Source organism: Phoca vitulina, unplaced genomic scaffold, assembly GCF_004348235.1.
Source record: "Phoca vitulina isolate PV1807 unplaced genomic scaffold, GSC_HSeal_1.0 scaffold19, whole genome shotgun sequence".
In the NCBI taxonomy this organism is placed as follows: Eukaryota; Metazoa; Chordata; class Mammalia; order Carnivora; family Phocidae; genus Phoca; species Phoca vitulina.
In genome coordinates this window covers 28358111-28427321 of record NW_022589722.1, presented here as the reverse complement: position 1 = coordinate 28427321, position 69211 = coordinate 28358111, and the positions used below count along the sequence as shown (strand labels likewise).

Sequence of the window (69211 nt, the reverse complement as noted above, 5' to 3'; positions counted from 1 at the left end):
CCATAAAGGCCACCACGTTTGACAGTGGTTTTGAGTGTGAAACACGAGTGCTGTGTGATAGCTCTGAGAAGTAAGCAGGCTCCCCAGCGCATGGCGCACACGATGGGCGTTGCAGCCTATTTTGTCTGATACTTGACAAGTTAATAGAGAATTAAAACAGATTTCTTTTCCTGATTATAAAAGTAGTAGTAGCTACAGTTTATTGGGCACTTAGTATGTGGCAGGTACTTTGTAGGCAGGATCTTTGAAAATACAGAGTAGTGGGAACGGCCCCCCTGTGGTGATCACCATGAGCTTGAACGCCGGCAGTAGCCACCCTCCCTTTCCCCACGTGGGTGATGTTGAGAGAACAGCAGTACAGTTGGGATCACGCTTGGTATTCAGTTCCGTATCTTGGTTTTGGTATTTAACAGTTTCCACTTTATCATGAAAAACATTTCAGTGACCTCTGCAGAAACCTCTTCTGTCCTCATGAGAGCCTTGTGAAGGGAGTCGCAGGTGAGGACATGGCGTGGGTGCTGGCCGGCCTCCGTGGTCCGTCTCCACATTGTCTTCCTTCTCTGGCCTCCCCTCCTGCCCTGTGAAAGGAGGTGGGGGCGCCGGGGGACATGATGATGGTGGTAACACACGCCTACAGAGCATTGCCCTAAAAAATGCCCCCAGTCGAGCTTTCAGCGACCCTAGGAGGAAGGCGAGACCATTCCTTTTCTTTTTTTCCAGAAGAGAAGACTCATTGTCAGAGAAGTTAAAGAACTTGCCAGATTCCCTGGTGACATATTTACCACTGCCTTTGATGAGCCTACACGTTCCTTTTCATGACCGGGCCCTCAGAGAAATTCTGTAACTGTTATCCTTGTTGAGAAAGTGGGTGCAGAAGCAGGAAGTCTTTGGGGGTGCCTTGCTGAAGGACACACGGACTCCAGGGCTTATAAGCACAGACCCATTTCTTGCTGCCAGCTTGGCTCGTCCCCTCATCTGGTCCCACATCGAGAGGCCTGTGGATGTCCCAGGGACACCACCTAAAACGGCACCTCCCAAAATCCTGGGCGCTGGGCATATTCAGCTGGAGTGCAGCCGCCAGTCTACCCAGAGCCCTCTGGAGTGTGTGAATGGCAGGCAGGCAGGATAACAGCCCCAAATTCTTCTACAACCCCAACCCCTCCTGTTGTTTGCAGGAGCTTTTCTGTGTGTGTGGAGCCCTCAAAAGGGCTCGGCTGGTCCATCCTGGGGTAGCAGAGGTGGTCTTTGTGAAGAAGGACGATGCCATTACTGCATATAAGAAGTATAACAACAGGTGTTTGGACGGTAAGTCAGGGAGAAAGCCACCTCCCCTTCCTGCTGCTCACTCTCGGGCGGCAGGCCTTCAGAGCGAGCCTTCCTCTGAGACGGGTGGGAGGACTCCTGGCACATTCAGCCCTCTGGATGGAAGGTTTCCCGTGCGCCAAGGACAGACGGGCATGTGCGGTCCCCTGAGCTGCCTGTTGTGCAGGGCCCTGGGTTTTCACCCAGCTGTGGGACTTCAGTCTAGTGAGCAGAGAAACATCGTTTCTCCATGGATGGTTCTCTTAAGAGGTCTTGCCGGGGAAACCAAAAGTACTAGCTGCCTCCTTCCAGATGGTGGTCTGATTACTGCTAGGACACAGATTCCTCAAAGGCCTGAAGCCTTGTCTAACGGTTCGCACCTGGGTGAGCGCTGCTCCTAGGGAGCAGGCCGCTGCTTTTACTGAGCTCACAGTCACATTCTTCATCTCAGGATGGCCTGTGGAGAGAAACTCTGTCTGCCAGGCCCCTTTGTCCACTGATTAGTTCTTTCCGTGTTTACTGAGCGCCCTTGTGGACCAGGGACCTGTGCTAGAGATGCCGACGCTGGTGTAACAGTCCGTGGAGTTTCGATTTGCATTTCCCTGTTGAATGATGTTGAGTGTCTTTTCTTGTGTGTATTCATGAACCATTTGTATATCTTGGAGAAATGTCTGTTCGGACTATTTGCCTACTTCTTAATTGAGTTTAAAAGAATTCTTTAAAAAGAATTCTTTATATATTAATTCGTCTCTTACCAGATAACTGATTTGCCAACTTTTTCTCCCATTTTGTAGGTTGTCTTTCCCTCTTCTTTTTGATCTATGCATTTATAGCTATGTATTTTTCTCTAAGCAGTGCTTTAGCTGCATCCCATAAATTTTGGTATGTTGTGTCTTTATTTTCATTCATCTCAAAGTATTTTCTGAATTCCCTTGTGATTTCTTCTTTGACCCATTGGTTATTTAAGATTGTTTTTAATTTCCATGTATTTTTGAATTTGCCAAGTTTCCTTCTGTTCCATGAGTGTTTAAGGAGAATATGTATTTTGCTGCTGGTAGATGTCTGTTAGGTCTAGTTAGTTCATAATGTTATTTGAATCTTCTGTTCCCTTGTCAATCTTCTGCCTCGTTCTATCCATTACTGAAAGCAAAGTATTGAAATCATCAACTATGATTGTTTACTTCTTTCAGTTCTATTAGTCTTGCTTTGTGTATTTGAGGGGGTGATGTTAGTTGTATATATGTTTGTAGATGTTAGTTGTATATATGTTTATAATTGCTCTCTCCTGGTGGAGTGACCCTTTGATCATTGCAAAATGACCTCCTTTGTCTTGGGGCGCCTGGGTAGCTCAGTTTAGCATCCGACTCTTGGTTTCGGCTCAGCTCATGATCTCGGGTCATGGGATCAAGCTCGTTGAGTTCCAGGCTCTGTATGGAGTCTGCTTATGATTCTTTCTCCCTCTCCCTCCCGCCCCTCTCTACTCACTTGCGTGAATATTTTCTAATGTGACATTTTAGGTCCTTTAAAGATTTTTTTTCACTATATATATAATTTTTTTTTTTTAAGATTTTATTTATTTGAGAGAATGTAAGAGATAGAGCACAAGAGGGGGGAGGGTCAGAGGGAGAAGCAGACTCCCTGCTGAGCAGGGAGCCCGACGCAGGACTCGATCCCAGGACCCTGGGATCATGACCTGAACCGAAGGCAGTCACTTAACTGACTGAGCCACCCAGGCGCCCCATTTTTCACTCTATTTTTTGAGTTGCTACCTTAATGGCTGCTCAAGGGTTTACAGTACCAGAATCTATTTCAGATAAATATTAAATTAATTCCAGTGAGGTATTAGAAATGTGACCCCTATATGGCTCTGTTCCCTCTTCCCCCCTCTCGTGTGCTGGGATTGCTCTACTCCTCTCAGTGTGGAGAGCCGCGTCGCGGTCAGTACCTGGAGCAGCTACTCCTTCATAGACCAAGTGGAAGCCTGTGTGTGCACTTGTGAATTCTTCTTTCACTTAATTGTGTTGCATAAACATTTTCCTTTACCTCACAAACGAGTTTAGACGGAGTCGCACTGAGTTCAGGTTCTCCCTTCCTTCTGCTCTCCTCTCCTGCTTAAAGTGAGAAGTGAGGTCTGTTTCCACTTTGGCGCCGTCCTTGCTGAGGTTTCGTGCACCTCATGCCCTGGGATTCCCAGAGCCTGGCAGCCCCGTCGCCCGTCGTGAGCCAGAGCTGCCAGCGGTGGGGGCTTCGACCCCTTGGTGATAGAGGTGGAGCCCCTGTCCTTTTGTCCTGAGCCGAAGTCTCATCGCAGAACCTTTTTTTCCTTGGTTTTTCAGGGCAACCCATGAAGTGCAACCTTCACATGAACGGGAACGTCATCACCTCAGACCAGCCCATCCTGCTGTAAGTTCCAGAGGCAGCGGTGCTGGGGGCCGGGTGGAGCTTCTCTCCTTGTTTACTCTGTGGGGTTCTCGTCATTCTGCGGAGTAACGTGCCTGCGTCAGCACTTCCTCTGGCATTTCCTCCGTGCTGACGCCGGGTGGGCCGTCCCGGGTGGGCCGCCGCGGTGCTGAGTGGTGTACAGTGACCTGTCATTTCCGCAGGGCATTGACCCCACGGGGGCTCGTGTTTAGACCTCGTTCTCAGCTTTATAATTCAGAAATGCCTGAGAAGAGAGTGGAGAGCAGACCAGTTGTGTCTTTGTTCCACTGTGGGCTCCATCCAAGTGAATGGAAAATGCTACCTCCTTGTCCCAGACTCTGGTGGAGACAGGCCCCGCTGCCGGCCCTTGTTTTATGACATGCAGCACATACATGCCTGGCCCAGACTGAGGCTTTTTTTGGAGCCTGAGATGCATGAAATGTAGATTGGCAGGACGTCCTTTTATAGAAGAGGAGGCAAAACCTCAGGAAGATATTAGACTTGCCAAGGTGGGTGGGGCAGGCAGACTTTGAAATTTAGAAAGACCAGAATTTGAACCTCAGATAATGAATTGTGTGATTTGGACGAGTGTTTTAAGCTGCACTCCAGGAATAAGTTGTATTCTGGGAAATGTGGGTTTTACGACCTAGTAAGTTTGGGCTAAACAGAGTGAAGCCGATTTCTTGAGTTCAAGCCTTCTCTAACTACGTAATAAGCTGATGTGTATGTGATCGTCTCTGAAGGGCATGCAGCATTTCCTAAAGTTAAAACCCCAGATCACAACAGGCTGCATTTAGATTTTGTCAACTGCAAATTAAAAAATGATGGATTTGCTATAAAATGTCATGAGATCAGGAGGTACAAAAAGCATTATGTTCAGCACCTAGCTCTCATAACAGACTTAGTAAATGATGGGTTCCCTTCCCATCTGAGGGAAAACTGACAAGGATTTTGACTCTTCTCTGCTCCCCACAGACGGCTGAGTGACAGCCCCTCAGTGAAGAAGGAGACTGAGCTGCCTCGCAGGGTGAATTCTACCGCCTCATCTAACCCTCCTGCCGAAGTGGACCCTGACACCATCCTGAAAGCGCTCTTCAAGTCTTCAGGGGCGTCTGTGACTACACAGCCCACAGAATTCAAAATCAAACTTTGAGCTGGAGGGGTGGGGGGTGAGGCAGCCAGAAGCAGGGGCAGAGGAGGGTGGCTCTGTTTCCTAAAGCAAAGCTTGTGACCAATGGGCCGTCGGACTGGAGGCCCCTGAGCGTGGGAAGGGTCGCCGGGGGTAGAGCGCTTCCTCACTGGACGGGACCCACCTTTCTGTGTTGTGTTCTACCCTGTGCTCTTCTGTACGTTAACATTTCCTGTAGTCTGTTTCTTCTCCCTCCACCTCATCACCACGGTAGGCTTGTGTTGCTCAGTGTCTCTCCCCCTCATCTCAGCCCCAAACTGATTTCTTGTCTGAAAATGGTACCCTAAGTTCTCTGGATGGCTTTCTTGTGGCCCCGTGGAATGCAGGGCAGGGGCCTCTGTGAAGGACACCTTTTTCTCCAGGAGGCGAGGAGTTGCCTCCCCTTTCTCTTTTTTAAACTTTCAAATGAAGTGGGGAGTGGGAGCCCCTGCCCTCCTAGTTCCGGGAAGCCAGGTCAGCTCGAGAGCTGCGCCACTCACCTGCCTGGTCATTGCAGGTGGCCCGGGCGGGGATCAGGCCACAGCCCTCTTGTCCTTGCGTCACGATTGGCTCTAGACAGTGTGGTCTGGAGAGGGCCATGTGGCAAGGGCAGGTGAAGCTGCCACTCTGCTGGGAAGAGCATCCCCAGTCCTTGCTGCGCTGTCTTCTGGCAGCTCACGGTCCGTTCTTGAGTTCACGTCTCCCTGTCCTTGCATCCTGCCGTGTGCCCCACCCCAGCTCTCAGCCTTCTGGGTCTCATTGCCGGGAGAAGTGTGCATCATCAGCCCTCCCAGTTCTCACCTGGCACAGCGCTTGTCACACCTGGTTTGGGTGCAAATGCCAGCTCTCTGCTAGTTGGATTTTTTTTTTTTTAAAGGTCTGCCTCTTGTTCTGTGACACTGAGGGTCTGGGGATTATTTGAATGGGAGATACTGGCTTGCTCCTGGCTCTTCCTTTCTGGCCTCAGATGCCTACAGGACAGTAGGGATGCTGAGAGAGGCACAGATCCACCTGCCACCAAGGGGCACTGTTCCCAGCGTTGTGACTGACCCATCCTTCCATGACCAGAGGGGTCCTTTCCTGCCTTGGCAGTAAAGGGCGCAGGGAGTGCTGGGTGGTAGGCAGGGTGTGGAGAGAGCAGAGCAGCCCTTCCAGGTGAGTTGGTGCAGAACTGTAGCCCCCAGGGGCAGCCCGTGACTGAATACCAGGACAGCATGGCGTCACTGGCCTCCTCAGTCTGCTGCTGCTTTGTTGGGACTGCAGAGGGAATCCAGGTGGCAGACCCGGAGCGAGTTGGGCAGCAGGGCTCGGGGAGCTCTTCAGAATCAGTAGCAAGTGAGCACTGTGAAAGGCACGAGTCTAGGAAGTAGAGGGGACCTGAGACACTAAGAGCCTTTTGTGGCCTGCTTGCGACCAGCCCAGTGAAGAAAAATCTGGAAACTCATGTTTCCAGAGTTCGGTCTGTAAGCAGGAAGGACCCAGGCTTTGAGCACAGTTCAGTCCTCCAGCTCTAAGACTGCTCAGGCCTTGGAAGTCAGTGGGGGGTACCTGATGGCGCTCCGCCTTCTCGTTCTTCAAAGAATGCTGCTTTTGTTCCCTTGTTCCCTTTTCCCCCTTGGAACGGGTGCAAACGCAGCTGGAAGACATTCCTCCTACACTTGCCCCTTCCTGATCCATGAGAACACCTACAAGGCAGTAGGACCTGGTTTCTCAGGTACTGGGGACAGTTGGATCACTGCTTGGACTCTGCTTCAAGTAGGGATGGTAAATATCCTGCCTGCATGGCTTTACCCTCCTCTCTCCCCTCCTCCCCCCTCCCCCTCCTCCCCCCCAAGTCCTGTGCCAGGCTGCTCTGGCTATCACAGAGTTCATGAGCCTAGCTGCAGCCTCCTGGACCCTGTCCTCTGGATAGCCATATGGTACATTACAGGGTGGAGCCTATTTGCCTCCCCTGCTCTACAGGGTGTCATCATGGGAAATGGAAGAGAAGGTGGTGGGCCAGTCCTTGCGTCCCTCTCCAACTCCCACCCCTCCGCATTCCTCATGTGTATCTCTTGTTCAAAAGGAGAGGAAGAGACATTAAGGGATGGAGGAGACTATATGTTACTTACCCATTTCTGAATAAATATTTGTTATTCCTACCTTTGAGCTGTTCTTTCTTAAAGGATTCTAAATGACCTTGTGGGACTTGGCACTAGAAAACAGGAATTTGCTTTCCTACTCACCAGCTATGATCTTGGGGCAGTTCCTCACAGGACTTGCTGAACCCCCATCTCCATAGCAGAGGATGTGAGCATCAATGTCTGTGAAGTACCTGGCACAGTAACTCCGTATGTCCTGGGCCTAAAGTGCCTCACTAGGTATTAGCACGATCAGCTCCAGCATAGAATTAGGTCTGTTCATAGGGAATAGGAGAGCCTGAATTTTGCCTTGAAGACGTCAAATTTCAAGGTGAAATTTCTCTCTCAGATCAGTTATGCATTAGAAAAAAATTAATTTGCTGATGGTTTTTGTGTGGTTTACCATCTTTGCACATGGTCATATTGTGCAACTCACCACCATCCATCCCCATAACCCTTCATCTTGTAGAACTGAAATGCTATTTCCATTCAACAGTGACGCTCCATCTTCCCCTCCTCCAGACCCTGGCAACCATTTTTACACTTTCTAAGATTTTGATTACTCATACAAGTAGATTGGTACAGTATTTATCTGTCTTTGACTGGCTTATTTCATTCAGCATCATGTCCTCAAGCTTCTTCCATGTAGCCTATATCAGAATTTTCTTCTTTAAAGTTGAATACTACTTTGTATGTGTGTGTATACCACATTTTGCTTATTCATCTGTGGACAATTGGATTGTTTCCATGTTTTAGCTATTGTGAATAATGCTGATGTGAACACAGGTGTACAGATCTCTCTCTAAGACCCTGCTTTCAGGGGCACCTGGGTGGCTCAGTCGGTTAAGCGTCCGACTCTTGATTTCAGCTGAGGTCGTGCTCTCAGGGTTTTGAGATCAAGCCCCAAGTCAAGCTCCACGCAGAGCATGGAGCCTGTTTAAGATTCTCTCTGCGCCCCCCCCCCACCTCTACCTCTACCTCTCTCTCTCTCTCAAAAAGAAAAAAGACCATGCTTTCAATTTTTGGGGGTCCATACCCAGAAGTGGAATTGCTAAATCCTATGGTAATTCTGTTAGTAATTTGAGGAATTGCTATTCCAGTTTCCACAGCGGCTGTACCATTTTTATATTTTCATATTGGTTTATTAAGGTATAAGTGGAACAGCTCCTCTTCTGGGAAGGTAGAATGGAAGTACTTAATCCCTATCTTTCCACTAAATGGAACTCTGGAGATTTTATATAAAACAAACATAAGCCTGGAAGGTGGAGAGAAGGCAGACTGGCTGGGGACCTTGGGACCCTGGGACCCAAGGAATTACTGGCACTGAGCTCCCTGAGTTTTCTTTTTGCTTCACATCTCAAACTGGATGCTGAAAAGGCAGACAAAACCCCAAATAAGGGCCGGAGAAAGAAGAGCTTAGCAAGACTACAGCCAAACCACAGAGGAAACTACCCTGACTTCAACATAAGCCAAGTTGGGAGATTAGGCTGTATTGGGGGCACCCCAAAATTCCTGTTGGGGTGGTATCCGAGAAGGCCAAGCAGGGAGCTGGAACTTTAAATTGGTGTCAGTGGAGACTATAGGAGGAGAAATGAGGCCCCTTGGCCCCTTCCAAGCAGGGTGTTCTAAGAAGTGTAATGGGATGATGGAACTCACCCCCACAAGGCAGTAACTAGGAGGCACTCCCACCCTGGGTGTCAGCAGACATCAAGCAAGGACCCTGAACTCCAACCACACCTGGCAGTAATTAAGTGGTGCCTTTCCAGCCCCATCAGAGGAGGTGTGCTGTAACAGAAAATCTAAATAAGACGCAGTCTTTTTTTTTTTTTTAAGATTTTATTTATTCACCTGACAGGGAACACAAGCAGGGGGAGTGGGAGAGGGAGAGGCAGGCTTCCTGCAGAGCAGGGAGTGCAACGCGGGGCCGGATCCCAGGACCCTGGGGTCATGACCCAAGCCGAAGGCAGACGCCTAACGACTGAGCCGCCCAGGCGCCCCAAGATGCAGTCTTTATAACAACCCAAAATGTCCATGTTTTGGTCAAAAATAAGACTGAAAAGACCAGGAAAATAGAAAAGGGGGTGGGGAGACAACACTGAGATGAGAGATGTTAGAATTATCTGGCAAGGATTTAAAAGCAGTCATCATAAAAGTGTCAACAAACAATGAACACACTTGAAACAAGTGAAAAAAAATACAAAGTCTCAGCAAATAAAGAAAATAGAAGCTCATTTAGAGCTGAAAAATAAAATTACCAAAGAAGCAGTAGAGAAAGAATCCTTGAACTTGAAGGTAAAACAATAGAAATTAACAGATCTGAACAGAAAGGAAATACTTAGAAAAAAAAAAAAGACTTCAGGGACCTACGACAAAAAATCTAACATCTAAAAAATCAAGAGTACTAGAAGGAGGGAAGAAAAATTGGGGCTGAAGTAGTTGAAGTAATAGCCATATACTCACCAGAAATGGTGAAAGATCTAAACCTGTAGATTCAAGAAGCTCTAAGAATCCCAAACAAATCCAAAAAAAATTAACACCAAGACACTTCACAGCCAAACTTCTGAAAACTAGACAAAAATTTTATTTATTTTTATTTTTATTTTTTTAAAGATTTTATTTATTTGAGAGAGAATGAGAGAGAGGAGGGTCAGAGGGAGAAGCAGACTCCCTGCCGAGCAGGGGGCCCGATGCGGGACTCGATCCAGGGACTCCAGGATAATGACCTGAGCCGAAGGCAGTCGCTTAACCAACTGAGCCACCCAGGCGCCCTAGACAAAAATTTTAAAAGCAAAAGATAAATGACACCTATAAGGGAAAAACAATGACAGGTCCCTCAACAGAAACCATGAGGCCAGAAGAAAGTGGCACACTTAACAAAGTTGGGTCAACCGAGAATTCTACATCCAGCAAAAAAATACCTTTCAGGGTTCAGGGGTAATTCAAACATTCTAAGATAAAGGAAAACTAGGGAAAGGAAAATTTGTTGCCTGCAGACCTACCCTAAAATAATGGCTAAAAAAGCTCTCTCAGCTTGAAAAAATAAAAGAAGGAAACTTTGTGTATCAGAAAGGAAGGTAGAACAAAAGAAATAGTAAAACTATAGGTAAATAAAATACTTTCCTTCTCTTGAGTTTTCTAAATTGTTAAGTTGAAACCAAAATCGTAACATTGATGTGGTTCTCGATGTACATAGAGGAAATATTTAAAGTGATTACTTTATAAATAGGGGAGGGCAAAGGGAAATAGAGGGAAGTTTTCTACATTTCGCCCAAACTGGTAAAATGTCAACAATAATATGTGGTAGTAACTTAAGTATATACGATGAGATTCCTAGGGTAATCACTAAAAAAGATAATACAACCAGAAACACTACAGATAGATAAAAATGAATTTCTAAAAAAAAAAACTTCAAGTTAACCACAGGAAGGCAAGAAAAAAAGGACAAAATGTGAGATCACTAAGATCACTATATCCAATGTAATGGTATATATCTCCATTGAAAGACAGAGATTGGCAAAGTGAGTGAAAGAACATGCCCTAATTTATATGCTATCTGCAAGAGACACATCGAATATGACAATATAAGGTTGAAAGCAAAAGGATTGAAAAATATATATCATGCCAACAATCCCCAAAAAGTAGCTGTGTTAGTATCAGATCTATTAGACTTCAGAGCAAAGAAAGTTACAAGAGATAGAGGAACATTATATAATGAAAAAAAGGGTTGATCTACCAAGAAGTATAATCCTAAATACATATTTACCAAGTAACAGAGCTGCAAATCATGTGATGCAAAACCTGATGGAATAGCAAATCCACACTTACACTTAAAGACTTCAACACCCCTTGCAACAATAGGTAGAACTAGACAAAGTCAGGGATGTAGAAGAACTTAACACCACCAACCAACAGGATCCAATCAACAAAGAATATTCCACCCAACAACAGAAGACATTCTTTTCAAATACCATGGGACATAGACCAAGATAGACCATGTCCTGGCCCATAAAACAAATCTCAACAAGTGTAAAAGAATTAAGTTCATACAGTGTGTTCTTTGGTCACAGTGAAATCAGTAATCCCTGGGTTAAATATTGAAAGCTTTCCCTCTAAGATTGGAGACAAGACAAGGATGTCTGCTTTTACCACTTCCGTTTAATATTGGAGGCTCTAGCCAGGGGGATTGGGGTAGGGGAGGAGTCAGGGAGTTGCAGAGAAAAGCATGCAGATTGGAAAGAAAAAAGTAAAATTATCTCTATTTGTAGATGACAGGGTCTTTATACAGAAAATGCTAAGGAAGCCACTGAAAGACTACTAGAATTAATAAACAGCAAGGTTGCAGAATGCAAGGTCAATTGATATACTTAAAATGAGTAATCTAAAACTCATATTAGAAAACAATTCCACTCAGCATAGAATCAAACAATAAAATAGGATAAATTTAATACTTAAATAAGTGTACTTAAAATAAGTATAAAACTTACATCCTGAAAACTACAAAACATTGTTGAAAGAATTTAAAGGGATCCTGAGTAGCCAAAACCGTCTTGAAAAAGAAGAGAGTTGAAGAACTCACACTTCCAGATTTCAAAACTTAAGTAAAATGCTACAGTAATCAAGACAGTGTGGTACTAGCATAAGGATAGACATACAGACCAATGGAATAGAATGGAGAGTCCAAAATTAAAGCCTCATGTATCTGGTCCATTAATTTTCAGCAAAGGTGCCAAGACAATTAATTCAGCGGGGGAAAGAATAGTCTTTAACAAATGGTGCAGACAACTGGATACCCTCAAAAAATAAATTTAACTTCATCAAAAATTTAAAAACTTTTGTACCTTTAAGAAAGTGAAAGGACAACCCACAGGAGAGAATATTTGCAAGTCACGTATTTGATGAGGGAATTGCACCCAGGAAAGATGAAGAACTCTTACAACGCAACAATAAAAGTACAAATAACCCAGTAAAAAATGAGCAGACTCCGAGTAGACATTTCTCAACAAAAAACCCACACAAATGGCCAATGAACACATGAAAAGATGCTCAACATCACTCATGATCAGGGAAATGCAAATCAAAACCTAATGAGATACCACTATACAATCATTAGGATGGCTATACCCAAAATAAAGACATAAATAATGGTGAGGATGTGGAGAATTTGAAAACTTCATACTTTGCTGGTGGGACTTTAAAATGATGCAGCCACTTTGGAAAACAGTCTGGCAGATCCTCAAAAAGGGAAACATAGAGTTACTGTAATGATCAAGAAATTCTCCTAGATACGTATCCAAGAGAGATTAAAACATGTCTGCACAAAAGTTGCATAGAATATTCATAGCAACATTATTCACAATAGCCAAAAGTAGAAACAACACAAATGTCCACAGGCATATATGGATAAGTAAAATGTGATCTATACCTACAATGAAATATTATTCAGTCTTGAAAAGGAAGGAAATTCTGAGACCTGCTATTACGTGGATTAACCATGAAAACATGCTAAATGGAATAAGCCAGACACAAAAGGACACATATTGTATGATTCCATTTATATGAAGTATCTAGAGTAGTCAAATTCATAGAAACAAAGTAAAATGGTGGTTACCAGGGGCTGGGGGAAGGGGGGGGACAGGTACAGAGTTTCAATTTGGGAGGATGAAACATTCCGGAGGGCGGTTGCACAATAATGAGAATATACTTAATGCCCCTGAATTGTACACTTTAAAGTGGTTAAGGGGCGCCTGGGTGGCTCAGTTGGTTAAGCGACTGCCTTCGGCTCAGGTCATGATCCCGGGGTCCTGGGATCGAGCCCCGCATCGGGCTCCCTGCTCATTGGGAAGCCTGCTTCTCCCTCTCCCGCTCCCCCTCCTTGTGTTCCCTCTCTCACTGTGTCTCTCTCTGTCAAATAAATAAAATCTTAAAAAAAAAAAAAAAAGTGGTTAAAACGGCCAACTTCAATGAGGTCTTCACTGCTATTTGTGGAATGGAAGAATGGAAGGTTGAGTTCCCGCCACGCCAACATTTACTCACACATTTACGCGCTCGCTTCATTCCGAGCAGACAAAGGTGGCGCCTGGAAGGTACCAGGGCCAGAAGGCGGGCCCCACGCGCCGCCGTGGTCATGGAAACGCGCACGCTCCCAGCGCCGAACTACAACTCCCAGCGGCCTCCGCAGCTTCCGGTTGGCAAGATGGTGGCGCGCAGGAGGAAGCGTGGCGAGCGGGCCTCAGAGCAGGGGATTCCGAGCCCTCCCGGTTACTCCGGTGAGTCGCGGCGGCCAGGCTTCCCCGGGAGGTGGCTCGGGCGTCGGCGGTGGCTCCGGGACCCCCGCGCGGTTGGGTGGGAGGCCCGGTAGCCCCGAGTCCCGGACGCTGCGCTCTGCTCGCGTCTGGCGGCACTCTCCCGGGACGAGCCCGTTTTGGCCACCGCTTCCCTTGGGTAAACCCCTGTCTGTCCACACTCTTCCCCCGGACGAGTGAGCCCACCGCTTCTTATCACCTCTGCCACTCCTAGCCTGGCCCCTATCAGCCCTCGCCCGGCTGTGCCCCCCTAACTGGTTCTCCTGATTTTATTCTTGCGCTTGCCTTCTGTTCGCCCAGGTGCCGGAATGTGCGTTCTAGAGTCAGATTTAGATCAGATTTTGCCTCACACGCCTGCCCATATACCCCCATACCCACCGAACTCCCTCCAGTGGTTTTACAAGTTAGCACCTAAAACAAAACCCGAACTTACTGACTTGTGTGGCCCTGCGTGTGCTGGCTCGGCCGACCTAGAGCTCTTTCTGTTCCTCTGGAGCAACAATCTCTTTACACCCTCAGGGTTTTTGCACTTGAGGTGCCCTTTTCGCACAGCTGTGCCCTGTGACTTTAATGTTAGTTCCTCAGAGAGGCCGTTCCGATGCCTAGCTAAAGGCCTCTGCCACGCAACCACTCTGCACTGTTTTCCCCTTTCTTTCATATTTGATAGGATCTTGTTAGGTGCTTCTTTGTTCATTGCCTTCTCTACTCTCATGGGAGCTTCCCGAGCACAGATGCTGCAGCTGTATCCCCCGTGTGCTCTGAAGAAGGCCGTGAGGAAAACAGAAAGCAGCCCCTAGCATTATGGGAATGTGAGCCATTATCCAGTGATCACACAGATAGAGACTTAGAGACCGGGAGAGGTTGTCAAGGCACAGAGCAGGTGGATCTAACTCAGCACGTAGGCTCTCTGAGGAAGTGAAGTTAAACGTGAAGAATGGGCGGAGGGTAGAAGGTTGATGTTTCAGGTAAAGAAACGTGTGAGCTTGGGTGAGGCCTGGGCTTACTGGAGGCATAGAGAGAAGGCAGAGTGGCCGGCCCCGCACAGTGGTGGGGGGAGGGCTTGGCAAAAAGATGTGAAAGGTGGTCGGGGTCTGGCAAGGCCTCCAGCTGATGTCAGGATTTTGGTGTTGACCCCAGGAGCATCAGGGTTTGGACTCCCCTCTCATTTTGCTCCCCACCTGTAATAATTGCCCGTTCTCTCCCCCACCTGCTTGGGTGCCCCTCCTGGGCAGGTTCTCTGTTCATTCACTCTCACAGCCTGCACAGTACCCTGCACAGGCCTTGCCTAGGGGAAGGGCTCAGTGATGGAATGGACAGACAGATGGGACTAGAAAGGGACAGCCTGAGCTTGATTTTCATGCCATCCTTCCCTGCCCCCATTTCCTGTCCAGCCATCCCGATCAAGTTCTCAGAAAAGCAGCAGGCTTTTCACTACCTCTATGTGAGAGAGCACAGAGTTCGAGAAGGCACCAAGTCTTCCTGGCCTCAGAAGCGGACCCTCTTTGTTCTCAATGTGCCCCCATACTGCACAGAGGTGAGCTGGTGTCTGGGAGGGAACCTCTAAGGCTGGCCAGGAGCTCCAGGCAGGGTTGGGTTCCCACTGGCCTCCACCAGGTCCTTATTGGGAGATGGAAGCATCTAACTGAAGCCCCAAGGGAGGGCAGCTAGAGGGCTGCTGCTTCTGTCTCTTGTGACAGGAAATGGCTTTTTATTTTTATTTTTTAAAGATTTTATTTATTTGACAGAGAGAGACACAGTGAGAGAGGGAACACAAGCAGGGGGAGTGGGAGAGGGAGAAGCAGGCTTCCCGCTGAGCAGGGAGCCCAATGTGGGGCTCGATCCAGGACCCTGGGATCATGACCTGAGCCGAAGGCAGTCGCTTAACGACTGAGCCACCCAGGCACCCCAGGAAATGGCTTTTTAAATTTTCTTTTTTTTTTTTTAAGTAATCTCTACACCCAACATGGGGCTCCACCTCAGGACCCCAAGATCAAGAGTCACATGCTTTATCGACTGAACCAGCCAGGGTGCCCAGAAATGTCTTTTTAAAGATTTATTTTAGAGAGAAGAGCATGAGCACGTGCAAGGTGGGGGGCAGAGGGGGAGGGAGAATCTCAAGCAGCCTCCATGCCCAGTGTAGAGCCTGGTGCAGGGTTTGATCCCAGACTCTGAGATCACGACCTGAGCTGAAACCAAGCATCAGACACTTAACCGATTAAGCCACCCAGGCACCTGGAAATGTCTTTTTAAAGCTGTGTTTTAAAAAGTAAAGTCTGGGGCCCTTGGGTGCCCCAGAAGCGTCTGCCTTTGGCTTCAGGTCATGATCTCAGGATCCTGGGATCGGGCCCCGCGTCGCGTTCCCTGCTCAGTGGGGGAGCCTGCTTCTCCCTCTGCCTACCGCTCCCCCTGCTTGTGCGCACACAGTCTCTCTCTGTCAAATAAATAAATAAAATCTTTAAAAAATAAAAAAATAAAAGGTATAGTTCTAAGAAGCTCAAAGCTTTTTATTATTTCCCAGGATTCTTTGAATTACATGTTGTTTTTCGCTGATTATAACAGTGATACATCTCCATAGGAAAAAATAGAAGATAAGATTATCCTCTAAATCTATCCAGACATTAACTTATTTTCACGAAAACGGTTAAGTTTTGCATTATGTAAGTTCACAGAAGAGAAACTAAGGGTGTTGCTGGGTTTTAGATTGTTTTTCAAGAAAGAAATATTAACTTCTAAAGATTTGTTTATTGTAGGGAGAGTGAGGGGCAAGGCAGAGGGAGAGAGAGAATCCTCGAGAGAAATACTAATTTCTAAAAGATTCTTGTACGGGGCGCCTGGGTGGCTCAGTCGTTAAGCGTCTGCCTTTGGCTCAGGTCATGATCCCAGGGTCCTGGGATCAAGCCCCGCATCGGGCTCCCTGCTCGGGAAGCATGCTTCTCCCTCTCCCACTCCCCCCTGCTTGCGTTTCCTCTCTTGCTATGTCTTTCTCTGTCAAATAAATAAATAAATAATGTTTAAAAAAAAAAAAAAGAAAGAAAAAAAAAGATTCTTGTACAGTCAGAGAAAGAAGCAGAGGAGAGGCTGTGTCATGTCTTAGTTTCCTGAAGCGTAGCGTGTGTACAGAGAAGGGCCAGGCCCTAGGCTACAACTTGCCGCATTTCACAAACTGAACACACCCACGTACTCAGCGCCCAGAAACAGAACATGACCTGCGCCCAAGAAATCCCCTCAAGGGGCTCACCGCCAGCCTGAGTCCCAACAACACAGAGTTAACTCCAGTTTTCAGTGGCTGCTCAGGGAGGGAAACTTAGTTGGTTGTCTCATAAAATCAGAATACTCCAAATAACCCCAGAAACGTTCCCGCCTATTCTCGTAATAGAACCTAATCCTCCTTTGGGGATCGTTCACCCCGAGAAAGGGGCAGGGAAAGACGGCTGGCCTTTCAAAGTGAGAAATCCCTTTCAGGGACAAACCAAACATCCCGGGCACATGCTCCCTGCAGGTCCTCTCATAAAGCCAAAAAGTTTATACCTGAATTCTGTCTCACGCTGCGTCTGCTCCCTCCCACGTCCCGTGGCCAGTGGCGGTGTGGTTTTTTTTACTCACGGTTTTGAACGTGAAAACGCACAGGGCTGTCGGCTCGGGCTGTGGGAGGGCAGGACGATGACCGTGCGGAGGACGGCGTGGCTGGTCAGGGCCTGCGTACGTGCCCCCCGGTTGGGCGGACGTGGGCTCCGAGACCTTCGGGGGCCCTGGTCCCCTGGCTGTGCCACCCTGGGCAGAGGGGGGCTCCCTGAGGCCCCCGCAGCCCCTCATGCTGTGCCTCCCCCGCCGGGTCCGCGGCAGGAGTGCCTGGCCCGCCTCTTCTCCCCCTGTGGCCCCGTCCAGTCTGTGGAGTCCCGGGAGAAGCCAGAACTCGCTGACAGCCCAAAGGAGCCCAAGTCAAAGTTTTTTCACCCCACGCCCACTCCGGTAAGTGCAGGTGCTGTGGGCTGCTCCCCCGGGGGCGCCGCGGGCTGTGGCCAGGGCAGTCTCCCCACACCTCTGCGCCTTCCCTGCATTCGCCGCGTCCTTCAGCTTCTTGTCCCGCTCTCCCATCGTCCTGCTGAGAGCCCAGAGACCATCTTGCTCGCCGCCCTGAAGGGCCTCCCTGAGCTCCCCCCTGCTCCCCCCGACGTCCCTTCTTCCTGAGGCCCCGGGGCCTGGTCTCGTCTCCCCGTCCCGAGCCCACACGCCCTCCCGGCGTAGCGCGGTCTGAGCTAGTGTGCGCGCTGTCCGCTCCGGTATGTGGGAGCTCGCTTGTCACTGCGTCCCGCCTGCGCCTGGAAGGGAGGTCCCGAGTGTCTCACCTCCCCTGGGTCGCCTCTGGCAGAAGTTGGAAGACTAGCAGCATGGCTGTGTGTCCCCCCCACCCCGACCCCAGGATTATAGAGAACTTCTTGGTTATCTTCACGGTCAGAACAGCCCAGCACATGTCCCCTGGCCCAGCGACGAGTCGGGCTGAGGGCAGCTGGGAGCCCTGGTGCCAGGAGCCGGGTGGCCGGGAGGACGGGAGGGGTGCTGGCATTCTGACATCTCCCCCCCCCCCCCCCCCCCCCCAGGGCTTCCAGGTAGCCTACGTGGTGTTCCAGAAGCCAGGTGGGGTGTCTGCTGCCTTAGTCCTGAAGGGCCCTTTGCTGGTCTCAACAGAGAGTCACCCTGTGAAGAGCGGCATTCACAGTCAGTACTGCGGCAGCGTCACGCCCTCCTTCCCGGGCCCAGGGTGGGCGGAGGGGAGGGCCCAGCTTGCTGCCACTAGAACCTTCCTTGGGCCACAGGTCTCCGTCCTCGTGGCCTGTATGAGAAGATCCTGACTGGGGGCGCCTGGGTGGCTCAGTCGTTAAGCGTCTGCCTTCGGCTCAGGTCATGATCCCAGGGTCCTGGGATCGAGCCCCGCATCGGGCTCCCTGCTCAGTGGGAAGCCTGCTTCTCCCTCTCCCACTCCCCTGCTTGTGTTCCCTCTCTCAAATAATCTTAAAAGTAAAAAAGAAGAAGAAGATCCTGACTGGCTGGGCAGGTGGGGCCCCGAGTATCGGGCCTGAGGAAGCCCCGTTTTCCTCCCTCCTTTCTCCCTCAGAGTGGATCAGTGACTACGCAGACTCAGTGCCAGACCCTGAGGCCTTGAGGGTCGAAGTGGACACGTTCATGGAGGCATATGACGAGAGGGTAGCCGAGGTGGGGCTTCCACAGGGAACGTGAGGTCGTGGGTGTGGTGTCGCTGCGGAGGGGGATGGGTGGTGGCACCTGTGCTGCTCACTGTGTGGAGTTCAGGCTCCCTCTTTCCCCACTGAGTGCTGTGTCACCTAGCTGGGTGACGTCTAGTCTCTGGTCTGTAGGAAACAGGCTGAGGGACGAGGAGGGTGTTGGCACCTCTGTGCCCCCCACCCCCCAGACTGAGCCACTGGGAGGGAGAGGGCGCAGCAGGTGGCGGTGGGTGCCCGGGGAGGTTCTGGGTGCTGCGGGGAGAGCCTCCAAGGGAGGGTGGGGGAGGGGCACCCGAGGCTGCAGGGGTCCCGGGGTCTGCCCATCACAGCGTCTGTTCTTGCAGGAGGAGGCTAAGGCCAAGGAGGAGGAAGGGGTTCCGGACGAGGAGGGCTGGGTGAAGGTGACCCGTCGGGGCCGGCGGCCCGTGCTGCCACGGACAGAGGCTGCTAGCCTGCGGGCGCTGGAGAGGGAGAGACGGAAGCGCGCCCGCAAGGAGCTGCTCAACTTCTACGCCTGGCAGCACCGAGAGACCAAGATGGAGCGTAAGGGAGCGCCCCAAACCCCTGTGCTTCAGCCCCATTTCCCTTGGGGCCCAGACCCTGTGGACGAGGCCCGTGGCCACTGCTGCCAGCCCCGGCCAGAGCAGAGGGCTCCCGCGGGCGGCACTGGGACCTGGGTGTGGAGGGGGCTGTCCCTGGGCCCAGACTTCCCAACAGGCTCTGGACTTAGGGTCCCAGCCTGCAGCATCCCATGGTGGTCCCCCCGTTGCTCCCCAGTGGCAGCATTGGGGGCCCCTGGGTTGTTTAGAGGCTTCAGACACACCTGGGATGTAGGACCACCTCCAGACCCCTGAGCAGTTGGTGCTGGAACCTGTCATCCTCCCACGGGGGCCAGATTGCAGAGGGTGGATCTCAGGTGCTCACTGTGGGGACAGCGAGAGGGCCGCTGCTGGGTGTGTGTGTGTGTCGGGGGGAGTGAGTGTGGGGGGAGTGGGGCAGGCCTCTCGCATGGACAGTGTCGGGGCGAGCACCGTGTGTGTGTGTGTGTGTGTGTGTGTGTGTGTGTGTGTGTGTGTGAGAGAGAGAGAGTTGGGGGGGGAAGTGGGGCGGCGCCCTCACATGGACAGTGTTCAGGCGAGCACCCCATCGCCCGTGACCCACTCAAGGTCGTGATGATGCTGACAGCCCATATTCCCTGTTCGTCGGGTGGCTTCCCCGTGGGCCTGGGAGTAGAGGGTGCTGGCCTTGTCCTCGGCAGGGGGACCGCGTCTGCAGCAGCTGGTGACCTAACACCCAGGCACGTCACCCTCCTGCCTGTCTCGCTGCTGCTCCCCACTCGGGCACCTTCGCTCCTGCTCTTCTCTCTAGAATCACCGACAGCGGGCTGCATGAGCTCTCCCCCCGGGCTCCCACCCCTCCGTATTCCTCTGACCTGGTCACCTGGTGACCAGAGCCGCCATCCAAATTCTGTGGCACTGAGGGCGGAGTCCCTCTCCTTCCTGATGTTCTCCCCAGTCTGGCTGCTGCAGTGGGGAGGGGCCGGGAGAGGTGCCCCTGGGGGGGCTCCCCACACCCCCCGAGCCGCCTGCCTTCACCTGGGGTATGTGGGGTGGGGGAGGTAAGGGGGTGGTAAGGGAACAGTGTCTTGCTTTCTCTGTGCTCGCTCTTCTGTGGGGTTTCCTCTCCGAGCTCAGGCGTGCTGCCCTGGCCTGAGCACCCACCCTCCGGGCCTGCAGGCACATCTGTCTCCACGCAGCGTCCGGACCGTATCAGCGGAGGCCAGCGGGGCGGGGTGGGGGCCACAGTCCCCACACAGTACACGGACTAACATGGCCATTTCCCCTTTCCCGTTGCCCCCCAGATCTAGCCCAGCTGCGCAAGAAGTTTGAGGAAGACAAGCAGCGGATTGAACTGATGCGGGCGCAGCGCAAGTTCCGACCCTACTGAGCCGAGCTGGTCCTGGGGACCCATGGAAGGGGGCGGTGAACGGTGGCGGTGCGCTGCCGGGGAGGACCTGAAGACCTGGAACACTCGCTCTGGACTGCCCAGGCCCGGGGGCTGCCAGATCTGAGGCCGTGCGGGTGCAGGTGGAAGGACAGGGCCCTCCCGTGGGTCTGGGGCGCAGCAGTGTTGGGCACCGTGCTGGCGAGGCCTGCCCAGCGTGAGGGCGTCGGCCGCCGGGAGCCACCAGCCCAGGCCGCGCTTGTTTCCTTCTCCTGGTCTCTCTGGTCCCAGCCTGCCCCTGGCCTTCCCTTTCCAGCTGAGTGTCTCTCCCCTCCCGTCAGTGGAAGAGCCCCTCAGAAGCAGTGAGAATACAAGAACCGTTTTATTTTTCATCCAGCTGGGCAGTCACCTGGCCTCTCCTCCCTCCATCTGCTACCCGCTCTCTGCAGATTATCAGCCACGAAACAGACAATGCCCCCAAATCCAAACACGGTCTCCCCCTTGAAGTCACAAATGTTAAAAAGAATCTTGCCCCGCGTCCCCCCCCAAATTCTGCCCACGATTCTCTGCCTCAGCACCTGCTGGGCTTCAGACCAGTGAGGCCTGTCCCCCACCACACCCGGCCTGGCTGGGGGGCCTGGCACTAGGGATCCGGGCGCCGGGTGGTGGGTACCAGGTCTCCGAAGGCCCAGGCCCAGGCCCAGGCTACGGCTCATGCGGTGCTGTCTCCTTGCTCAGCAGAAAGGCGCTGATGAAACCGGCCACGTTCTGGGGTTGGTTCAGGTGGACGTAATGGTTGTCCGGGACTTCTACGTACTGGAACCGCTGGAGAGGGGAGGGGATGCTTGGTGAGGCATGGCCCTTCTGGTGTGCTGGGGCCTTCCCAGGGCTTGCTGCCTCCCAGTGGTTCCAAAGGGTGCCCCACAGTGAACCACCGGGCAGACTCTGACCCCCAGCTCCCCGGTCACACACTGGCTAAGTCAGAGCCTGGCTCAGAGTCCGCGAGAAGGGACTGATTCAGGGGGAGAAATGTGCAAACCCTGGCCTTCTGGGCCCTTCCGAGTTGTGAGGTTATAGAGCTGGGCATGGGAGGTGCCGGCAGTCCAGGGTGTAAGGTCAGCTTGAAAGAACGAGCAGCCTTTCAAACCTGAGCCTCCCTGGGAGACAGGAAGGCACCGCGGACTGGTCACCTACAGGCTCGCCTTTGGTGGTGACGCCGAGGTCTGCAGAGGCCCAGGGTCAGGTGTTTACAGCAGATGGCGGTCAAAGTGCCACGTGCTCCCAGGGACAAAGCCCAGGCCCCAGGCCCCGCTGGTGAGACTGGTCATCTGCTCACCCTAGAAATGATGGGATGGCCTCTGGCCAAGCTGGACCTGGGCTGCGGGATGTATGTGGACAATAACACTGGGGCACTCTGCCAAGAAAACGTGTTTCCTGTGCTGAGTTAAATGTGAGTGCCAGGGGCTGACCGCCATAGGGAGTGAGGCCGGGTCACTCCTGCCAGTCACCCATCAGGCCTGGGGCTGGACCAGAGGCCCTAGTGCAAGGAGTGGGTGAGGACCCTCCTGGACCTCACCCTGGCTGAGCCTCGTGCACCTACCTCCTTTAGGACTGATTGCAGCGTGTCCATCACAAAAAGCAGGACGTTCCTGTCACTGTCGTTCTCTCTCCTCACATTATAATATCCTTGGATTGCTCTGGAAAATAAAAGAAAAATCAGGGTTCACCTTGCGGTGCCTCCCCCCACCCCGGTTTCCAGGCTGAGAGGAGACAGGCCTGGGCTTGCCCCGATTTTCCCACAGCGCGGGGCTCACTGTGGCCACGGTGCTGCACGTTCACCTCGGCGGGGTCGTGGGACCTGCCCGCTGCCACCGCCTCGGACGGCACAGCCGGGAAGGGACGGGGTCGAGTCCCTGCCTTCTCTCCCCGCATCTCTCCTGAGATGATTGCACCCGTTTCACACGTATACTTAGAGTTCTGCAACGTGACTACAGTCAATTTGAGGACGTCATCGTCTCAAAAGTCCCCCGAACCCGAACCTCTAGTTGTGCAGCGCTCGGGCTTACGCAAACACTGCTTAACTCCAGAGATTTTGCTCTCTGCACCTGCATGAGTCGAGCCACAGAACACGTGGACTCCCGTGACTGGTTTCTTTCACTCTGTCCCGTTCTCAGGGTTCATCCACGCGGCAGGTACCACCAGGTCGTTCCTCTCCCGGCTGAAACGGCCCGCCTGTGTGTCTGCTGACCGACGTCCCGGTGGTCTCCGCCCCTGGGCTGTTGGGACTGATGCCGCTCTGGACCGTCCCGTCCAGGCTGCTGTGGGGACCTAGGTCGGGCCGCTAGAGACCTGGGAGGGCGGCTGCTGGGTCCTGGGGTAGGTTAAGGGCTTCAGAAACTGCCGGGCTGTTCCAAGTGGCTGCGCCATTTTACAGTCACACAGTGGGAGCATTCTGGTGCTCCTGGTTTCTCCTCATGCTCACCAACGCCTGTTATCTGCCATTTCGGGTCTAGCCATCCGGGGGCATGGGGGGGGGGTGGGTGTGCAGCGTCTCTGTGGTTTGGATTTGCACCTCGAGTCCGTGCTTCCTAAGCCTCTGTGCTCAGCATCAGAGAGACACGTGTCCCCAGAAGTCACGGTTCTGGCCTGGGGCAGGCCACGGCGGCGCGGAGAGTGGCAGCTGAGCCCCACGACGGGAGGTGGCACTGGGACGGCTGCTGGCTGGGCGCTGGCAGGCGGGGGAGGGAGCGGCGAAGCTCTGGGGGGGGCAGGGGTCTGGAGCGGCTGGAGGACTTGGCAGGGCAAGCGCCCGACTGCAAGGTCGGCCAGTCCCTGCCTCCCCCGGGGGTGCCCTCCACAGACCCCTGCTGAGAGGGGCGGCCCCGTCTGCTCCGGGCCCTGCCTTCCACACCCCAGGGGCCGGGGCAGCTCAGCCTCACACGAGGGACACCTGGGGGTCCCCGGCAGTCGAGTGTCTTCTGGGGCGCGAGGCTCACACTTACTTGAGGAGCAGGACGTGGGCCTGCAGCTTCTTGGCGGAGTGCACGAACAGCTCCCTGCTGATGAAATCCATGCTGTACTCCGGCTGCAGAGACAAGACCACAGTGCATTCTGTCCACAGGGCAGCGGGCCTCTCTCTCGGGGCCACCGTGGCCATCTACCCCGGGACCAAGTCCAGGACCCAACCACATCACCTCCACAGAGGCCTCTAACCCCCGCGGGCCAGAGGCTTTTTCCTCCTAAATCTGTTCTCCCTCTTTCTGGGCTCATGGCTGCCCAGTCAGACATTTCCCAGATCCCTTTACACCCTGGTGTGGTTGTGCGGCTAAATGCAGGGAAGTGACCTGGGCGGCTTCTGGACCTAGATTCTAGGACTAGGCGTGGCCCCTCGTCCCAAACTCCCTTCCCCCATCTGCAGGTCGCCCTGCAGCGCTGCCCAGCCAGCCTGGGTTCCGGACTCTGCCAAACAGACCATTTCCGTGAGAAAGTAACCTGCTTAAGCCACTGTGCAGAATGAGGACGCCTTGATGTCCCCACAGCCCCACTGGCCTCCATCAGAGCCCGGGCCACCCTGTCTTATGACTATGTAAGGGGTCCAGGTCCGCGCCGTCCCACACGGTAGCCATCAGCCCATGTGGCTACCGAGTGCTTGAAACGGGGCCAGTCCGAGATGTGCTGTAGGTATAAACTGCACAGTGGATTTCAAAGACTTAGTATAAATAATGCCAGACACCTCACATTTTTATACTGATTACATCTTGGATACATTGAGATAAAAATATTAAATGTGATTTCCTCCATTTCTTTTTACTCTCTTAACATGGCTACTACAAGATGTGGAATTGCATGAGGCTCGCTTTCTACCGGACGGTGCTGCTCAAGCCCCAGAACTCCAGGTGTGACAGATGAGGAGCTCGAGAAATGTGTGCAGAGTGGATCAATTCCACAAAGCTCCCATGAGGACTGTTAAGTCATGCCCAACACTCCTCCACCATTGCGATAAATATACAATTCTTATGAAAACACGTGTGCACACACAAACACACACACACACATATATATACACATTCAGTCACAGGGTCACAGCCACGAGAGCATATTGCCCTTGATCTACCCTGACCTCCTCCAGGCCATTTCCTGCTCCTTGAGCGAAAATGACCTTGGGTGCTTTTCCAGAAACAGACGTTTCCAGATCATCCACAAGGCCCAGTGAACGAAGATCTACCGAGGACCCACACAGGCTGCACGTGAGCTCCTGCTAGCAGAGCGCCCGGCTGCAGGAAAAGCAGGGAGGTGGTTCGTGCCCGCGGAGGGGCTCCCCGACCAGTGCTCATCGGCGGCACATTGAAACAGGGCTTTACTGAGGATCACAGAGGCTCAAGTCACACAACGGGGAACAGGAGATGGCACCAGGACTCGGCTCAGGCGTCTGCCCCCACCCCCAGCCTGAGCTGCTCGGGCCAGGACTGGGGCTCTCCGGCTTGGGGGCCCGGTCAGGCCCTCACCTCAATTATATGTTGGTCCCCAAGGCAGAGACTGAGGGATGTTACCTCCGCTCATGTCTCTGGATGTGAAAACACAAGTCTGGGGTTTTGCAGCGGTTTCCTCTAGGGCCACACAATTCGAGGACATTTCTCCAAGAACGCCTTTAAGACCAAAGGCTGCTGGGTGTGCCCTGTCTCTTTCTTCTTCTTCTTCTTTTTTTTAAGATTTTATTTATTTATTTGTCAGAGAGAGAAAGAGAGAGAGTGGCAGGCAGAAGGAGAAGCAGACTCCCTGCTGAGCAAGGAGCCTGATGCAGGACTCGATCCCAGGACGCCGGGATCATGACCTGAGCTGAAGGCAGACGCTTAACGACTGAGCCACCCAGGCGCCCCTCTTCTCTCTTTTTTCTTTGCTTCTATCCCCCTCTCCTCTAACCTTCTTTCCCTAGTCCACTTTTATTCCCTGATCTATATTTTTCTTTTATACTTCCGGTGTGACTTATGGCAAAGTCCCCAGATCTATGTGTCAGGTGACAATGGCCTTTCACATATAAATGCTCCGTGCGACCCAGCTCGAAGCCTCCACCACCACCAGCACCTGCAGGCTCCCTCCTGGGGTATTCTCCGAGGACACCACTATTCAGACCACTAGCCCCGTAGATCAATTTCCCTCTTTTTGAACTTCAGGTACATGGAATCATACAGAGTGCTCTCTGTTTCTGGTTTCTTTTGGTCTGTAAGTTACGTTTGTTTTTGCATCCCTGTGTGGTGCTCCAGTGTATGAATATAGAACAATGTGTGCATTCTATTGTTGAAAAACATGTGGGTGAGCTCCAGTTTGGGACTATTATGAGCCAAGCTGCTAGGAACGTCCTTGCACACGTCGTTTGTGCACACGGCACACATTTTTGCTAGGTATACACCTAGGAGTGGAATTACGGGCTCACAGGATTTGACTATGTTTTGCTTTAGCAGTTCCTGCCAAGCAATTTCCCAAAATGGTTGTATCAATTTATACTTCCTCCTGCAGTGTAGAAGAGTTCTGGTCTTCGTCCCCATTTAGACTTGGTGTTGTCAGGCTTTTCCATTTTGACAGCAATTTCTCCACCTCTGGTGGAGGTGGAGAGGTATATTTCATTGACTGCCCTAATTACTAATGATCATGAGCACCTTTCATGTGTTGATTGGCCATTTGGATAGCCTCTTTCATGAAGGGCCTGTTAAAATCTTTTGCCTGCTTTTAAAAATGAGGTTGTTAGGCTTTATCTTATTGATTTGTAGGAGCTCTTTATATATCCTGGATATGAGTCCTTTAGGAGGCCTATGCATTTAAATATGTTCTTTTAGTCTGTGGCTTGACTCTTCACTCTCTTAATTTGTCTTTTGATGAACAGAAATTCTAAATTTTAATAAAGCCCTATTTATCAATATTTTCATTGATTCACATGTGTGTTCTATTTAAAATATATTGTCTACTTCGGGGCGCCTGGGTGGCTCAGTTGGTTAAGCGACTGCCTTCGGCTCAGGTCATGATCCTGGAGTCCCGGGATCGAGTCCCGCATCGGGCTCCCTGCTCAGCAGGGAGTCTGCTTCTCCCTCTGACCCTCCCCCCTCTCATGTGTTCTCTCTCTCCTCTCATCCTCTCTCTCAAATAAATAAATAAAATTTTTAAAAAATAAAAAAAAAAAATAAAATATATTGTCTACTTCAAGGTCATAAAGCTATTTAGAACCTTTCCTGTTTTACCTTTCATATTTTGATCTATGACCCATCTTGAATTAATTTTTGTGTATCGTGTGAGGCAAGGGTCTAGGATCATACTTTTCCATATGGATAACCCATTGCCTGGCACACCTCTATTGTAAATCAGGTGGTACCCATTCATAATGTTAACAGTCACTAAATTCCCAAAGTATTCTATAAATTCAATGTCATCTCAATAGAATTCTTTTTTTAAGTAAGCTCTATGCCCCACGTGGGGTTTGAACTCAACGACCCCAAGATCAGGAGTCACGTGCTCTACCAACTGAGCCAGCCAGGCACCCCATCCCAATGTAATTTTTAACCTAAGTTGATCATTCCAAACTTCACTTGTAAGTGAAAATATGCAAGAAAAGCCAAGGAACATGTGTAAAAGAAGAACAAGGAGAGAACGCTGATTCTACTAACCATCAGAACTAATCAGAAGGCAGTAGGAATTGAAACAGAGTGGTAGGGCCCGGATGGTGACAAGATCACTGGAACAAAAGGAGAGTGCAGAGACAGACCCATTTTAGAATGTATCTTTCGTAATTCAGTTTATGTCCCAAACATAAGCTCCAAATCAGTGGGCAGCCTGCTGCAGAACAGGCGTGTGCTGCACAGGGCATGGACCTTGGAAAGGGAAGCGGTATTTCCTAATGCCCCCAAAAGTAACCAACCCAACCTGCACTCGGGGGCAGTGGAGGGTTGGGGCCCTGCACTGCTGCCTGGAGGGTGACCTGGCTCAGGCCACGGGTCCAGCTGGGATCACTCTCTCTGGAGAGAAGCTTTCCAACAAGGGCCTCCACTGGTTAGGATCTGGCTGGTAAGCTACCAGCCTGAGGACCAGCACACAGAAGACAGACCACGGTGAGTGAGCCTTGGTGGTTAGGAGGATCTCCCCCACCCCAATAACTGGCAGTGGACCAAACTGGCTATTCATCTGGGAAGAAAGTGAAAATGGATCCCTACCTCACACCGTACTTGAGAACAGATCCCAGTTGGATCAAAATCAAAACTCAAACATTCCCGTCCCTTTGGCTGATGCCTTGGTCCAGGCCTCATGTCCCCACCTGGGCCTGGGCAACAGCTCTCAAGGGTCTCGCTGAGGCCAGAGCTTCCCACCTCTAATGACAGCATCTCACATGGGCAAAGCATTTTACCCTCTTGAACAATCTCATTAAGAGCACCATCTGAGAGCCCCTAACGTGATAGCACTGTGCTGGGGCACTTGACACAGGGACCTTGCTAGTCGTCACGGCAACCCCACAAAGATGGGCACAGGGGCTGGTATCTCCTAGCTGTTCATTAACCAACTCCTCTGACCACACCCGCCCCCAGCTGCCAGCAGGCCTGCCCTGCACTCCCACGCAGCACTCCCACGCAGTTAATCCATTAAGTTAAGCATTTGCAGCCATTTCTGTGAAAACCTAAACAAACGACAAAACCGAAGAGCCCTAAAATGAGTCGGTATCTTCTTACATAGTTGTGAAAACACACAGATGGAGCTGCAAGTCTGCCCTCGACAGTGGGCCTTGGTCCCCTTTTGGTCTGCGGGCACCTGTATGTCAGTAATGGTTTTTCAGTTGTTCGTGGGTGGGAAGCCCCCACCGATGGTGCTGCTTGACTGTGGGCAAGTCGTGCGGCTGACTTAGTTTCCCCGCCTGTGAAATGTGGGTGACAACAGTTCCCTCCTCCAGGCCTGCAGTGAGGATTACCCGAGCACACACGTGTGCGGCACATGGGAGAACGAGGAGCGGCCGTCGTGCTGTGAGCACCCCCTGCTGGCGTTCCCCCCAAGGCGCGGGGCAGACCCCAGCGCAGCCCCCACTCCTGCCAGGCCTGCTGGGGAGACATCTGGAGCTCAGGAATCTGCGGGGCAGGGGGTCCTCTCTCTTGCCCTCAGCCCTTGCCCTAAGGAGACCCATGATTCAGAAGAGGCTGTACACCACCCCACGCCCATGAGGATGGCTAAAATTTAATAGAAAAGCACAAGCGTGGGTGAGGAGGTGCAGAAATTGGAACCCTCGTGCGTTGCTGGGAGGGATGATGCTGCCGCCGGGCCAACAGCCTGGCAGTTTCCCAAAAGGTTCAACACAGGACTGTTGTGCGACCCAGCAATTCTGCTCCTAGGTGTATATCCAGAAAAACCGAGAGCAAGGACTCGAACTGATAGTCATCACCCATGTTCACAGCAGCAGGATTCATAATAACCAAAAGGCGGAAACAACCCAAGTGTCTCTCAATGGATGAATGGACAGATCCACATAAACGGAATGTTGTTCAGTCAGAAAAGGAGGGGAAGTTCGGGCACCCTGCTGGGACCTGGATGAGCCTTGAATACGGCCTGATTCCACTGACATGAGGTCCCCCGAGCAGCCAAGTTCATAGACAGAAGATAGAATGGCGGCCGCCAGGGGCTGTGAGTGGATGGGGACCTGGTCTTCAGTGGGTACAGGGTTGTTATGGGGGATGATGAAAAATGTGGATGAAATGATGGTTGTACAACATTGCAAATGGACTGAGTGTCACTGAACTGGACACTCAGGAATGATTTTAAAATACATAGCATAGCATAACTATTATGCTATGTATAATGTACCATAATAACAAAAGAAAAAGAGAGCAGCACTCACCAAAGCCATCCTCCGGTCTCTATTCATTATTAGACCTGGAATGGAAGCACAAAGACGGGGCCTCAGTGCTGCCTGTCAGGGTGAGGGACCCCACAGGGCTTCCCTGGGGACCCAGGGCCCTTCCGGCCAGGGTGCCCTTCTTCAGCCTGGACTGGTGTCCTCAGAGCTTGGCTGCTGCCACCCGGCCATGGACCGGCATGGCCCCCACGGGTGCCTCCTCAGCCACCCCACAGAACAGCGCAGAAGGACGGTGGTGGACGGTTACCCCATCTGGCACAGTGGCCGTCATCTCTGAGAACCTTAGGGTGGTCACGTGATCTTCAGACCCCCAGGAAGCACCCGACAGCTAAGAAGAATCCATGCCATCATGTGTTGAAAAGAAAAGAAGGTTGGCGGGGTCAGGAGGCCCGTGGTCCCACCCGTGGGCTGAACCGTGGTTCTCTGCCACGGTCCTGATGGTGGACAAGCTGGACCTCACCTGGCGAGGACAGATTCCCAGCAATTCCATGCTTGGGCAATGCCCCCTTCAGAGACAGAATCACAGATCCGGGAGGCCACCTGAGAAGTGAGCTCTTGGGGTGCGGGGGTTGTTAGGGGACCCTCTCTACTTGGGAAACCGTGGATTGGAGCCACTGGGTAAATCCCACAAATGTGACACCAAAGAGAAGCAGGGCAGCCTCCTCCTTCCCACGAGTCTCTGCGCCACATTGCCTTCCCAGCCAGGCTCTCAGCCTCCCATTTCAAGTCACAACCAAATTCATAAGTAAGTAGACTCACAGCCTTCTCACGGGGACCTCTCCCGCCCCCCCGGAGGGCTCTCCTCATCACTCAGCACTTCCTAAAGCATTCCACCCGCATGCACCTCTCCTCCGCTAGAATGCAGCTTCCCGGAGGACAACAGCTTGGTGTCTCAGCCCTGGCTGGGTTCCCCAGGCCCGAGAACGGGGCTGCCACACAGTACGTGCTCAAAAAGTTGCTTGAGTGGATAAGTAGATGTTTGCCTCCGGGTCGCAGAGAGGGGGACACACAGGGTTCAAAGGAATGGGTGCTGTTCTAGTGTTTTGGCGGGTGCGGGGAGGAGTACAGGAGTAGGTCTGGTATCACTAGTATTACTAGTACTAGTTAAATGTACATATGTGATATGCCAACAACATTTTTAGCAAGAATAGCAGGAAAGCTCTGAAAAAGAGGCATAAAAGGAGACTGTCCTACAGATATGAAAACACAATAAGCCGAGCCGTGTCGTGCTGGTCAGGGACAGACGGCCAGACCCACGGAAAGATCGAAGGTCCAAAGACAGACCCCGATGCTGATGGGCAGTCAGGGCATGGTGTGGCCGCCTCTTAGGTCACCGGGGGCAAAGACACTTTTACAAAATGTCAAGCAATGGAGGAGCCGTCTGGAAAAAGATCAGATCAGATCCAAACCTCCACCTGCACACAAGCTAAATATCCCAAGTAGCAAATACTTAAGTGAAAATTCTCGACCCCAAACAGTATTCGAATCAAACATAAGCTTTTAGCTACAACTCAAAACGCAGAGGCTGGAAAAGAGACCTCTATTAATTACATGAAGAAAAGTCTGCATTTCAAGAAAAAAAAAACCCTCTAAGCAAAGTCAAAAAAGACCATCTGGGAAGACGCCTTTGTAACTCAACCTCCCCAACATATGAAGAGTTCCGAGAAATTGAGGAAAGACCACCAGAACGATGCGCCGGAGGGTAGGCAGAGGTACGGTTTCCAGAAAACTAAATACGAGAGATACTCATCGTTACCATAAAAAGAAAATGCAAATGAAAGCCACACTGAGGGGCGCCTGGGTGGCTCAGTCGGTTAAGCGTCTGCGTTCGGCTCAGGTCATGATCCCAGGGTCCTGAGATCGAGCCCTGCACCGGGCTCCCTGCCCCTCGGGGAGTCTGCTTCTCCCTCTCTCTCTGCCTGCCGCTCTGCCTACTTGTGCTCTCTCTCTCTCTCTCTCTCTCTGTTAAATAAATAAATAAAAACCACACTGAGCTGTAACTTCTCATCAACATACGGGGCAAGATTCCGACTGCATGCCAGCTGGGGGCACAGGCCTCGCACCCATCACAGGCCGGGCGGCTAAGGGACAGCGCTGGAGGGCACCTGGCAGGGCCTTGCATACCCAGCGCCTTCGCCCTCGCCAGGGGAGAGATGCTCTCAGTGTGGGTTTGATCTGCGCATGTGCCACGGTCTATGGTTTTCACGCTTCTGCCAACCAGGTGCACAGCTGTGCGGTGTAGCCTCGCGTGTAACAGCAGAGACTGGAAACACCCGGTGTCTCTCTGCAGAGAACAGGTTAGATTAGCTTCCAAGGTCACGCGGGGAACATTCTGCATCTGTACAAAAGATGCCGCGCGATTTTCCAGGACCTACGGTAAACGCGAGCAGCCAGGAGCCGGGAGGCTGCGGAACGGGCGCTCCGGGGTTTGTCGGAGAGGGAAAGAAGAGCATACATTCCATGTGTTCGTATTCACCTGAGAAAACACTGGAAGGATGTGAACCCATGCTTAAGAAGGGGGTTACCCTGGGCATGTGCTGAGCAACAGGATGGGAAAGAGGTAAGACCCAGTGAAACTCGCACAGCTTTTTATAGGATTGTGTGTCTTAAACCACGTCAGGTGGCACCTGTTAAGAAAAGTAGTATTAAGGGGCGCCTGGGTGGCTCAGTTGTTAAGCATCTGCCTTCGGCTCAGGTCATGATCCCAGGGTCCTGGGATCGAGGCCCGCATCGGGCTCCCTGCTCGGCGGGAAGCCTGCTTCTCCCTTTCCCTCTCCCCCTGCTTGTGTTCCCTCTCTCACTGTGTCTCTGTCAAATGAATAAATAAAATCTTTAAAAAAAAAAACAGTAGAGGGCGCCTGGGTGGCTCAGTTGGTTAAGTGACTGCCTTCGGCTCGGGTCATGATCCTGGAGTCCCGGAATCGAGTCCCGCATTGGGCTCCCTGCTCAGCAGGGAGTCTGCTTCTCCCTCTGACCCTCCCCCCTCTCATGCTCTATCTCATTCTCTTTCTCAAATAAATAAAATCTTTAAAAATAAAAATAAAAATAAATAAATAAAAACAGTAGTATTAAATTCAAAAATAAAACCCAAATGGCAACTAGGTCAGCATCTCTATGCAGCCGCTTGTAAACGCCATCAGCTCCGGGGGAGAGGGGGAGATGGATGGGGTATTTGGGCCGGGCTGGGGTGGGGGTGCCCACCGGGGAGGGGTGTTAGGTCTCCCTGATGGAAAACTGATGTTTGAATACAAAATGGCTTTCAGAGAAATAGTTACGGGAACATTAAGGAGAGCTATTTGCCATGGGGCCGCCTGGGTGGCTCAGTCGTTAAACGTCTGCCTTTGGCTTGGGTCATGATCCCGGGGTCCTGAGATCGAGCCCCGCATCAGGCTCCCTGCTCAGCGGGAAGCCTGCTTCTCCCTCTCCCACTCCCCCTGCTTGTGTTCCCTCTCTCGCTGTCTCTCCCTCTGTCAAATAAATAAATAAAATCTTAAAAAAAAAAAGAGCTATTTGCCAGAATTACTAGGTTTTCCCTTCTAACTAGAGATTATGGAACTTTTAGATGATAAATATAGATGATTAATTGTTGATAGAGGTTCTCAGTCGGGTATTTGTGATTCTAAATTCTTAGGAACACCATGTAATCGGAAGATTTTCTGGTCGCTGCACTAGTAGGTCATCTCGGCCTAAGGAAACTATGACGGTTGAGGCCTCTGGGTCATCTTCAGCTCTGGCCATGACCTCCCTGCACAGATGACTGGCCCCCGCCCTGGGTTCTCTGCCCTCCTCCTTCCTCCAGCCCTGGGCTCAAGCTACTCAGAGGATGTGAAAAAACTTTAAAAGGGTGTTATTGTAGGGGTGGGGTGACCCCCAGGTACCTGGGGATCCCTATCGAGCTGTTCTGTTTTCTCTGCCCTGGGCTCTGGCTTCTCTCCCCTTTGGCCACATCCTCCTCTCTTCCAAGGCTCGCTTCCGCCGTTCACATCCTGACCGGCCCGGCAGGCCCACAGCCCGGCTGCTTTTCTGTCAGCCTCCCCGTGACAGTGAGCTTTGTGAGGGCAGGAAATGTGCTTCTCAGACCAGCAGGCCAGCACAGATATCCCTTCAAGGAATCCCGTGATCAGATCCAAGAGCAAGTGGCCCTCGCATTTCTGGAAGGGGTTTAGATGCAGATCCCACACCAAGGGCCAGTAGTTGCTCTGAGGGACTGTGCACTGACTTCTCTCAATTCCATCAACAACCTGTTTCACCCGGAAGGAACTGAGAGGGATGAGGCCAGGGTCAGCCCTGGAAGGAGGAGAGACTCTGCACCGGCACGGCTGGGACCCCTCGGGCTGGCCTGGCCTGCGACTTGTGAGCGCCACCTTCTCCAAGACTTTCAGAATCCCTGAAAAGTTGCATGAAACTTACGATTCTTAAGAAAATACCTTTGAAGGCAGGAGATGGTATCGGAACCCTAGACACCCCCCATCTCCTGCCACAGCCAACAATTAGAGACTGATATTGTGATATAAGAAATACGTATTTTATTTCACACTGGCCAGAGCTCCTAAAGCCTGTGTAATCTCCTAAGTAGTAAAGGTGCTAGGAGCATCTTTTGTTCTAATAGTTGGTCTTTGAGCCCAGGTGCTGACACAGAGCTCCTCAATCCCTTGGAATTTCCTAGGTGATAGGAGCGTCTTTTGTCCCAATGAGGTGACTCTTGGTGGGCCACCAGATAACTGCAGGATGGGGGGGGTCCCCAAAAGACTGAGCTGTGGCTAGAAGCCTGGAACTTTCAGCTTTACCTCCCCATCCTCTGGGAAGGGGAGAGGGGTTGGAGATTTGAGTTATGATCGATCGTGTCCACATGGTGAAGCCACCCTGAAAAATCCCTGAACTAGGAGGTTTGGGGAGCTTCCCGGCTGATGAACACAGTGGTGCTGGGAGGGTGGGGCACCCAGGGAGGGCACGGAAGCTCCGCACCCCTCCCTCCCATACGTTGCCTTATGCATCTCTTCCATCTGACTGTCCCTCAGTTGTATCCTTTCTAACAAACTGGTAATCTAGGAAGGAAACTGTTTTCCTGAGTTCTAAAAGGCGTTCTAGCAAGTTATTGAGCCTGCGGAGTGGTCTGAAGGAACCCCGGATTTATAGCCACTAGGTCGAAAACACAGGTGACAATTTCATCTTCGGTGGGGCATCTGAAGTGGGGACAGCTTCGTGGGACTGGGCCCCAAGCCTGTGGGTAGATGGTGTCAGAACGGAGTCAGGCGAACCGCGGGACGCCCAGCTGCTGGGGGAGGACCGGCCATTGTGGGAAACGGCCGCCACTCAGTGTCTGCTCGGCTGGAGAGCAGAGCAACACCTTCCCCCTTACAGACACCAAGGCATTTTCCATGCCCAGGGGCCCTGCTTTCGTTCCGGTCTCACCTCCAAACCCAACTCCTGACTCCAGCCCCACCTGGCCTCCCGTCCCCCATCCAGGTGGTTCCAGGACTGCACTCTGCCGGGCCTCACTCGGGGGCCAGCCACCCTCACGACCTTCGCCTTCACCATCTGTGCACACTCGATGTCTGAGTGATCGGTTCTGCTGTGCGTCGGGCAGATGAACTTGGGTTCGGTTCTAGGATCAGGTTGGACTGATGGTGCTGTCCCTGCTCTCTGCTCCAGAGTGGAATGGGGACTGTCAGGGGCTCTGGGGCCTGAGGACAAGGACCCACGAGCAGCCTGGAACACCGGCTCTCCCAGTGTCACACCACCCGGTGGGGGCTGGGAACCTGCTTGGTCTTGTTTTAGGTTAAGCTCCGGCCCCAAAGGGCCATGACCGCTGCATGGGGGCTGGGCCTGACATGGTGACCCAGCTGCCTGTCCACTCCCCTCCCTTCTCTCCTCACCCTCCTTGACAACTGGTTCAGTGTCCGTGCTCACCCCTTCACGTGACCCAGGCCTGGCCTAATCGGCTTCCCCCGCCTGGCTGGGAACGTGTCTTATTCCGGATTAGCCTACTTCTGCGCCGGGACCCCTCTGGGCGGGCCATCTGTGTGGGCACATTGGGAAGCCTAGGCCCATGGCCCTCTGCCTCGACCTCCCCTCTCCGTGGTGGATTTGCCAAGGTTCAGAGATGATAACAGACAGTCCCTCACAACAAGTCACAGATTGGCAGCCTGAGGCCAAAACATCCCTTAAGCATATTCCATCGTGGTGTGTTGGCAACTTCTGGAAAAAACAATACCACACAGTAGATCTCTGGCTTCTTATGAGCAACTGGAAATTCGGGCCACACGAGGCCCAGAGTTCCCAGCGACAACCACTGGCTGGGCTGTCCTATCTCCAGGACCACAGTCCCGTCGGCTTCCTGCTGCCTGACTCCCAGCAGCCCAATTAATTCCACCACTTGCTCAAATCTGGCAAGCCCTTGGGGTTTTGACCACTGCTTCCTTTGGTACTTTATAAACTGAAGCCGCATGCACCTCCTTGCTTGATCCTCTCAGACCCTGAGCACAAAGATCCTAAGACGTTATTTATGACCTGAGAAAAATAGGGGGGAGGTGTCTAAATGGGGAGGAGGGACTTCAGCTCTCTGAGCTAGCACAGTCAGGAATCAGCCCAGGTCTTCGGGCCCAGTGTAGTGCCTGGTCCATCTCACCACACTCGTCTCCCTTGGGCTTCTACTCCACCTCCTGGGAGCTGCCTCCGGGAGCCCCTCTCTGGGGTTTCTTCCAGAATACCCTGTACAGTTCTTTTATTGCACTTACAATAACATGTCTCTTGTTTGTCTGCTCGTAGGTCTATCATCTGTTGCTCCTCCTAGAACGGACATGCCTGAATTGGCTCCGCCTGGCTCAACCCCTGGGGCAGTCAGTTCCAGGGAGGGCGTTTGTGAAGGGTGCCCTCTGGAGTGGTGCCAGTCCGAGGTACGGGCCCGCCAGGAGAGGGGCTGGCACTGAGCGGGACCTTGGTAAAGTTTCCCTGAATGGGTACTTCGGGAAACAAAGTGCAGAAAACACAGGCCCGAGGCTGCCCTGAAACCAAGGGGCCACCTACTCTACTTCTCCATTTTGTTTTTTTTTTTTTAAAGATTTTATTTATTTATTTGACAGAGAGAGAGAGAGAGCACAAGCAGGGGGAGCAGCAGAGGGAGAGGGAGGAGCAGACTCTCTGCCGAGTGGGGGGAGCCCGATGCAGGGCTCGATCCCAGGACCCCGGGATCATGACCTGAGCCGAAGGCAGACGCCCAACCGACTGAGCCACCGGGGTGCCCTTCTACTTCTCCATTTTGAAAAACCCCTTTCAAGTCACCCTGCCCCGCAGCACGTCCTCAGACCCTAGCCGGGGACGCCGGCGCCCACACACAGGGTCAGCAGAGCACGGCTGTGACATTCCCCAACATTCAGCCCCGAGACACCTGAGTGCTCCCCACAGGCCTGTCTGGGATGCGCAGCAGCTATGTGACCTGGCACGCAGGTCTATCTATCACTTGGCCTATCGGAGCCTCAGTTTCTCCTGCTCTGCACGGGGTGAGTATAGGGCAGCCGGGGGGGGGGGGGGGGCGCGGGGATGACATGAGACCCTGTTTGCTGAGCACTCGGTGCCCTGCCTGGTCCAGAGCAAGCAGCCGCGAGACTTAGCGGTTACCATTCCTCAGCAAGAACAGTGCCGGTCAGCAACGGCCTGAGACGGCGGGTCCCTACCTGCGGCCACCTCAGTGGTTCCCCTCTGAAGGAGGAGTCGCGCGCACTCCTCACTCACGTGACTGTTGTTCTTCAGGAACCTGGGGAGGACAGAGGGACGCTGGATGTCGTGGGGCAGAGAAGGCCACATGGAAAGAAACAGAGGACCGCTCCCACAAAGGACACAAGCATGTGTCAATGGGATGTTCACATCAGCAGTGTGTGTGTGTGTGTGTATTTTCACTCCTTTAGATAACAAATACGTATACGTCCCTGACTACCGGGGGCACTTCCAGGTGCTGGAGATATAAAGCCAACCAGCGTCTGGTCACCACCCACAGACTTTCGATTTCCTACAGGGCTGGGGGGAATGGCTCACGGGGCAGGGGAGGCAGGGCAGGCTCCCAGGGGGAGGGAGTCAGCTGAGGCCAGAAGGAGGAGTGGGCAAGTTAGCAAGGTGCCTGCAGAGAGTTCTAGGTGGAAGGAGCCACAGAGAGGTGTGGAAGGAAAGACTGTGTGTGTGTGCACGCACGTGCATGTGTGCACAATTACAGGGAGAGGAAGAGGGGTAGAGAGCGGGTGGAAAGCGCCCTTGGCAAATGCAGGGCAGGGCTATAGAGGGGGGAGGACCCGAGGCAGGCAAGTCCCAGCTGGGGTGTCTGGAGAGCCAGGAAGCCTGATACCTAGGGTGAGCGCGGAGAGAAACAGGCTCGGTGTGACTTGTGCGCAGGAGACCCACGCTTCCTCTGCGCGCCGGAGATGTCCTCCCTTGTATCCCAACCCTCCTCCGGGCCTCCCACCCCTGACCCCCTCCCACCATTCCCGTCCCCACCAGCCCCATCTCCGCCGACAGAGGCACTCACCTCTGCAGCATCTCCTCTGGGCTGAGCACCTGCCGGGGTTTCTGGGAGGCCTCCACCTGCAGCATGTGCTCTATGGCCCCCCGCCTGTAGGTCAGCACGTCCTCTACGCCCTGGGGAAGTGTGGGTTCTGCTGGGTGGGCGGGACTCCGGGCTGCACACAGAGGGGCTCAGCTCCCCCCGACCCGGGCCTCAGCAGCCCCTCAGCTGGGATTCATTCTGACCCAGTGAAGGGTGGCATAGGATCAGCCCCTGCTCGTTAGCTCTGTGATCAGAGCACACGTTGTCTGCCTCAGCGACAGCCCAGCCCGCCCCGCCTGTGGTCCGGCCAGCTGGAGGGGTCAGGATGGATGATGGAGGGGAAAGGAAATCTGCCAACGGCCAGTGTGTTGCAAAGGTTCAGTATTAGGTCCGTAAGTCACGGACCATCCAGGGTTGGCAATTTCAGCTGGTTTAATGAATGCTATCACTCCAGATGGTGGAGAGGAGACTGCAGAGGGGGTGCAGCTCGGGGGCTTCTGGCCCCCCATCGAGTGTACCTATTTCCGGCCCAGCTCACTCTGACAACAACCCAGCCCTGTCCACAGGCCCCCACCTGGAAAGGGACACTCCCATCCAACAACGGGGGAGAGGGAGGACCAAATACCCAGCTGCTCAGGAGGGAGATCTTGGGGCACTGCATCGGGTAACTCAGTGGGTGAAACAGATAAAGAAGGGAGAGGAGCCCAGAGTCTCACCGGATCCTCAGAGTCACCCACGAGCTCTCCATTCATGAAGCCAACACTTACTGAGCACCTACTATGTGCTGGGATTGGGCATGTGGTGAGAAAAAGACAGCATGGTTCGTGCCCTTTTGGCATTTGTGGCCATTTTACAGATAAGAAACTCAGCTGTGTCACAACTGAGAGGCTGAGCTCCTAGGGACAGAGTGACAGAATGTGACAGCCGGCAAGCAACTCCAAGGTCACCTAGTTGGAGTTGCTTGCAACTCCAAGGTCACCTAGTCCAACCTCCTTTTACAGGTGAGGAAACTGAGGCCCAGATAGGCCAAGTGTCTTGCCCAGGGTCACCCAGCAGATCCGTGGCAGAAGCCAGGACTCAGATGCAGGGACAGCACTGTTTGCTGTCACTGGTGGTGGTGGCGGAAGGGATCAGCACGTTCCCATTGGTCCGCACTCAGGGCTGCTGTGTGCGGTTGCGCAATGTGTGCACAGCACAAAGGCATACACGTGAACATGACTGTGGGGGGGGCCTCATCACGCTGTGTGCCCCCAGAGCTTCCTCAATCCACTGTTCCTACCCTCTCCCACCCCCTGCCACTTCACGAAAGACTTGGCATTCTGTAGATCCCAGACCACATATAGGGTTTCCAAGGATGACAAAGGCTTCTGCACCTGTTTTCTCTGCCCACTCCTAGGGGTACAGGTTGCATAACCCTGTCCTCTCTGGGAGTCCCCTGATCCCCCCTTGTCTACCCTCTGCCACCTCCTCCCACCTCCCTGCCAAAAGAGGCAGGGCTTAGGACACTACCCAGGGCCTGGGTCTCCCCCATGATAGCATGCATGAAAGCCCTCACTCTTACTTTAGCGTCCAGGGCAAATGGCAATGTGTCCAGCAAGATAAGTTTATCCACCATCTCGGGGAAGATACTGGAAAACTACGATGCGACCCAAAAAAGGGAAGAATGAGTAGGAGAGGAAGAAGGCAAAGGGACTCAAGCTTTTCCCTGGGGACACTGGTGTTTCCAAGGGGCCAGAACAAGGATCTTCATTCCCTCCCAGGGTAGCCTCCTCTCCCCCGCCCCAGCCCCTGGAGGTCCACACCCAGACCAAGGTTTACACCCTGGTGGCTGGCTGGATTCCAGGGTTCTCTGGGGATGGGGAATGTGGAAACTCTGAACTCCATCAGGAATCTCCAGTTTCACCAACCTCCCCGCAATAATGATTATTACTGCCATCTAGGCCAACAAATACTGGGTTCTAATTTGTGATATGAGGAGGCACTCCCTTTTCTGGAAACTTCTTCTCTCCCTGCTCCCTCCCCCCCACCTCCTGCCCCACCTACAGAAAGCCCAACATGGCCAGAGGTGGTCACTGCAAAGCATCTACTCACCATTCCGCCCACCACGCCACCTGGGGGACAAAAGAGTCCTGGGCTGGTATTCCCCAGCTCTCAAAATCCTACTAAAACTTCCTCCCAGGGGCTGCCCCACCCCAGGCTAAGGGGCCTGGCTCTCTCCCACCAGGAGGCAGGGCTCTTTATGCCCTGATAAACTTGGGGTTCCCTCCCTGGGGGCCATATGACCGCTTCATCAGACCTAGCCACTTGAAAGGTCACATTTCTCTTGTCAAATTGGGAGACAGCCACCTCTGGGGCCCTATGTCCCGTGGGGGAGGTGCCTCAGGCCAAAGGGCCCAGTGCCCACAGACCCCCTCATCTCTCCTTGCATTGCCCAGAAGTGCAGGGGACCTGTGTGCCACTTCCTCTCCCTCCCTCACAGCCCCTCAGCCCAGTCAGCCCCCTGCCTGCCGAAGTGTAAACTGTACTCACCAAAACTATGGCCCACGATGGAGAAACGCTTCCACTTCAAGGCTGAAAACACACGGAGCCAGGTCTGGATGGGCCCAGGCTCCCCTCACCCTCTGTCCTGCAGTCCCCGTGCTCAGGACATCCTCCCCCAGCCTCTGGGGTGCCCCCCTCAGGAAACTAGCTTAGAGGGGTTCCAGCTTCCTTACAAGGGGTGGAACCCCCAGAAGGATGAGCTCTTCTTGCCAACTTTCCCAAAGTCACCCATGAATTCCTTGGTGACCCAGGTCATTCCTAGGCCAGTATTGTTTGCTGGCTACCACACCCCACTCCAACGATGAGAGGGGATGTCCCACTGCACCCCTCCACACACACACACTGCCTCTTACCTGCTACAACTCTCCGGATGTCACTCACAAAGTTTTCCTGGTAATATGGGAGACCGGGGCTGTAATGGGACGAGAGCCCATGTCCCCCGAAATCCATGGCAACATAATGAAAGTCTGAGACAAGAGACAGGGGGAGAAGGCGTCTAGGTCAGCTGTCTCCCCCATCCCTCATTCTCCTGCAGTCTACGTCACGTTGCCCCTTGGCTTCCCTTCAGCCCCACCTTTCGGAAGAAGAGGGATGAGTCTGTCAAAGGAGTTAGCATTGTCCAGCCAGCCGTGCAGGCAAAGAACCGGGGGGGCCTGCTGGGAGCCCCAGGCTTTGGCAGCGATGTGGCCCCAGGGCACAGCCAGCTTCAGCTCTGAGAACAGACCTGGAAGACAGCCACCCGTTCAATCATGAAGCAGGCGCTTTCTGAGCCCCTCATCTGTGCCCCAGTGTGTTCAGGGCAACAGCGAAGCCCAGGGGGCTCGGATTCCCGCACTGCCCCCAGGTGATTCCCGGGAGAGAGCCCGACGTGGGTTTGGGGATACCCAGAGGAAGGAAAGATAAAATGGGTCCACTGAGTGAAGAAAACCAGGGCAGGGTTTCACGGCAGGACTTTGTGGACCTGGCTAGACCTGGGCTCTGCCACATGCCAGCTGTGTGACCTTGGAACGCTTACTAAAACCTGAGCCCCAGTTTCCTTTTCTGTAAAACGGGAAGAAAACAGAGTAATAGCAATAACCACCATATTCTAAACTCTCCGAGGGTCAGATGGGGTGGTCCCTCTCTGGGCCCTGGCTCTCTCCTCTCATTATCACTCTCCCTTCGCAGACCAGTAAACCGAGGCATGGGGAGGCGCAGGTTGTGCCCAAGGTCCCCAGGGAGAATGAAGTGGAGCGAGGATCTGACGCAGGCGCCACAATCCCAGGACCCCGGTCCCGGCCGCCCAGCACCACGCCGTCTGTCTCCGGCCGACTCTGGTCAGGGCTGCCTTCTCCCTGGTCCAGCACCACGGGTTCCCCTTCTGGCCCACCCGGCCCGGCTGGAGACCTGTGCGCCCCAGACCCCCGCGCCTGCTCCTCTAACTTGGAGCTGCCGGAACCCTGAGAAGCCACGTGCAGCCCTCTCCTGGGGCCCCCACCCTTCCGCGGGTCCCCGTGACCCGCCCCCACTTCCGCTCCGGGTCGGGGGCAAGGAGGTGGGTGGGCAGCCGGAAGGGCGCGCGTGGCGTCCCCCATCCCACTCCGGTCTAAGGGTCCTGCGGCGCAGCGTCTTCACCCATTGCGGCCGTCCTGCTGTCGCGCGGCGGTCGTCACCGCCGTAAGGTCGCGGCCCGTGAAATAAATGCCGGAGCTTCGGGCCCCGCCCCCGCCGGCCGGCCACGGCGGCCCGGCCCCGCCCCTCGGCCCCGGCCCCGCCCCTCGGCCCCGGCCCCGGCCCCGCCCGTCCGCCTGTTCCCACGCCCGCCCGCCTGAGACTTCCTGACCAAGGGCGTGTGACCTGGCTCTCAGCTCTGTCCGGGAGGGGCTCTGAGCTCCCGGAGACACCCACCCGACGGCTGGGGAGCACTGGGCGGTGGCCAAACCACCTCCAAAATTTTGGACCACACCTGGGATGGTATCCAGGGGAGTGAAGTCTCTGCTTGACACGTGGGGGACGGGACCCAGGCCCTGGGCAGTCTCCATGGCAGACCTCGTTCCCACGTTGGACCAGGAGCTGGCCAAGGCCCAGGGAGCCCCCACAGCCAGCGCGCCACCACTTGGGTCCTCACTGGCTCGCACCATTGGACTAAAGGTGGGGTGACTCTTTGGAGGTTAAATGTTTGCCTGGAAGGCCCGGCTGTGTCCACCACGTTCTGGCTGTGTGCCGGATCATCAGTAGTGCTTGCCACGAACCAGCCTTAATATTTGTTGCACAAGTGAATGAATGTGTAAAGTGGGGACATGGGGAACCCCCAGGTGAGGAAGGCTTATGGACAATAACATTGAGCCTGGAAAGGATCAAGAACCCGGAGTCACGAAGGGAATGTTTGGGGTACTAAATCCTATAATAAAGGCACTAAAGCACATCCTCCGAGTAAGTGGCAGGTCTAGGAGAAATAAGGCAAAGTGCTTCCTCTTCATTCACCACCATTTGCTAATTAGAAGGCCTAGGAGTGACCCCTCAGAGGTCACAGTCCAGCAAAGCCCCTAAATGGTGAAGCAGAATCCAGCAGGTGGGGGGCTGGAGAGAGAGCTGCGCCGTGAATTCTCCCTCGGGGGTGATAGGAGACCCAGGCCCTGAAGGGGGGGGGCAGCAGGGCTGTGCCACAATGCAGGGAAAGTTGTTGGTGGCTGGAAACTGTGGGGAAGGGGGAGTATGGGGGCTGAGTGTGGGAATAAGGAATGGGAACTTATCTGAGTTGTGGGGGTCTGGGGGGGCTTTGAGCTAGAGGTGAGGAGACCATTTCTATGATCGTACATGCACAGTGGTGTCCTTTAGTTGCAGAAATGCTTTGGCTTCCTTGACAAATTAGGCAGGGGGTGACAGATTGTGGGGTGACAGAAGCAATGGCACATGACCCCTTCCAAGGGGCTCTTTCCTCCTCTGCTTTGGGGACCCACTTCCACCTCTTCTTCATGGACGATGCAGCATTTAGACCTGGCACCAGGCTCCAGTCCGACCTCTAGGTGGGGGCCTCTAGCGCATCAGACCTCAGCTTCCCTCAGCCCAATCGGCCGGCGTCTACACCCTCCTCCCCGTCCCTCAGGCTCACCTCGGTCACCCCCACCTCCTTTCTCATTCCACCGAGGCCTTTCCCTGCCGTTCCAGGGACTTCCGTTCCATTCCAGTGACCCCCTGGGCTGGACATTCATCATCCCAGGAAGACAAGAGAAATCCCTTGCCCTGTCCCACATCCCCTCCTACCGCCACCCACTCCCCCTACAGCCCAGCTGCAGCTCTGATCTTCCCTGCGGCAATCACACAGAGAGGTCACTACTCTACACGCAGGCACACCTGGTCACAGGGGCCCTGACAAAGTGTGACCTGCATTGGCCCCACCTCAGGACAGTCCCCCTCGCACCCCCAGACCGGACTGGGCTCTGAGCAAACACCCTGCACAGCGGGCAAGTGAGCGGGAGTGCACTCCTGAGACTTCAAGACTGAGCAGACCGTCTTTGGTTTGGGCACAGATCTGGGGGATGCTGCAGGTGAGTTAGGGGACAGGGTGCAGCCAGAGCTAACTGAAGCAGTGACCAGGGATGGCCCAGCCTGCGATGACGGAGGGGCTGGTGAGCTGGGCCACAGTGGCCTAACTAGTCTTTGCCAGATCACCGTGTCCCCTCCTCCCCTCTCCTTCGTGCCCGGGGACAGGGCCTGATCTGTTCCCTTAGAGCCTGAAGGTGACTGATAACGGAGAGGGAGATGACTATTTCTTTTAAACAAAAAAAGCCAAACCAACAACTAAAAGTAAATAGCAAGCCCTTCCTGCGAATACCCACAGCTTCTCCTTTCATTCTTTTGTCCAGAGACAGTGGGTTTTCATTTGATTTCACTTAGACCTTAAAAGTCACAGAATAGAGGGGCGCCTGGGTGGCTCAGTTGTTAAGTGTCTGCCTTCGGCTTGGGTCATGTTCCCAGGGTCCTGGGATCGAGCCCCGCATCGGGTTCCCTGCTCAGCAGGAAGCCTGCTTCTCCCTCTCCCACTCCCCCTGCTTGTGTTCCCTCTCTCACTGTCTCTCTCTCTATCAAATAAATAAAATCTTTAAAAAAAAAAGTCACAAAATAGAGTTCACCCCAACCAACAGATCTTGACCCAGTGGAGCCAACTCTTCTCCCAAGCGCACCCTTCTGGAGTGATATTCAAAATGGTACAACCACCGGGGCCCCTGGGTGACTCAGTCAGTTAAGTGTCTGCCTTTGGCTCAGGTCATGTTCCCAGGGTCCTGGGATGGAGTCCTGCTTCATGCTCCCTGCTTAGCAGGAGTCTGCTTCTCCTTCTCTCTCTCTCGCTTCTTTCTCTCTCAAATAAATAAATAAAATCTTTAAAAAAAAACAAAACAGGGCACCTGGGTGGCTCAGATGGTTAAGCGTCTGCCTTCAGCTCAGGTCATGATCCCAGAGTCCTGGGATCGAGTCCCGCATCAGGCTCCCTGCTCACTGAGAGCCTGCTTCTCCCTCTGCCTCTCTCTCTCTCTGTCTCTCATGAATAAATAAATAAAATCTTTAAAAAAAAAAAAAACAAAAAACCCCCCAAAAACAAAAAAACAAAATGTGCAAACCTGCCAGGCTTGGATGCGCCATAGCCCCTGGTTGCCAGGAAGGTCCGCAGGGAGGCCGGGGGAGGAGCAAATGCAGAGAGCCGGTTCTCCAGCAAGAAGCAGGCCTACTCCTGCTTCCCTGGGGGGCCGGCGCCAGGGGTGCCCCGGGCTGCATCTCTTGGCCTTTGCAGGAGCTGGTGCAGGTGCAAGAGCCACGGGTTGGAGCATGAGCAGTTGGGGTCAATTTCGAGCTTAGATGGGGATGGAGGTCCAAAACGGGCAACACGGGGAGACCCTGGTGCTGCTGGAGTTGTGGTCACTAAAGCTACTTTAGATATCTTCACTCATTACAACATTTGGGTTCTTTGGGGATCCGTTTCCATTGATTTTTTTTTTCCCTCTCAGTCCTATTTTCTTGTTTCCTTTGTATGCGGAGTAATCTGGATTGTGTTCTGGTTATTGTAAATGATCCATTATATGGAGTTTGGATTCTGTTTATGTTCCAGAGAGTATTGATTTGTCTGTTTTGGCAGACAGTTAACTTGGCTGAACTCTTGCGAAGTTTGTCTTCTTTGCAGTGAGAAGCAGCTCAAATTTCAGTTCGGTTTCTTTGAGCCTTAGCTGGGCTGCTTGGAGTCTGCCCCATGCCTATGTAGTTCAATGGTCAGAGATTTGGACAAAATATGTACACAGATTTGGGGGCTCCTCCTGTCTGGATCTCTCTTTTGGAATTCTCCTCCTCCAGCTGCTACACTTGCCACAATCTCTTTTTCTTTTCTTTTTTTTTAGAGAGAGCGCATGAGGTGTGTGTGTGGGGGGGGTGAGGGGCAGAGGGAGAGGAAGAGAGAATCTTTTTTTTTTAAGAATTTATTTATTTAGGGGCGCCTGGGTGGCTCAGTCAGTTAAGCGTCTGCCTTCAGCTCAGGTCATGATCCCGGAGTCCCAGGGATCAAGCCCCACATCAAGCTCCCTGCTGAGTGGGGAGTCTGCTTCTCCCTCTGCCACTCACCGTGCTCTCGTGCTCTCTCTCAAATAAATAAATAAAAAATCTTTAAAAAATAAAATAAAACATCGTAGATATTTTCTATACTCTTCTATATATGACATATGATAAAAAGACAATGTTTAGTGCTCTTAGGCTCAGTGGGGAGCCTGTTTCTCTCTCTCCCTCTGCCGCTCCCCCTGCTTGTGCTCTCTTGCGAGCTCGCTCTCTGTCAAATAAATAAATAATATTTTTTTAAAAGTAGGAGAGGAAAGATAAGGGTCAGGAAAAAATTTAAGTGAGGCCACATCCCTCTCAAACTCAAACTCTGTTGAATTGATCCCAATTTAAACTGATTAAGGCTTATTTCAAGATTGGAATGGAGGAGTAAGAGGGAGGCACCTTTGTTTAATTTGTGTGCTCATGCTGTAATTGTGTGTAATCATGGATCTGGCCACCGTCTGGAGTGAGTGTGAAGGCTCAGGGGAAGTTATAAGGCTCAGCCTGGCCCCTGATGTGGAGAGGACCACACTCCATGAAGGAAAGTCTTGTCCAAACCTGACTCCCCATCATTAAGACAACTGAACACTTCCAGTTCTTCTGCATGATTCTCCCAGGGGATCCTGGGACCCACTGTGGCACCCATCCTCATCCCAGCAGACGCCCTGGCCTGGGATGGCCTCCTATTTGGAATGTCTCCTCCTTATTTTGCTTTTAAAATCATCTGAGAAGTGGGTATGGGTGGAGATGAAATTTGGCGATGGGTTGCGTTAGTTTGTCTGGAACAAAGTACCACAAATGGGGACCAAAACAACAGAAATTTCTTGCCGGTCAATTCTAGATGGTGGAGGTCCAAGATCAGGATGTGGGCAGGTTGGTTCTTTCTGAAGTCTGTGGGGGAGAATCTGTCCATGCCTCTATCCCAGCTTCTGATGGCTTGCTGGCGATCTTTGGCATTCATTGAGTTGTAGATGTATCACTCCAATCTCTGCCTTCACCTTCACATGGTGTTTCCTGGGTGTTCACATTGTTTGTTCTTGGTGTGTGTCTGTCCAAATTTCCCTTTTTTATAAGGACACCTGTCTTATTGGATTAATGACCTCATTTTAATTTCAGTACCTTTAAAAAGACCCTCTTTCCAAATAAGGTCATGTCCACAGGTACTTAGGGCTAGGACTCCACCATATCTTTTTTGGGGGGGATACATTTCAACCCATAACATGGGTATATGGGGACTTGCTATTTTTTTTTTTAAGATTTTTAATTTAGGGGTGCCTGGGTGGCTTAGTTGTTAAGCATCTGCCTTTGGCTCAGGTCATGATCCCAAGGTCCTGGGATTGAGCCCCACATTGGGCTCCCTGCTCAGTGGGGAGCCTGCTTCTCCCTCTCCCTCTCCCTCTGCTGGGACCCCTACTTGTGCTTGCTCTCTGTCTGTCTCTCTCTCTCTGTCAAATAAATAAATAAAATCTTTTTTAAAAATATTTTTAATTTATTCACTTGAGAGAGACAGAGTGAGTGAGCAAGAGCATGAGCGGGCTGGGGGGGAGGGACAGGGGGAGAGGGAGAAGCAGACTTCCCACTGAGCAGGGAGCGCAGTTTGGGATTTGATCCCAGGACTCTGGGATCATGACCAGAGCCAAAGGCAGACGCTTAACCAACTGAGCTACGTAGGTGTCCCCTGGTGAGTTTTTTATACATACTGCACTTAAGACATCTCAATTCAGACTTGCCACATTTGAAAGCTTGATAGCCACACGTGGCTAGAGGCTACCGGACTGGACTCCAATCTGTGGCACACAGATCAAGAGTATCTGTCTCACCGGGAAGCTTGCTGGAAATGCAGAATCTCAGACCCACTCAATCAGAATCTGCCTTTTAACAAGATGTTGAAGTGATTTGCATGCATGTTGAAGTTTGAGAAGCATTGGGGACCATTGTTGGCTTTGTTCCTGAAAGTATACTTGCATTTCTTAGACCACGAGTCTTAGTTTTGGCTCTGAAAGCCTGACCCCTTCCCCTGTAACGCATCCACGTCCGCCCTTAGAAAAAGGGGCATTCTTTTTTTTTTTTTTAATATTTTATTTATTTATTTGACAGAGAGAGAGACAGCGAGAGGGAACACAAGCAGGGGGAGTGGGAGAGGGAGAAGAAGGCTTCCCGCTGAGCAGAGAGCCCAATGTGGGGCTCGATCCCAGGACCCTGGGATCATGACCTGAGCCGAAGGCAGACGCTTAACGACTGAGCCACCCAGGCGCCCAAAAAAAAGGGCATTCTTTATCTCTCCAGTGTTGACCCGTCCTTTCAGTTCTTGACATGCCTTGATTTCTTGCCTCTTCTGAGACTCTGGCCATCATTTCTTCCTTCTTCCCATCTTCGGAGTACCTAGATCTTCAACAAACAAACCCAACTCCTTTGGCCCACCTTCCTCTCAAGTCATTATTTGTTCTTTCTCTTCTCTTTGATCTGCATATATTTTTTACAGTTATGCAAACTTGATTGATATTTCTGCTTTCTCATCGTCCATTCATTGCTCAGGCTATTGAGCTGCTTCCACCTCTTCCACTGAAATGACTCACGCTGGGGGCACCTGGGTGGCTCAGTCGATGAAGCGTCTGCCTTTGACTCGGGTCATGATCCCAGGGTCCTGGGATTGAGTCCCACATCGAGCATCCCGCTCAGTGAGGAACCTGCTTCTCCCTCTGCCCCTCCCTGCCTCGTGCTCCCACTCCCTCTCTCTTTCTCTCAAATAAATAAGGAAAATCTTAAAAAAATAAAATAAAATGACTCACGTTAAAGTGACCAAGGACCTCGTGCAAGGCTTCGTTCATTGCCTCTTCCTTAACGAACTTGAAGTCATAGTGGCCCTGGGCATCATCATCACCTGTTGACCCTCCTCAGTGGTCCCATGATACCTCTCCTGGCTCCCGTCCCCTTCTTCCTACCCTTGCCTCCCCAACTGTTCCTTTTAAATCTGTTGCTAGCTCCTCTCCTCCTCTTCCTTCTTCCTGCTCCTCTGCAGTCCTTACAAGTAAATATTTGCTGGAGTTTCCGTCTTTGGTCTTGCTTTCTTGCTGCATGATCTGCCCGGGTGAACTTAGACTCTAGCTCCAGGGGAGCAGTGCTCAACTTCACATTACCATCTCCAGCATTGATCTCTCTCCGAGTTCCAGCCTCTTTTTTTGCCTGCTTTGTGTGTGTGTGTGTGTGTGTGTGTGTGTGTGTGTGTGTTAAAATATACATAGCACACTTGTCATTTTAACCATTTGTAAATGTACAATTGAGTAGCATTAAACACATTCAGAATGCTGTACGACCATCATCACTATCTACATACAAAACTTTTTCATCATCCCCAACAGAAACTCTACCCATTAATTAATAACTCCCCAATCCTTTTCCCCCTCAGACCCTGGTAACCTCAAATCTACTTTCTGTGTCTATGAATTTGTCTATTCTAGGGACCTCTTATAAGTGGAATCATATAATGGTTGACCTTCTGTGGCTGGCTTATTTCACTAAGCATGTTTTCAAGGTCCATTCATGTTGTAGCACATATGAAAATGTCATTCCTTTTTATGTCTGAATGATATTCCATTGCATATATATATACGTATACACATTTTGTTGATCCATTCATCTGTTGATGGGATGGACACTTGGGTTGTTTTCACCCTGTGGCTATTGTGAATAATGCTGCTGTGAACATGGGTGTATGGGTTCATCTGTTCAAGTTCTCACTTTCTTTTTTTTTTTTTTAAGATTTTATTTATTTGACAGAGAGAGACACAGCAAGAGAGGGAACACAAGCAGGGGGAGTGGGAGAGGGAGAAGCAGGCTTCCCGCGGAGCAGGGAGCCCGATGCGGGGCTCGATCCCAGGACCCTGGGATCATGACCCGAGCCGAAGGCAGATGCTTAACGACTGAGCCACCCAGGTGCCCCAAGTTCTCACTTTCAATTCTTTGGATATATACCTAGGAGTGGAATTGCTGGGGCACAAGGTAGTTACATGTTTAACATTTTGAAAAAGGGCCAAACTCTTTCCCACGGTGGCTACACCATTTTACATTTCACCAGCAAGGCACAAGAGTTCCAATTTCTCTACATCCTTGACAATACTTGTTATTTTCTGTATTTTTGTGGTAGCCATCCTAGTACATGTGAAATGGAATCTCATTGTGGTTTTGATTTGTATTTCCCTAATGACTGACGTCTTTGAGCACCTTTTCATGGGCTTATTGGCCATTTGTAGATATTCTTTGGAGAAATGTCCGAGTCCTTTGTCCATATTTGAATTGGGTTGTTTAGTGTTTTGTTGTTGAGTTTTAGGAGTTCTTTATATGTTCTGGATACTAACCGCAGGTTAATGCAGTAGATAGTCAGTAGGTTGTCTTTAACAAGCTCTCTTTCTTGATAAATATCGTTTGATGCCCAAAAGTTCTCAATTGTAAGGAAGTTTGATTTTATTTTTTCTCTTGTTGCCTATGCATTTGGCGTCATGTCCATGCAATCGTCAAATCCAATGTCATAAAGATTTTTTTCCCAGGGGCGCCTGGGTGGCTCAGTTGGTTGAGCAGCTGCCTTCAGCTCGGGTCACGATCCTGGAGTCCCGGGATCGAGTCCCACATCGGGCTCCCTGCTCAGCAGGGAGTCTGCTTCTCCCTCTGACCCTCTTCCCTCTCGTGCTCTCTGTCTCTCATTCTCTCTCAAATAAATAAATAAAAATTTTTTAAAAAAATAACAAACTGTCAATTGCAGGTCTAGGTGCAAGGGTTTGTTTTGTTCTGTTTTGTTTTCAGTAGGCTCCATGCCCAGTGTGGAGACCAACGTGGGGCTTGAACTCATGACCCCGAGATCAAGACGTGAACTGAGATCAAGAGTCAGATGCTTTTTTCTTTTCTTAAGATTGACTTATTTAGGGGCGCCTGGGTGGCTCAGTCATTAAGCCTCTGCCTTCGGCTCGGGTCACGATCCTAGGGTCCTGGGATCGAGCCCCGCATCGGGTTCCCTGCTCAGTGGGAAGCCTGCTTCTCCCTCTCCCACTCCCCCTGCTTGTGTTCCCTCTCTCGCTGTGTCTCTCTCTGTCAAATTAAAAAAAAAAAAAAAGATTTATTTATTTTAGAGAGGGTGGGGCGGGACACAGGGAGGGGGAGAGAGAGTCCCAAGTCGACTCTGCTGAACATGGAGTCGATGCAGTTGTCGATCTCACGACCCTGAGATCATGATCTGAGCTGAAACCAAGAGTCAGGTGCTCAACCAACTGTGCCACCCAGGAGCGCCTGCAAAGGTATTTTTAAGTTAATTGTTTTGAAGTAGAACATAATACAGAAAAGTGCACGTACTCTTCAATATACAGCTTGATGGATATTCACAAACTCAACACATCCTCACACAATACATGGATCGGGAACTGGAAAAGTCCCAGCACCCCATGAAGCCTCTGGTGTTTTTAGCCATCTCCCTCCCCTTCAGAGTTATTGCTAACCCGAATCTAACAGCAGAGATTGGGTTATAAATGGAGTCATAGAGCAAGGATTCTGTCGTGTCTGACTTCTTTTGTTCTTCATTATGTTGGTGAGGTTCTGTGATCTCTCTTGCTCATTGTTGTGTGACATGTCACAATACAAATGTTGTAGAATGTACTTATTCATTCTGCTATTGATGAACATAAGTGGTTTCCAGTCTGGAGCTTCCATATTTTACTGCTAAGAGCATTCTCGTCATGTCTTTTGGTGAATATATATATGGATTTCTGTAGGGTAAATACCAAGGGATGGAATTGATAAGCCATAGGATGTATGCATGTTTAGCATTTAAAGAGTTTTTTGTGTTCTCGTTGTTGCTATTTTATTGGTCTCTGCAATCCTAAGTCTGGGGACCATTACTTTACATCAGAGGGATTTCTGTAAAACAATTATCTTGCCACATCATTCCCCAGCCCACAGAAAGTCTCGACTGCCCAGGTTGGCATGGGAGAAACTTCACAGGCGGGACCTGATACGGTTTTTTTCAATGTAGGTGAGGTCCGGAGTGGAAGGTCAAGAAAGAATTCTTGAGACATCTCTGGTGCAAAAAGGCGATTTTATTAAAGCTCAGGGGTGGGACCCGTGGGCGGAAAGAGCTGCTGCACCAGGGTTGTGAGGGGTGGCTGATTATATACTTGGGAGTTGGGGGGGGTATGAGAAAAGGGACATTAAGATAGTTGGGAGTTTCCTTCTGGAAGTTAGGTTATTGATAAGAATGCTTTTTTTCTTGTCATTCACTAAGACATTTATAAACAGAGGGAGACTCAAGTCTTGCTGGATTGTGATCTCTGTTAGTGAACCATTTGGTGTTGGGGTTTTTTTTCCTTCCCTTAGTTTTAGGGCAGCCTGGAGTGCCTGAGGGATGTCACACAGATCCCACCTGGGAGTGGGGGCGGAGGGTTTGTGGGTGTCACCTTCTGCTCTGTCCTCAGCTTGCCTTCTGCTCCCTCACCAGGGTCCAGCATATTTCTCCAGGCTCTTCTGCAACAACTTCTGGTATGGCCTGATGTAGGAAAGATGTTGGGGTTTGGAGCCGACGGCCAAGAAAGAATTCTTGAGCCATCTTCGGTGCAGAGAGGTGGTTTTATTAAAGCGCGCAGATAGGACCTGTGGGCAGAAAGGGCTGCATTGGGGTCATGAGGAATGGCCTAAGTCTCTAAGGAATTTGGAAGCAAGGTTTCCAAGACCTTGAGGGGCTAACTGTTGTTAGGAAAATGTCATTGACTACTGTCTAGTAAAACCCTAGTCAGGAGACCCTTCAGTTGTATATCGGTGGGTCATATGCTTGGGGGATGATTGCCAACAGATATCTTGCGGGGGGGGGGTGGCTAGAGATAAAAGAAGTTTCCAAAGGAAATTTTACATGTTTAAAGTAGACTTACAGGATCCCAGAGTTTGGGAGGTTGAGTTAAGGTCAAGTTGCCTTTTGCCCTTAGCGAAGTATTAACATCGAGGCAGCTGAGCTCCCAGAGGAAGGTCACTCTACCTGTTCCAAGGACTTGTCAGTGGGCTGCAGGCAGTAAGGAAATTTATTTTTTTTTCTTTTGCCTTTGTTTCCCACTTCACAGCCTACCCTCTAATCCCACAGAAAGCCCAAGTCCTCCCCACAGCTCTCAAGATCATGTGGGATCTGGCCCTGCCCCTTGGTGACATCATTCCTCCCCTCCAGGCCCACCCCCAGTCTGGCGAGCCTCTCTGCTCGCTCTACCTCAAGCACACCAGGCCGATTCTCTTCCCTTCCCTCAGGTCTTTGCTCAAAAGTGACAGCTTCCCTGACCCCTGTTGGAAGAGCACCCCCACCCTCACCTGCCATGACCAGTGATCTCTTCCTGGCTTTGCGTGTCTCTGTGGGACTTACTACTTCATAAACCTGCATGCTTGTTCAGTATCTGTCTTCTTCCCTTAGAATGTCAGCCCCATCAGGGCCGGGGCTGTGTTTTCTTCACAGTTCTATCTAGCAGGTGCTCAGTCAATATTTGTTGAATAAATAAATGTGCAAATTCTCCGAGAACGTCACACTTTGGCCCTCCCAAGCCCTGGCCTATCTTATTACGTCAGCGTAGAAGCTCCTACTCATCGCAGGAGCTGCCACTTTTAGGCGTAGGGGCCTAACACAGTAATTCTCCTTTGCGGGGGGATCTGTCCTCTCTCCCAACCACGCAGTAACACGGGTAGGCCCTGGGCAGCCATATTTATATTTTGGACTCCGTCCCTAGGCCAGAATCAATTACCGGGGTGGGCAACCTGACCCAAGTGGGGCCGAGGTCTCTATCCAGAAATTTGGAATTGCATTTGACATTTCAACCTTACTCTGGGCTCATCTTTAGAATGGAACATTATTTTTTTTAAAAAACTAGGAGCTGTGGTATGACCATCATCCACCCCTGAAGCCTAAGTAGCAGGGGGAAGAAAAGGTGTTTAGAGAGCAGAGGAGAGTCCATCAGGCTGCTCTCAAGTGTAGTGGGTGCTATGGTGTGCCACCCAGAATCCCCTGTGGCAGAGGCACCATCCTCCAGCTGCTAGGGTCCCATGTTGGCTGTGACAGCTCAGTTAGCTGAGTTCTTCCCTGGGACTTGCCCTTCACCAAAGGGAGCCACCATGCCCTGGAGTATGCCCTCCCCAGGGCAGTTCATGGCCAGTGACTGGTCCATGCAGGGTTACAAAGGGCCAGCACCCTTATCTCCATTCAGGATGGCTCAAAAGGACCATCTCAGCTCCTGAGCTCCCGACGGAATTGGGTAAGGCCCCCAACTGCACAGTAGCTCCATTTCTGCCCAGTCCAGCTTCTCTGACTTGCCCCTGCCCTGCCTCCTGGGAGCACTGCCCCCTGGGCTTGCTGGATGCACATCTCAGACACGCGGATTCCGTTTACCAGGGAGCCCAACCAAAGACAAGAGGTATACAGTGGAAAGGGGCTGGTGGCATGACAACCCATGGTCGCTGTGGATGTGGTTTGAAGGGGTGGGGTTTGGAGCAAATGGTCAAGAAAGAAGTCTTGAGAGGTCTTTGGTGCAAAAAGGTGGTTTTATTAAAGCACTGGGACAGGACTCGTGGGCAGGAAAAGCTGCACTGGGGTCATGAGGAGTGACCCATTATATACTTCCAAGTTGGGAGGGGGTTAGGGATAGCGTAAGTCTCTAAGGAATTTTGGAAACAAGGTTTCCAGGACCTTGAGGGGGCTAGCTATTTTTAGGAAAAGGTCATTTATTATTGTCTAAAAAAGCCTTAGTCAGGAGACCCTTCAGATGTGTATCAGTGGGCCATGTGCTTGGGGGATGATTGCCAACATATATCTTGGGTTTTTTTTTTTTTTAAGATTTTATTTATTTATTTGACAGAGAGAGAGGGAGACAGCGAGAGAGGGAACACAAGCAGGGGGAGTGGGAGAGGGAGAAGCAGGCTTCCCGCTGAGCAGAGAGCCTGATGCGGGGCTCGATCCCAGGACCCTAGGATCATGACCTGAGCCCAAGGCAGATGCTTAATGACTGAGCCTCACCCAGGCGCCCCTATCTTGGGAAGTTTAGAGATAAAGTTTCCAAAGGAATTATTATATTTTTATTATTTTTAAAATATTTTATTTATTTATTTGACAGAGAGCGCTAGAGAGCCTAAGCAGGGGGAGCTGCAGAGGGAGAGGGAGAAGCAGGCTCCCCGCTGAGCAGGGAGCCCGATGTGGGGCTCCATCCCAGGACCCCGGGATCATGACCTGAGCCGAAGGCAGATGCTTAACCGACTGAGCCACGCAGGCGCCCTCCAAAGGAATTTTTATATGTTAAATTAGACTCACGGGATCCTGGGGGCCGGGCTAAGATTGCCTTTTGTCCTTAGCCAGGTTTTTTTAATTATTATTATTATGTTCAGTTAGCCAGCGTCTAGTAATCATAAGTTTTTGTCGTAGTGTTCAATGATTCATTAGTTGCATATAACGGCCAGTGCTCATCCCAATACGTGCCCTCCTTAATACCCATCACCCGGTTACCCCATCCCCCCAACCTCCTCCCTTCTGTAACCCTCAGTTTGTTTTCCGGACTCCAGAGTCTCTCATGGTTTGTCTCCCTCTCTGATTTCTTCCCATTCAGTTTTCCCTCCCTTCCCCTGTGGTCCTCCGAGCTATTCCTTATATTCCACATATGAGTGAAACCGTATGATAATTGTCTTTCTCTGATTGACTTACGTCACTTAGCATAATCCCCTCCAGTTCCATCCATGTCGACGCAAATGGTGGGTATTCATCCTTTCTGGTGGCTGAGTAATATTCCATGGTATTATATGTACCACATCTTTATCCACTCGTCTGTTGTAGGGCATCTCGATTACTTCCACAGTTTGGCTATTGTGGACATTGCTGCTATGAATATTGGGGTGCATGTGCCCCTTCTTTTCACTACATCTATATTTTTGGGGTAAATACCTAGTAGTGCAATCGCTGGGTCATAGAGTAGCTCTGTTTTTAATGTCTTGAGGAACCACCATACTGTTTTCCAGAGTGGCTGCACCAACTTGCATTCCCACCAACAGTGTAGGAGGGTTCCCCTTTCTCCACAACCTCACCAACACTTGTTGTTTCCTGTCTTGTTTATTTTGGCCATTCCAACTGGTGTAGGGTGGTATCTCATTGTGATTTTGATTTGTATTTCCCCGATGGCTAGTTAGCCAAATATATTTTTTTTAAGATTTTTTATTTATTTGACAGAGGGAGAGAGAGCGCACACACACAAGCAGGGGGAGCAGCAGAGGGAAAGAGAGAAGCAGGCTCTCCACTGAGCAGAGATAGTCGGATGCAGGGCTCCATCCTAGGACCCTGGGATCATGATCTGAATTGAAGGCAGATGTTCAACCGACTGAGCCACCCAGGAGCCCCTAGTTAGCTAAATACTAACATCGAGGCAGCTGAGTTCCTAGAGAAATGTCACTCTCCCTGTTTCAAGGATTTGTCAGTGGGCTGTAGGGAGTAAAGAAATTTAATTTTCCTTCTGCCTTTGTTTCCCACCTCACTATAAGGATGGCAGCAATTATCCCCAGCTCCCTGGATGGCCCTAGCGATGGGCCTCACTAAACGTAACATTTACTAAGTTAAACAGTTTGGCTGAGGTCAGGGTGGTGATCACATGCGCCTCCCATAGCAGGTGAGGTGGCAGGGAACCTGGTGAGGGAGGTAAAGTTTGGCCCTGCCACGCTGTCCTTTTTTGGACTCTCCCAAACACAGCGGTCAGGTCTGCCCTCACTGTCCTAGAACCCAGAGGTGAGGTGCCCCCACCGTGCTTCATTCATTCAACAAGCCCATTCATTCCACTCCCAGCGCAGGCTTGGTTTTCTCGTGGGCCTGCGGCCACAACGCCCTGAAACCGGTCCAACCGGTCAGCGCCACACACGAGCAGTAACTACCACCAGCTGCTTTTTAACCACGGCCCTCCCACTCCCCTCCTGTTCCTCGGCTCCGGATCTCCTCTGCTGCAACGGCCGCTCAGTCCCCACGTAGTCTGCAGGAGTCTCCGGGCTCAAGGCGGCATAGACGCTCAGAGACCCTCGGATGGGCCCCAGAAAAAAATGTCCATCAAGGCCCTCGGGTTGCCACTGAGGAAGCGGAGGTGAGTATTTTAACCCATCCCGCAGCCCCGGGGTGGGCGGGTGGGGAAACGCTTCCCACGGGCAGATGTCCGATTCAATTCGATTCAATTCGATTTGATTTTCCCCGCCACCCACCACCACCACCCGCCTCCGGGCCCTTTGGATGGTTTTGTGGCGCTGATTTGCTTTCAAGAGCGCGAGCGGCGCGGGGAAGGCGGGGGGCGGGAGGTTACCACGGCTGGGCGCGCGGGGGAGCGTGGCGAGAGCGCGCGGGCGGGCACGCGCCCCGATGGGGGGTCGGTGGGGGCGGCGGGGCGGGACGAGAGCGCGCGGGCGGGCACGCGCCCCGGGGGTCGGTGGGGGCGGCGTGGCGGGAGAGCGCGCGCGGGCGGGCACGCACCCCGAGGGGGGGGTCGTTGGGGGCGGCGGGGCGGGAGGAGAGCGCGCGGGCAGACGCTCGCCCGGGGGGTCGTAGCGGGGCGGGGTGGGGGGGGGAAGAGGTGTGGCGAGAGCACGCGGTGGGCACGCGCTCCGGGGCGGCGCGGCGGGGGCCGGAGGAGCCGGTGGGGGTGGGGGACCGCCGCGGAGGAGAGGGGGGTGTGTGTGTCCGTGCTCGCTGCGCGCCCCCTCCCCCAGTGTGTGTGTGTGTGTGTCCGTCCGTCCTCACTGCGCGCCCCCTCCCCCAGTGTGTGTGTGTGTGTGTCCGTCCGTCCTCACTGCGCGCCCCCTCCCCCAGTGTGTGTGTGTGTCTGTCTGTCCTCACTGCGCGCCCCCTCCCCCAGTGTGTGTGTGTGTGTGTCCGTGTCCCCACTGCGCGCCCCCTCCCCCAGTCTTCCTCCCCGTAGAACTCCTTCGGGTGCGGGGCGCATCTCCATCCTGGTCGAGGCTTGTGCAACTTGTTTGTGTGTGTGCGACTCTTTTTTTGGCGAAAAGAGAACTTCCTGAAATGAGGACCGCGGGGCGGCATCTGCTGGCGGCTTGTTGCCCTTGATGGGTGGGAGGTAGGCAGAGGAAGACCCGCCGGCTGCAGACCCCGAATTCAGCCCAGTTGAGCGGCTCGGGCCGGGCAGGCGGTTCGTAGGTTATAAGGACGGAGGCGGGCGCTGCGGGGTTTAGGGTGAACGCGAACCAAAGGGGGAAGGACGAGGGTGCAAGGGGCCGCTGGATGGGGCGCGGCTTGAACCCCAAGCGCGCGGCACAGCGCAGAGCTCGGGAGGGGGGACCCAGGGCGCCGGGGTTGACCCCCGCCCCAGGCAGACCTTCAGCACCTCCTGCCAGCCCCCCACCTTACTGCAGCCTCTGCCGGTCTTGGGATCTAGTTATTCTAGAACTATGTCCAAGTGGGATAAATAGTTGATAAACTTCATCAAAGTAATGGAAGGCAGAAAGGGACCCATTTAGTGGTAAGACCCACCTTACCTGTATCATTTAGAACATAACTTGCTGGTTGATCGATAAGGGCTAGATAGAAATAGATTCCTATTTCCTTGGCCTCATCCGTCCGGTTTATCATTATGGAAAGTGCCAGGTAGAAAGAAAAGAAGGAGAGTATATAGCGTCTCTTGTCTATAGGATTTGATTATATAACATTTACTAGGAAAATAGGAAAACTGGAAGAAACTGCTTTCTGCACTTCTGAAGTTGTAACCCTAGTCCCTGGCTCAGCACCCTGTCGGTTTGCTTCCCTTATCCTGGTTTGCAGTGACTTTGTCTTTGTGTTGCCACGTGTCTGTTATGTTAGGTGTCCAGGGCAGTCAACAACGGCTGACTGGTTCTCCAGCCTCGGTACTGTGCCTGGTGCAGACTGGCTCTGAGCAAACCTGGAGGCACGAGCCCTCTTGGCGGCTGTGTGCAAGGTAGGGCCAGTTTTCGTGGGTTTTCTGGCAGTCTGCACCCCGTGTCCCCTCTCCCCTCATCACCTCCAATTCCCAGAGGGAATGAGTTCTCCGGACCACATGGAATCTACATGATGTCATGTGTCTGAACTGGACTTAAATTTATTTAATTTTTTAAAAGATTTTTTTATTATATATTTATTTGCCAGAGAAAGAGCACACACAAGCAGGGGGGAGCGGCAGGCAGAGGGAGAAGCCGGTTTCCTGCTGAGCAAGGAGCCCAATGTGGGACTCGATCCCAGGACACTGGGATCATGACCTGAGCCGAAGGCAGATGCTTAACCAACTGAGCCACCCAGGCGTCCCTGAACTGGACTTAAATTTAATGCATATATTTTTTGATGAGCCACCAAGTGTAAGAAGAGATAAACCTGACCTCTGCTGGGCTCTGCCATTGACCAGCTGGGTCACTTTGGATAGAGCACTATGCTGTCCTTTGTGGTGACGCATAATAATCCTTCCCTCATTAGGAATTAGTAGGTATGTGAAGATTGAGATCGTAACAGCCATCATTTACCGAGCACTTGCTATGTCCAGCACGGTTCTTAGAACTTTGTATGCATTGAATTGTTAAATCAATGCGATAATGCCAATAGGGTGGCTGGCTCAGCATCCAGCATTGAATAAATGATAGATACAGATAGGTTTTTAAAAAATTATTCAATGAGGCGCCTGGGTGGCTCAGTCAGTTAAGCATCTGACTTCAGCTCAGGTCATGATCTCAGGGTCCTAGGATGGAGCCCCGCGTAGCCCTCAGGGTAGAGTATGCTTGTCCTTCTCCCGCTGCTCCACTCCTCCCCCCCCCCCCACTTGCGGTCTCTCTCTCTCTCAAATGGATAAATAAAATCTTTTTTAAAAAATTATTGAACGAGAAAGATTACAGATGGAAAACTTCTTAATGCCACTTAAGCCTATTGGCAGCACTACTTATATACACGGTCAAAACACTTCTGTTTCACTATGTAGATGAAAACTGACCTACAGTGTTCAAAATGCATTTTCAACTGCTTTTTGAGCTTCTTGGTGTGATGTATTTTAAGAATGTCAAGTTTTTATGAAGCTGTATACATTTCATTTGAACATTTATATTTTGGTGTAATTGATTTATAATGCATAGGTATTTTCTAAATGAAGCTAAATACCAGGGCGTTTGGCTGACTCGGTCAGTAGAGCATGTGACTCTTGATCTCAGGGTCGGGAGTTCAAGCCCCACGCTGGGTGCGGAGCCAACTTTAAATTTTTTTTTAAAGATTTTATTTATTTATTTGAGAGAGAGAATGGAAGAGAGAGCACGAGAGGGGGGAGGGTCAGAGGGAGAAACAGACTCCCCGCCGAGCAGGGAGCCCGATGCGGGACTCGATCCTGGGACTCCAGGATCATGACCTGAGCCGAAGGCAGTCGCTTAACCAACTGAGCCACCCAGGCGCCTATGGAGCCAACTTTAAAAAGATAATAATAATAAACTAAATACCTAAAACCTATTGTGGGATTAAATAAAATACTTATTTAATTTGTATTGATTTATTTTAATATGCAATACTTTTCTAATGTATATACAGTATTTAGCACAGTTTTGCTATCGGATGTGCTCACTATGTGGCAGCTGTTATTGTTATTAATTATCACTGTTATTAGCTTGACCTCTGAAATAAACAGTTGAAATAAAAATACCCAAGAGAGAGACAACTTATTAAGAAATATTCTTGAGGGGCGCCTGGGTGGCTCAGTCGTTAAGTGGCTGCCTTCGGCTCAGGTCATGATCCCAGGGTCCTGGGATCGAGTCCCGCATCGGGCTCCCTGCTCAGTGGGGAGTCTGCTTCTCCCTCTCCCTCTGCCTGCCACTCCCCCTGCTTGTGCTTTCTCTCTCTCTAATAAATAAATAAATAATAAATAATAAATAAAATCTTAAAAAAATTAACACATTTCATAAGTAAAGATAAACCTAGTTATGACAAAGGAAGCGTGTTTACTTAAATGCCAAATGTATCCAGTTTCTATGAATTTGGGGTTTTGTTTCACTTTCTTTTGGTAGAAAGAGAAATTGAAATCTTCCAACAGGAAGGCTGTGAGGGAGAAACTTTTGTGCAGTTTGGCTGTCTACTCCCCCCCGCCCCCCCCCCGCCTGCCCCCGCTTCTTTATCTTTTTGTTTCATTCTCTTTGTTTGGAAATATATCTACAGAAGCTTAAGCAGTGGATGTTTTATATTTGGTTTAAAATTTCTATGCACTCCTACTTTATTTTCTCAAACATAACAAATTTGTTACCAAGTGGCTGTAGATGCTGTACCCACAAGTCCTTAGAACAGACTTGCTCTGCTAGAGACAATGTGAGCTTTGGGTCTGGCTCAGCCACTCACTAGCTCTGTGATTTTTTTTTTTTTTTTTAAAGATTTTATTTATTTGAGAGGGAGAGAGCACAAGCAGGGGGAGGGGCAGTGGGAGAGGGAGAAGCAGGCTCCCTGCTGAGTAGGGAGCCCGACTCTGACCCCGGAGCTTGATCCCAGGACCCCAAGATCATGACCTGAGCCAAGCCACGTAGGTGCTCCACTAGCTCTGTGATCTTGAGCAAGGTATTCCACCCTTCTGTGCCTTAGATTCTTTTTTTTTTTTTTTAAGATTTATTTATTTCGGGGGGTGGGTATGCCCATCTGTGTGAGTGGAGGAAGAGGCAGAGGGAGAAGGAGAGAGAATCTCAAGCAGACTGCCCACTGAGTGCAGCTCGATCCCAGGACCCTGAGATCATGACATGAACCGAAACCAAGAGTTGGAGGCTCAACTGACTATGCCCCCCAGGCACCCCTCTGTGCCTTAGATTCTTATCTGTAAAATGGGTTTGATAAAAGTACCACTTTATAGGAGCCATGAGGATGGGAATGAATTAATCTGGTTGTGCCCAGCAGTCAATAAATATTACCTAAAATTATTGTAGTATTTGTGCCTTGACTTTGAAAACCATGGCTGAGCATGATGCTTTAAAACTGACAAGCATGAAGGGGCACTTGGGGGGGTGTGGCCTCTCCCACACTGTCCCTGGCCACCATCCCACACCTTGCACTTTTCAGTCGACAGCGTATCTTGGTGATCGCTTATCAAAGATAAAGCCAGACTGCATGTGGAGGGAAAAGCCAACCTGCATTCCAACTTGTGCAAGGGTGACAGGGTGTACTAAAGGGAGAATGAGGGGGGGCTCCTGGGTGGCTCAGTTGGTTAAGCGTCTGCCTTTGGCTCAGGTCATGATCCCAGGGTCCTGGGATCGAGCCCCGCATCGGGCTCTCTGTTCAGCAGGGAGCCGGCTTCTCCTCCCCCTCTGCCTGCCGCTCTGCCTACTTGTGCTCTCTCTATCAAAATAAATAAATAAAAATAAATAAATAAAGGGAGTAGGGAGAGGGAGAGAGACACATGAAAACTACACAGTGAGTACGAGGGTTGGTCAGTGTCGATGCCATCGGGCCAGCTGACTGGTGATTATCCAAGTTAGGCTCCCGTCCTCCCACAGAGATGGGGAGACAGGGGGCCTGTCCCTCCTGGATGATTACATTTCAAAGGGATGGCCTTTGAGAATGACCCTCCTGGGTGTGGGGGATACATGTCCGGCTGAGAGGGACAGAGGAAGGACTTAAATCGTAAACTTTCTGAAGTAACTGCTCTCGGGGTTCGGAGGCCTAGCTTTAGGTGTTGGCTGGAATGGGCGGCCTGAGCTTTGTCAAGCAGGCATTTTAAGGGGGGCTGAGGTCCTCATTCCTAGGGACAGTGGTGGGCAGCTGGAAACCATGCCTGTGTTTGTTCAAGTCTCTTGTGGGGTGGGTGAAAGGGACTACACTGAAAATTGCAGTATTGTAGGCCACAGTCGAGGACCAGGGTTTAGTCAAGGACAGAGTCTTTGTCACATTCTCTGGCAACCAGTAGTGCCGTCTCGGTCCTTTTCATGGCCAGTGGCCCCCTGTTGGTGGACGTTTGGGGATGGTGTGTTGAAGCTTTTATAAACCCAAGCTGTTTTCAAGAAAACAAATATTAAATGGAAATTGATTTTTCAAAAAACGATTAATGCAGCATGTAAAGAAATGGTAGAATAATCAATTTGAGCTTGAGTTCTTTCTAAGGCTCCTGAACTGTTATCCCTGCCCTAGGACTAACCTTGTATGTGTGGTGAGTCAGTTTTTACCTAAGCCTCTGTGCTCAGCTGCTTGGGCTTAAATCCAGGTCCTGCCACTGATACCCTGTGCGGTTGTGACAAGTTACTCTTACCCTTGTTACCTGAAACTGGGTTCTCCTCTTCTGGGCATCAGCCAAAAACAACACAACCCGGGAGCACCTGGGCGCCTTAGTCGGTGAAGTGTCCATCTATCGGTTTCGGCTCAGGTCAGGATCTCTCATGGGTTGTGAGATGGAGCCCCGAGTCTGGCTCCGAGCTCTGCGGGAAGTCCGCTTGAAGGCCTGCTCCCTCTGCCCCTCCCCCACTAACACGCACGTGTGTCTGCTCTCTCAAAGAAATAAATAACATCTTTAAAATAAATAATCTTAAAGGAAAAAAAAAAAGACACAACCCAGCCAGAGAATTGGAAAAGGGAGGGTTTTACTTGCAACAAGGAAGGAGAACACTGGGGATATTTCCCAAAGCATTGTCTCCCCGAACAATGAAACTGGGGACGTTTGAAGCTAAGGGTGCGCCCGTATTCATGAAGGGGCTCGTGCAGTGGGGAAGACAGCACTGAATTGGGGCAAAAGTCATCTAATGTGACAGTGCAGATCGTGACAAAGTGCCGAGGGCCGGCAAGAGTGGGCATCATTAATTCGCTGGCTTTGGTCAGTCTGGCATCTGGGTGCTCAGAGGGGTTTAAATCCTGCAAAGATTGCTCGAGAGTGGTAGGTCAGTCTTCACTTTTTTTTTTTTTAAGTAATTCCCCCTGCCCCCGAAAAAGGTAATACCAACACCCAGCATTGGCTTGAACACATGACCCCAAGATCAAGAGTCGCACACTTCAGGTGCCCCAGTCTTCACTTTTTTTTTTTTTTTTAAGGATTTTATTTATTTGAGGGAGAACGAGAGAGTGTGTGCGCGAGAGAGCAGGGGGAGGGACAGAGGGAGAAGCAGACTCCCCGCTGAGCAGGGAGCCCAACGTGGGACCCGATTCCAGGACCCTGGGATCATGTTCTGAGCCGAAGGCAGACGCTTTACCCACTGAGCCACCCAGGGGCCCCCAGTCTTCACTTTTTGAATATGATTAGGGTATCTCCTGGTCTGAGAGTGGCTGTTTGTTCTTACATTCTTTCACAGGATGGCCAGGGACCTTCAATGACTTTTCTTATGTTCAAAAAGCTGTGTCTTGACTTTCTTTTTCTGGGGACCCCTAACTCTTTCTGCCTACACCCTCTCTGTGCCTCCATGTCCACGTCTGTAAAAGGGGGAATAATGTCATAGGGTTGTTGTAAAAATTTAGTTGCTCCATGTCCAGCCCTTAATAATTGTTAACCAGCTGAATCGGATTCTTTCTTACCTCTCACACCCCAGCCTGGAGGAGGGTCAGGAAGGGTCGAGGACTGCAGTGTTGTGCTTTTTTACCTTCAGTCTGGAATACCTTTCCGCTCCTCGCGTTCCTGTATCTTGAAAGCCTCCCCAGCATTCACTGGTGATTATTTCAAAGGCACCTGTTCCGAATCCCCCTGACTTGCCATTAGCACACAGGTGTATCTTCATTACCAAGTTTAGTTCTCCACGTATTACAGATTTGGCGTTCTTGTCTACTCTCGGCTACTCATCTTTTTGACTCCTCGGCTCGTAAACTGTTAAGCATTTGCTGAGGGTCTAGGCCTGCGTGGGACACACAAACAGGGTAAGATGGAGTCTTTCTGCAAAATACACCCTTCCATTGTGGCTACTAGATTGCAGAACCCCGCCCAGTGCCAGAAAGTATGGCTTTTGGTGCTAATACATGTCCTGGAAATCTGGAGGAGTCCGAATCTTCAAGGAAGGAGGAGTGTTTGTTTTAAGATTTATCTATTTATTTTAGATAGAGATTGTGCACCTGTGGGAGTGGGAGGAGAGGCCAAGGGAGAAAAACTCAAGCAGACTCCCCGCTGAGCCACCCAGGCGCCCCCCCCCCCCCCCAGGAGGAGTGGTTTTGAGGTAGGTCTTCAAGGATGCTTGGAGCTTGATAGTAATGTGGGGAACAAAGGCAGAAGGAAATGTAGATAAAATTAAATGTCCTTTTAACCTGCAGCCCATTGACAAGTACTTGAGATAGGCAGATTATAACCTTCCTCCAGGATCCTGAGCCTTTAATATATGAAAGTCCTCGGGGCGCCTGGTGGCTCAGTCGTTAAGCATCTGCCTTCAGCTCAGGTCTTCATCCCAGCGTCCTGGGATCCAACATTCCAAAACTGCATCAGTAGGTGACCTTGGCAGGAGACAGGTTCCCCGGGAGAGTGAGGAGCCACACTTGCCTATGGGGGGAAATCCCTGTTTGGGGTCGGAGGGGTGGGGTGGAAGCAAATTATGGGGGACTTTGGCAACTAAACACCTCTTTAGATAGGACAAGAGAGGAAATAGCCCCTGCGTCTCTTAAGCAACGTCTTGCATAATTACAGCCTCCCACCACAGGAACCTGTGTGAGGATAATAAGATCCACGGATCTGGGGGCCTGGGAAATTTTCATGAGAAGCAGTTTTCCTTTTAAGTGTTGACTTAGGTCTTCATTTTCGTCCTCAGTCCGGAGGAATCGTGAGCGGAATTGAGACTGTAACATGTTTTACTCTCTTCATGAAAAAAAACAAAACGCAAACCTGCCGACCCCAGTGATGTGTCTGTCATTGGCCTTTCTTTTATGGCTGTGTTCCCTCCACAAATCAGGAACCCGGCGCATTTTCCCTTTCAAGAAAACATTGCCATGACTGAACAGCGTGGCGTTCCCTGAATGTTGAGATCCCACGCCGCGCTGGCTGCTCCAGTAAAGTGCAACAGATGACAGGGAAGTGCGGTCTATTCTGTGGGCTTCTGTCTCCTTGAAAATTGACCTCTAAATACGTAAGTAGAGGCGGCCAGGGGTCGGCAAACTTTGTAAAAAGCCAGATAGTAAATACTTTAGGCTTTGGGGTCATTCAGCGCTGCGATCGTGGGTCTGAAAAGCAGCCACGGACTATATATACCTCACCAAATACGTGCGTGTGGCCTTCCTTATGGACGCCGAAATTTCAGTATCATTTTCACATAATTCAGTATACTTTTTTTTTTAAAGATTTTATTTATTTGAGAAAGAGTGCACACAAGCAGGGGGAGCTGCAGAGGGAGAGAGAGAGAAGCAGGCTCCCCGCCGAGCAGGGAGCCTGATGTGGGACTCAAACCCAGGACCCTGGGATCATGACCTGAGCCGAAGGCAGATGCTTAACTGACTGAGCCACGCAGGCATCCCTCGGTATACATTTCATACAATTGTTGAGTGTCATGAAATACCCTCCTTTTGATTTTTGTTCAACCATTTAGCGATGTAAAAACCATACTTAGCTCACAGGCCATGTAAAGGCTGGTGGCAGAGGAGATGTGGGCCATGGGCCTTAGTGTGTTGACTCCTAGAAAGGACTATACTAGATGGAGTCACAAAATGCAAGGAAATGGGGCGGGCAGAGGTTAACTGTTCCTGCAGGACCTGGGTAGGTTCAGAGGATGCTTCCTGCAGGAGGGGAATTACACACAGGCTTTGAAGGTTAAGTACTTGTTTGCGGGGCGGGGGGGGGGGGGGGGGGGGGGGGGGGGGGGAGCGGGGCACAGCACTGTGAGGATTGAGAGCAGGAGATGGGGGGGTGCGCGTGGAGGGGCAGAGCTGTTTCCCCAGCGCCTGCAAGGGCCAGTGGGATCTTGGGAAAAGATGGCATTTTTTATTATAAAAATGACACTGAATCATTGTAAAAATATACGACAGTACAGAGATAGAGATACGGTCCCTCCCGCTTGCCTTTTGCCCTCCCATACCTCGGGGGGGACTTACCATTCAGGATTTGGTGTGTGTCCTTCTGACTCTTTGTTCTCTGCCCGTGCAAATATACATATCACGTCTTTTCAAATAAAAATGAAAAGCATACATATTTTCATGCAACTTACTCTTTTAAAGATTTTTTAAAGAGATTTTATTTGTGGGCGCCTGGGTGGCTCAGTTGGTTAAGCGACTGCCTTCGGCTCAGGTCATGATCCTGGAGTCCCTGGATCGAGTCCCACATCGGGCTCCCTGCTCGGCGGGGAGCCTGCTTCTCCCTCTGACCCTCCCCCCTCTCATGTGCTCTCTCTCTCTCTCATTCTCTCTGTCTCAAATAAATAAATAAAATCTTTAAAAAAAAAAAAAAAGATTTTATTTGTCAGAGAGCGAGCGCACGTGCACGAGTGGGGGAGGGGCAGAGGGAAAAGCAGGCTCCCCGCTGAGTAGGGAGCCCGACTGGGGCTCGATCCCAGGACCCCAAGATCACAACCTGAACTGAAGGCAGACACTTTTCTGAGCCACCCAGGTGCCCCTGCAATTTACTCTTTCACTGAAAAAATATATATCGCAGACCTCTTTCCTATCAGTACATAAAGATCTACCTCAACCTTTTTAACAGTTTTGTAGTTTTTCGGAGCATAGGTGTACCATAATTTATAGACTCCTTCCCCTACTGCTGAGAATTTGAGTTGTCAGCATTGAATCATCTTTTATTTATTTATTTATTTTAAAGATTTTATGTTTTATTTATTTGTCAGAGAGCACAAGCAGGGGGAGGGGGCAGAGGGAGAAGCAGACTCCCCTCTGAGCGAGGAGCCCGATGCGGGGACTCGATCCCAGGACCCTGGGATCATGACCTGAGCTGAAGGCAGATGCTTAACCAACTGAGCCACCCAGGCGCCCCTCGATTCGACTTTTAAACAATGCCACAGTAGTAACACACGATGGGCGCCCAGTGGCCCCTGGCAGGGGATGGCAGGCTTGGAACTTGGCTCACACAAGTGCTACCTGATGAGGGCCCAGGAGGGGAGCCGACAACACGAGGGGCCACCCTGACCACTCACAGGAGTGGCGGAACAGTGGGGCTTGACTTCCAGTCCTGAAGAAGAATCAGCAGGGCAGATAAGGCAGTGGCAGGAATAAAACAGGGTATAAGCGGGTTCTAGTCCCATCAGCAGATCCCACTGGCCTGATCTTCCGAATCGATCCCAGAGTCGGTCCATTCTAACCCACCCGCCACTGCTACCGTCTGGCCCCTGCACTAGGGAAGTGGCCTCTCACTGGTCTCTGTACTTGTAGCCTGTTCTCCCCAGGGCAAGTGGAATGATCCTTATAAAAGGTAAGACCAGGGGCGCCTGGGTGGATCAGTCGGTGAAGCGTCTGCCTTTGGCTCAGGTCATGATCTCAGAGTCCCAGGATTGAGCCTGGTGTTGGGCTCCCTGCTCAGCGGGGAGTCTGCTTCTCCCTCTGCCCCTCCCCCCACTCATGAACGAGTGTGCGTGTGCGCTCTCTCTCAAATAAATAAATAAAATCTTTAAAATAAATAAAAGGTAAGACCAGGCTACACTTCAATCAGCTCCCCAGCTATTCAGAATTGAGTCCAGCTCCTCACCAAGGCCTCCGGGGCTCTGCGGGAGCTTGCTGCTTTGGCTCCTGGCTGGTCCAGCTAAGGCCGAACCCCCTACATCCCCACACCCCTTCCCATCACTTGCCACATGCGAGGGCCCTTCTTCCTGGTTCCTGGATTTACAGCCTGTCCCCCTGCTAGAACAGAAGCTTCCTGAGCCTGTGGACTTTGTCACTTTCACTACTACATCCTCAGCACCTAGCACCACGCCGGGTACTCAATAAATATTTGTTTTCTGCAGTTATTCCCCATGGGTTGTGATCAGACTGAGCTGGGTGGAAACATCCAGCAGATAGAGGGTATATCACTGCCCCATGACAATCAGAAATGCCGACAGTGTATCATTTTTCTGATTCCATTATTTTAAAACGCGCTGTTTAAATAAACGTAAAGAAAAGACGGGGCACCTGGCTGGCTCAGTTGGAGGAGTGTGCAGCTCTCGATCTCGAGCTTGTGAGTTCAAGGCCCTCCTTCAGTGTAGAGACTAGTTGAATAAACAAATAGACAACAACAAAAAGTCCCCTGCACTATTGTGTTTATGAACACGTTCATTCCCATAGCAAACAGTTACTGGGCACCTGCTGTGGGGAGGCTGATTTTAGCCAGAAATCCCAGGCTGTATCCTG

The 69211-nt window shown here is 51.6% G+C and overlaps 3 protein-coding genes across 5 annotated transcripts in view; 2 read left to right on the top strand and 1 right to left on the bottom strand.

The window, feature by feature from the left end:
- Positions 1-7032, top strand: part of POLDIP3 (DNA polymerase delta interacting protein 3) — a 21711-nt gene extending 14679 nt beyond the window's left edge. Inside the window, exons 7-9 of the mRNA XM_032416667.1 lie at positions 1176-1305; positions 3639-3705; positions 4699-7032. Of these exons, the coding sequence (XP_032272558.1) occupies positions 1176-1305; positions 3639-3705; positions 4699-4876 (375 nt within the window). The 3' untranslated portion in view covers positions 4877-7032. The remainder of the gene's footprint in view (positions 1-1175; positions 1306-3638; positions 3706-4698) is intronic.
- A 6158-nt stretch (positions 7033-13190) lies between these two features.
- On the top strand, positions 13191-21181 carry RRP7A (ribosomal RNA processing 7 homolog A). Of its 2 annotated transcripts, XM_032416727.1 has the most exons (7): positions 13191-13277; positions 14705-14847; positions 17157-17282; positions 17912-18029; positions 18427-18524; positions 18898-19096; positions 20415-21181. In XM_032416727.1, the coding sequence occupies exons 1-7, from the start codon at positions 13205-13207 to the stop codon at positions 20498-20500; spliced, it is 843 nt and encodes a 280-aa protein (XP_032272618.1). In that variant the 5' UTR covers positions 13191-13204; the 3' UTR covers positions 20501-21181. The 2 variants fall into 2 exon arrangements, with proteins under 2 accessions (XP_032272618.1, XP_032272619.1); XM_032416728.1 differs by lacking the exon at positions 17157-17282.
- SERHL2 (serine hydrolase like 2) lies at positions 21178-42130 on the bottom strand. 2 transcript variants are annotated; one of them, XM_032416724.1, is made up of 12 exons: positions 42064-42130; positions 41024-41173; positions 40803-40916; positions 40438-40479; positions 40000-40019; positions 39470-39544; positions 37891-38000; positions 37049-37128; positions 29358-29392; positions 23500-23582; positions 22098-22194; positions 21178-21322 (listed from the first exon to the last, which is right to left on the bottom strand). In XM_032416724.1, exons 1-12 carry the CDS (start codon positions 42065-42067, stop codon positions 21203-21205), a joined length of 930 nt encoding a protein of 309 aa, XP_032272615.1. In that variant the 5' UTR covers positions 42068-42130; the 3' UTR covers positions 21178-21202. The 2 variants fall into 2 exon arrangements, with proteins under 2 accessions (XP_032272615.1, XP_032272617.1); XM_032416726.1 differs by lacking the exon at positions 39470-39544.
- Positions 42131-69211: the final 27081 nt, after the last annotated feature.

What these genes read in the sequence shown, in the direction of transcription:
- SERHL2 (XM_032416724.1), bottom strand. An exon ending in CATTTGCCCTGGACGCTAAA is followed by an intron (nt 38,001 to 39,469) that starts GTAAGAGTGAGG and finishes ACACTTCCCCAG; the next exon opens with GGCGTAGAGGACGTGCTGAC. An exon ending in AACCACTGAGGTGGCCGCAG is followed by an intron (nt 29,393 to 37,048) that starts GTAGGGACCCGC and finishes CTTCCATTCCAG; the next exon opens with GTCTAATAATGAATAGAGAC.
- RRP7A (XM_032416727.1), top strand. Translation starts at nt 13,205, where the DNA reads ATGGTGGCGCGCAGGAGGAAGCGTGGCGAGCGGGCCTCAGAGCAGGGG. An exon ending in GAGCCCTCCCGGTTACTCCG is followed by an intron (nt 13,278 to 14,704) that starts GTGAGTCGCGGC and finishes TTTCCTGTCCAG; the next exon opens with CCATCCCGATCAAGTTCTCA. An exon ending in TGCCCCCATACTGCACAGAG is followed by an intron (nt 14,848 to 17,156) that starts GTGAGCTGGTGT and finishes GGTCCGCGGCAG; the next exon opens with GAGTGCCTGGCCCGCCTCTT.